This window comes from Mizuhopecten yessoensis, unplaced genomic scaffold (genome assembly GCF_002113885.1).
Source record: "Mizuhopecten yessoensis strain PY_sf001 unplaced genomic scaffold, ASM211388v2 scaffold5677, whole genome shotgun sequence".
Lineage (NCBI taxonomy): Eukaryota > Metazoa > Mollusca > Bivalvia > Pectinida > Pectinidae > Mizuhopecten > Mizuhopecten yessoensis.
In genome coordinates this window covers 20,257-92,345 of record NW_018406168.1, presented here as the reverse complement: position 1 = coordinate 92,345, position 72,089 = coordinate 20,257, and the positions used below count along the sequence as shown (strand labels likewise).

The 72,089-nt window shown below is 35.9% G+C and overlaps 1 protein-coding gene across 1 annotated transcript; it reads right to left on the bottom strand.

The window, feature by feature from the left end:
* Positions 1-11,837: 11,837 nt before the first annotated feature.
* Positions 11,838-40,114, bottom strand: LOC110451002 (protein Wnt-4a-like). Its single transcript, XM_021498826.1, has 5 exons — positions 39,254-40,114; positions 37,784-38,474; positions 31,708-31,943; positions 26,983-27,260; positions 11,838-15,130 (listed from the first exon to the last, which is right to left on the bottom strand). The coding sequence occupies exons 2-5, from the start codon at positions 37,867-37,869 to the stop codon at positions 14,663-14,665; spliced, it is 1,068 nt and encodes a 355-aa protein (XP_021354501.1). The 5' UTR covers positions 37,870-38,474; positions 39,254-40,114; the 3' UTR covers positions 11,838-14,662.
* Positions 40,115-72,089: the final 31,975 nt, after the last annotated feature.

Sequence of the window (72,089 nt, the reverse complement as noted above, 5' to 3'; positions counted from 1 at the left end):
GCTGTCTGTTTATCCCGCCAAACGTATATCTCTATGTGTTATAACACTAGATTATCTCCCACCATGTGCGTTTCATCAATTCAACAGCAGTTCGAAATTTCAACTTAACACATTACGGTATCTGAATTAGTTTTTGTTAAAGAGTGTTTGATGCTGACGTACTATGAATGGATGTAAGGGAGATACATGTGTCTACGGTGGCATTTTAATTGTTGTTTAAATACAAGTTCTAAAATTAGGTTTTAAGTTTGGATACTTTCCGATTTTCATTCAAGAAAATTGATTTCACCACAATACACCGACTTGCCACTATATACGTATGGATGCAAGAGCTTGTAGGACATAAGACATCAGTATCTTCCTAAAGTTCGTGTGATCATTTGCGTTTCTCATTTTTCATGTAATATTTCATCTGATAATATTTCATCACAAAAACACTGTCAAATCAGAAGTTGTATTTCTATACAAAACTCTATACTGCAATTAATGTGCTAGATGGCGCAAAAATACTATGACCGCCAATTACTCGTAGTCAATTAAAATTCACTTTCTTACATCAATGACCGTTGTGTAGAAAGAACGATCTTAAATCAAGGACATTTTTTGGTATGTCTGAAGTATGCGCCATAGCTATATTTTGCGGTTACACCCGGTTCACCTGATCAGAGTATCTTGATCTTTTCTATCACTAAGTGAAGTATATTCCTACATACGGTAAATTGAAAATTCTATCTACATGTACCTGTTATTATAGTAACCTCAAGTCTACTATCGTTTTAATAATGATATAAGTACCCGCATACTACAGAGCGGGAGGTGCAGACCGGGAGTCTGTACCAGTAGCATTAGTAGAAGCTTCAATAGTAGTCGAAGACTAATGGTATGACGTCGACAACGGTGAGTTCAGTTCCCCATCAATCAACTCATTCCTTTTCTCCTCCACTAAGAGACAAAAATAAAATAAAAATCTGCTCCAACCAAATAGTAACATTCGGGATCTCTCTATTTTCTCTCTTATTCCTTAAGACCATTTTTGTCTTGGAGTGCCTACTTTCAGCAATAGCTCACTTTTAATGTTGAACGTTCGGCGAAGTTAGGAAAGCGCTGGATACTGCCCCCAGGCTGGGACCTCATAATGGTTCTATGAGGGGTGCATCTGCATGGTACAGTATTTCAGTGGGCTAGCACTCTAAAGTGGATATCAGATCCGAGCTATCGGAAAGATGCAAAATACACCAACCTACAACCTAAATCACATACGTATTCATTACAAACATGGATGATCGTCATGAAACGACCATAGTGATGAAAAGGACGCAAAAGCCAATTAAAACCAAACTTAACACAACACATGCACGCTCTTGAGTTCCACCAGCAGTTTGATACAACTTGTATTGAGAGTATAAACATCACATCCTTCCAATATTCACAACAGTAACCTTATATAATTCTGTGGGAAATCATGCCAGTTGTTTAAAAATATTATGTAAATAGGTTCTACTTACTAGGAAAGTCTAGACGCCATATTACCGTATATTATTATAGACATCACAGAAACATCATCAAAGCAATGAAGCTACTTAAAGATGACGTGAACATGAGACGACAATAAAAAAAAGGTCATTACATGTGCAGGAATGACATTATTGTTGTGATTAAAAGACTATACAATACAAATTATTATATGGGAATGACGTTACTATGAACATGACTTTATTATCGAGATGACATTATTATAGACAAAATATTCCAATAGAGATGACGTTACTATATAGGTGAATTTACTACAGAGACGACGTCACTATAGAGATAAAACTACTGCAGAGATGACGTTACTATAGAGATAAAGTTACTTCAGAGATGACGTTACTATAGAGATAAAACTACTGCAGATATGACGTTACTATAGAGATAAAGGTACTACAGAGACGACGTCACTATAGAGATAAAGCTACTACAGAGACGACGTCACTATAGAGATAAAGTTACTACAGAGATGACGTTACTATAAAGATAAAGCTACTTCAGAGATGACGTTACTATAGAAATAAAGCTACTTCAGAGATGACGTTACTATAGAGATAAGCTACTACAGAGATGACGTTACTATAGAGATAAAGCTACTACAGAGATGACGTTACTATAGAGATAAAGCTACTACAGAGACGACGTTACTATAGAGATAAAGCTACATCAGAGATGACGTTACTATAGAAATAAAGCTACTTCAGAGATGACGTTACTACAGAGATAAAGCTACTACAGCGATGACGTTACTATAGAGATGACGTTACTATAGAAATAAAGCTACTTTAGAGATGACGTTACTATAGTGATAAAGCTACTACAGAGATGATGTTACTATAGAGATAAAGCTTCTTCAGAGACGACGTCACTATAGAGATAAAGTTACTACAGAGCTGACGTTACTATAGAGATAATCTACTACAGAGACGCCGTTACTATAGAGATAAAGCTTCTTCAGAGACGACGTCACTATAGGGATAAAGTTACTACAGAGATGACGTTACAATAGAAATAATGTTACTACAGGGATGACGTTACTATAGAGAGAAAGCTACTACAGAGACGACGTAACTATAGAGATAAAGCTACACCAGAGATGACGTTACTATATAGATAAAGCTACTTCAGAGACGACGTCACTATAGGGATAAAGTTACTACAGAGACGCCGTCACTATAGAGATAAAGTTACTACAGAGCTGACGTTACTATAGAGATAGATTTACTACAGAGATGACGTTACTATGGAGATAAAGCTACTTCAGAGATAACGTTACTATAGAAATAAAGCTACTTCAGAGATGACGTTACTATAAAGATAAAGCTACTTCAGAGACGACGTCACTATAGGGATAAAGTTACTACAGAGATGACGTTACTATGGAGATAAAGCTACTTCAGAGGTGACGTTACTATAGAAATAAAGCTACTTTAGAGATGACGTTACTATAGATATAAGCTACTACAGAGATGACGTCACTATAGAGATAAAGTTACTACAGAGCTGACGTTACTATAGAGATAAATTTACTACAGAGATAACGTTACTATAGAGATAAAGCTACTACAGAGATGACGTTACTATAGAGATAAAGCTACTTCAGAGACGACGTCACTATAGCGATAAAGTTACTACAGAGATGACGTTACTATAGAGATAAAGCTACTTCAGAGATGACGTTACTATAGAAATAAAGTTACTACAGAGACAACGTTACTATAGAGATAAATTTACTATAGAGAGGACGTTACCATGAGGATAAAATTACTACAGATATGACGTTACTATAGAGATGACGTTACTATAGAGATGACGTTACAATAAGGATCATTTAAGGATTAACTTGAATATATTTTTTATGTTATGGAGCTATAATACAAAAAACGGAGTGTACTCTAAATAAACCGCGAAAGCGGTTTATGATGAGAGAACACTCCGTTTTTTTGTAACACACATACACACAAAACCGGAACTTGATACAAAAAAAGGCAATAACGTGAGTAAGTAAAATATCAATAATTCATCTCTGTTCAATTTTTGAATTATGAATTAACTTACTTGATATTGTAGCAATAAGGAACAAAATGACCCCAGGCGATATATATCCAAAGGTCGATGAAAACGAACGTATCCCAGCATTCGGAAATTCTTTACGTCATCATCAAAACGCATTTAAAATGGACAGTCTAACGTTACGTTATTGAACAGAAAACGGACAAGAAATGTCGAACAATTGGTGTAAGAATTACCAAAATGAATAGAGAAGCATCAGTGGACTGTAACACAGCTTCTAATTGGACACGATTTGTGTAGTTGGACACTAAATGGCGCTATATGCCAGGCACGTGTTACTGAAGAGGTCAACAATCGTTATTTATTCTTTATTTACACGCACTAATTAAACAAGCATTCAATAACAATTCTATTTTAGAACTGAGAGTACCTGTCTAGTATTAGAGTCGACACGGATGTTACAGAATGAAAAAATGATGTTCCTTAATGTATGTATGAAAAAAACACCCAAAAAAGTCTTTCTACATCTGTTTTCTTGATTTTCTTTATTTATATTTGTCATAGGGTTAAACAATAAAGTCGTTATTGGTTGGTTATTTCTTTATTGGACTAGTTATTGGTTGGTTATTTCTTTGTTGGACTAGTTGGTGGTTTGTTATTTCTTTATTGGACTAGTTAGTGGTTGGTTATTTCTTTGTTGGACTAGATAATGGTTGGTTATTTCTTTATTGGACTAGTTATTGGTTGGTTATTTCTTTACTGGAATAGTTATTGGTTGGTTTTTTCTTTGTTGGACTAGTTAGTGGTTGGTTATTTCTTTGTTGGACTAGTTATTGGTTGATTATTTCTTTATTTGACTAATTATTGGTTGGTTATTTCTTTGTTGGACTAGTTATTGGTTGGTTATTTCTTTATTGGACTAATTATTGGTTGGTTATTTCTTTATTGGACTAGTTATTGGTTGATTATTTCTTTATTTGACTAATTATTGGTTGGTTATTTCTTTGTTGGACTAGTTATTGGTTGGTTATTTCTTTATTGGACTAATTATTGGTTGGTTATTTCTTTATTGGACTAGTTATTGGTTGGTTATTTCTTTATTGGACTAATTATTGGTTGGTTATTTCTTTATTGGACTAGTTATTGGTTGGTTATTTCTTTATTGGACTAATTATTGGTTGGTTATTTCTTTATTGGACTAGTTATTGGTTGGTTATTTCTTTATTGGACTAATTATTGGTTGGTTATTTCTTTATTGGACTAGTTATTGGTTGGTTATTTCTTTATTGGACTAATTATTGGTTGGTTATTTCTTTATTGGACTAATTATTGGTTGGTTATTTCTTTATTGGACTAATTATTGGTTGGTTATTTCTTTATTGGACTAATTATTGGTTGGTTATTTCTTTATTGGACTAATTATTGGTTGGTTATTTCTTTATTGGACTAATTATTGGTTGGTTATTTCTTTATTGGACTAATTATTGGTTGGTTATTTCTTTATTGGACTAATTATTGGTTGGTTATTTCTTTATTGGACTAATTATTGGTTGGTTATTTCTTTAGTGGACTAGGTGTTTTTTTCCAGTACAAATATTTTATTCCCCAAGCCATTTTTTTCATAAATATGTATATACATATACTGCTTCGAAGCAGATATATATATACATATATAAATATTTTGATAGGGGATGCCAAGGTTGGGGAGCCCTGGAGTCAGCCCCTGAACAATATAGTGTCTTCACGCAGGAGGGTTCTTATTCAACATCCATCAGTCAAACTATAAATAGATAAAATGGAAGGGCAACGGGAAAATAAAATATTTGCAAATAGAGTACAGGACAAGAAAACAAAACATACTTCTTTCACACCATAACAAATTCCATATACAACATAATATTACAAACAAGGATAAACATAAAGCACGTATACACAAAAAACATAATACACATACAAATACACCCACATATATACTCATACACACATACATATATACATGAGACAGACAGACAGACAGACAGACAGACAAAACAGACAGACACACAGACAGACAGACACACTGACAGACAGTACATACATACATGTATACATTGAGACAGACTTACATACATTGAATCAGATGCATCCTTATGCAACCATAATTTCAAGCAGTTGAGAAACAATAATAAATACACTGTGCAAACAGTGTCAGATGTACATATATATATATACACATGTGTATGAATATTTCTATGACACATGCATGTGGTCATTCACATTGACATGGACATATACTGACATCAATTTTCAAATAGCATTTTAAAACCGGTTTTCATACAGGTTCTTATGTCCGCTAAAAAGATTATTATAAAACAAAATAAACAAAAAATAGCACATACATCCACTAACACCATAACATACCGGATATATGCAGTTTTATTTTTATCAGATTACAAAATCAAGATGATATCTAAATATTCATTTCAAGAGAAAGAGTATCAATTACATAAACAAAGATACAAAGATGTATGGATTGTGTTAACTTGATTTTTTAATCTGTTAAAAAATATCTTTCCATTCAAACCATATTTGATCAAATTTTTTGTTGCGTACATTTTTTGAGGCTGAATTTTTTTCGATGTTATATCGGAATGCTAGAAACTCAATCAAACCATCTTTATTGGACTAGTTATTGGTTGGTTATTTCTGTATTGGACTAGTTATTGTCAGAGGCCTGCTGAATTGCCCAATACAGAAACAAACAATCAATGATAGTATTATATAATATTAATATCCTATACTTAGGTCAGACAAAAAGGGGAAGAATATAATTAATTTCTTACAAATGTTGCTATGTTTTGTAAAATCTGAAACGAGAATTGTCCGGCTGCTCATACAATGTAGCAGTTATGTTGGTTTGCGTTTTCTCAGCAATCAACGGGCTATACATGTATCTCGAAGTCGGACATTAACAAAGGCACTAACAGTGGAGAACACGAGAGAACACGAGAGAAAGGAAGGAAGAGATCTTCTTTGTTTTCTTTGTTTATAATATTTTCTTCATACACGTACCCTACTGTGTACACGTACCCTACTGTGTACACGTACCCTACTGTTTATCCAATTAACACTATGTTACCCTGTAGGTCCTTATTCTGTTGATTCATCAATAAAGGCTATGCTATGGTCGAAACTGTTTAAGTCATCATCTTTTATGTAATTAATAATCATTCTCTGGAAGATTATTTTGAGTTCAAATTACTTCAACTCGTATACAATTTGATACAAAAAAATAAAGCGATCCAAATAGCACTATCACATATAACTCGACAACTATCATAATAGTTCCTATGCTATCCCTCTTTTCATTTCATCTTATTTTCTTCTGTCTTTCCTGTTTTCAAATCAATAACAACGAGAATGAGTTTAATAAACGTTTTGTCATTACGTGATATATCTAATAATTTTATATTGTACTGTCGGGGAAGGGGCTAGGAAGTTGTAGAACTTGTGCCCACTTCATGTGACTGTTTTGTCAATGAAACAAGTTTGTGAATGATTGAGTTACTCCAAATGGTTAAATGTTGCTTCATGCTATAAAACATGAAGAATGAATTTTACTGAAATATCTTACACAATCAGACAAATCGAGAACATCTCTCAATCATCCCCGTCAAAATACACCCAAGGATCCCTCTGTCCTTCAACCTCCACGTTTCCGGTTAAATTCATGAATGCTCGTAGAGGTGCGGTTGTCTACCAGACATATGCTTGTGTAGTTGGTGGGTTTGGAGGCCATCGTCGACATTAATTCTCGTGCTTAAACGAACCAATTTTCATAGTGTAAACAACGTGACATCGTAAACAGCGTAACGTGTAGTTTAGTGTGCGGCTCCCAGAGACGTCCTGACAGATATATAGCAATATAAACAGTTTGAGAAGGAAAGAAAAACCCATTTTCTCCAGAACAAACAGGTTACAAAATGGCCGCCATAGGAAATAAAACATTAAAAACTGCAGACCATCGACGCTGAAGACATGTTTATGAGCTAGGCTGTTTGTCTGAATACATTTTCAGAATAGTGAAAAATCTCAGCGATTTAATCGGTTTTACTTATTGTACCGGGAAATGATTTTGGCAAGAACTGTTCTTGCCTTACAATTTAGTAGTAACTGTTACTCCGTCATCAGTTTTTGTAACAGTAGTAATACAGGTACGCAAGACAAACATACAAAAATAAACAAAATGCGTTGACAAAAATTAAGAACATTTAAGTATTCAATTTACAAACGAACAATATTCAAGTAGAATCTAGTAATATTTTGCTTATGTGTTTACTGTTCCGTCATTTCTATGATGATGTTGTCTATTATTTAATTAGTATTTTGAGTATATATGATTTTCATAATGATTGAAGACATTATACACATGTTATTTATAAAGATGTACCTTTGGAAGATTGTTAATAATCTGTTAAACAAGGACGTGGATCCATTGTTAAATGTAGTCTAATTACAAGTAAGATGACAAGGCTTCAGTTTACTGCTCACAGATCACTATATTTAACCAAGAGGAATGATATTGAAAATACATCTGCACCTCACAGAAATAAACAATTGTAGGGAAATGCTTGCCAATGTTGCACTAGCAACGATATATAGTGTTTGTAGAACGTTGCCGCTCCTACCGACATCTCCAGGTCCTGCTGTGCCTCACTCTGGCATAAAGATGGTGTATGAATTGTACTTAATACAATCTTAAACAACGTATTACAAGTGTTTCTTCACTGGTTACCCTTTCAATAAATAAAGAGGTTTCTTTATTTTAAAGGAGATATAATTTGTTTCCGCCATGCCAGTTTCCTTTTACATGATGTTTGGATGGCGGATATATATTTTTTATTTTTGAATGATAAAAATGTTAAATCGATCAGAGCGTTATAAAATCTGTGTTGCTCATGTAACTTTGAATGCCAATGGAGTTTGATACGCATGCGTAGGAGATCAATAGACACTTTCTCGGTAAAGATGAATGACTTGTCAGATTGCAAATACATTACAATATAGACGCACATGACGTCAAATAGCCAAACTAAAAGGAGAAATGAACGAGAGTGAATGTAAAATATTTCACCATTTGGATAAAGGATTTACAGTTATTTATTAGGAAAACTCCCCAAAATAACCTGAAGCATTCACATGAAGCTGTATATTACCTTAGAGATCATAATTTCATGTCTTACCTACACTAATTATTTAACCGGGGAAGGAATGTCTCGGCTCTATTTGGGTACATACCGGAGGATCTTGATTTTCATACATTTTATGCAGATTCGTCAACAAAATGTGAAAGAGTAAAAGACATGACGAAACTATTGTATTTGTAATAACATTGCTACATGCAGGAGACGTACATTTTATTGAAGCTGTAATAACATTGCTAAATGCAGGAGACGTACATTTTATTGAATTTGTAATAACATTGCTAAATGCAGGAGACGTACATTTTATTGAATTTGCAATAACATTGTTAAATGCAGGAGACGTACATTTTATTGAAGCTGTAATAACATTGCTACATGCAGGAGACGTACATTTTATTGAATTTGTAATAACATTGCTAAATGCAGGAGACGTACATTTTATTGAATTTGTTATAACATTGCTACATGCAGGAGACATACATTTTATTGAAGCTGTAATAACATTGCTAAATGCAGGAGACATACATTTTATTGAATTTGTAATAACATTGCTTAATGCAGGAGACGTACATTTTATTGAATTTGTAATAACATTGCTACATGCAGGAGACATTCATTTTATTGAATTTGTTATAACATTGCTACATGCAGGCGACATACATTTTATTGAAGTTGTAATAACATTGCTAAATGCAGGAGACGTACATTTTATTGAATTTGTAATAACATTGCTACATGCAGGAGACATACATTTTATTGAATTTGTAATAACATTGCTAAATGCAGGAGACATACATTTTGTTGAAGCTGTAATAACATTGCTACATGCAGGAGACGTACATTCTATTGAAGTTGTAACGAATATATCGGTATTATAAGCACTATTATGGCAGTTGAACTCGTATGTCGATATTATTGTTGTCAATTTGATATGATTAATTTACTGTTGTTTCGTTATGTTGTATGATATTTGCGTGTGTATTTCTTTGTATTCGGTGTTGTTTCGTGGTTTGAGTTAATATTTGGCGTGCCCCTGTTGTTTCATTATGCTGTATGGTATTAGTGTATGTGTTGTTTTCGGTGTTGTTTCCTAGTTTAAGTAGCTATTTGGCGTGCCCCTGTTGTTTCATTATGCTGTATGGTATTTGTGTATGTGTTGTTTTCGGTGTTGTTTCCTAGTTTAAGTAGCTATTTGGTTGGCCCCTGTTGTTTCATTATGCTGTATGGTATTAGTGTATGTGTTGTTTTCGGTGTTGTTTCCTAGTTTAAGTAGCTATGTGGTGTGCCCCTGTTGTTTTCGGTGTTGTTTCGTGGTTTAAGTAGCTATTTGGTTTGCCCCTGTTGTTTCATTATGCTGTATGGTATTAGTGTATGTGTTGTTTTCGGTGTTGTTTCCTAGTTTAAGTAGCTATTTGGTGTGCCCCTGTCTATAATTATTTGTTTGTATTCCACTGATGTATGTTTTCCTGTCGGTACCAATACGTTACCGTCCGTGGTATCATTTGTCCTCTTGTTATACCGTTGCTTAACTCTAAACACACTGTTTTCTGTTTCTCATTGCTACCTTCTATTGTTAAATTGTTTTTGTTCGTACTGGTTTTCCAATCCGAAGTAATTCAATGTTTCCTGATATTTGTTCTCAGTGTTTTTGTTTGTATCTCGTTTCCTCTCTCTTGCCACACCTGTGTTGATAGTTCGATGTTTCCGTTTTGTTAAATTTCTGTGTTTGTTATCACCTCGTTACTCGATGGTGTCACGTGACTCACATCTATGTTTTGGGATCCAATCTCCTTTTAACCCTTTGTCATTGCTTGTGTTTGCAACGCATAATTTCTTTCGATTATATTGCGTTTGCTTTATTTCTGTAATTGGTGTGAAATTATCGAATGAGTTTGCATACATTGATGTTTTTTTCAACTTATATTTTTTCTAAATATGTCATTTTCCTAAACAAATCCCTAAAGCAGATTCCGTTACCTTTGTTTGTTTTAAATGAAAACTGATTGGCACATCATCATATTGAATATTTTAACTAAAAGCAATATTTTGAAATAGATAAACGGCATCCTTGAATTATTGAAGGAGGAAGGAATGAGATAGGAGTATCGTCAAGTCTTGAACTCATACATACAGATATACTGATCATGTATGGTATTGAATAAGTAGAACGTTGTGTCTCATCAATCTTCTAGAGGATGACCCAAGCAGCCTCTTCTTCATAAGAGATATTGGACATTAATATAGTTATAATGATAATTTATAGAAGTGATTTAACAGTATATACTTTATCTCGTCATTACCAATATGACAAGTTCCCCTGCTGGTAGAGACTGAATAGCCCTGCAAGAGCCTGTTGTAAAAGTCAAAAATGTATTGGTAGTTGAGTCTACTGACCATTAAAATATGGAGCTTTATTTTCTATTGTAGACAACTTCATGTACGCTAAAAAAAATGAAGCGACCTTATTCACAACATCGACATTTCAACCCAACGTTAACCCTCCTTGTTCACCGCATTTCGTTTTAGAATGTCTGCGATATTGCACAGTATCTGCCATTTAACTTTGTGCCAATACTGTATAGTTCATCGCCATTACTCAACGCTATTTCGCACTGGTATTTCTTTCACAACATAAGAAACCCAACATCATGACTTCCGTAAAAGCCTAGAAAGGAATGTAGGTCAGTAACAATCTACTGTGTCGTCAAATATTAATTTGATATTTCATTCAACATATTGACAATAACGAATAATATATCACCATTATTTAAGGATGTCGCTTTAGTGTTTTCCTCCACCACATGTGGTACCCGTCAGAGTGTCTCCCACGCTGGATAGTATTCCCACCACCAACAAACTAAGACATAATGACCTTAATCTTATGTTTGTCATTGAACATGTTGTCAATGTTCATCGTCAATCAAAATTACTAAAGGTCATATATTGTAAGCGTTCCCTGCTTCATAAGTGGTACCCGTCACTTTGCTCCCGTCAAATCCAGGTAAGTGTGCTGTTCATCAACGATTTAAGGTTGATTAAGATCATTTAGGTTGAAACGTCACCATATTGAGAGATTATATTTCGCTACATAACAACAAAGACATTTTTATGTATTTGGTATTTAATTTGTTTGATATTCACAATATATGAGACATAGTTGAACATATTTTGTACAACAAATAACATCATATCACATATTGGCAGACCAACAGTCAATAGTTAACGCCAGCCAGACAAATGTATAGGACAATAAAGTTCCAATACATACAGGTACATATATTATAACATAAGGCCAATGCCATTATTTCTGTGAAAATGAAAAGTTCATAATATACTTCCATACAAAAATATTTCAAAAATACTGCTTTAGCAAAATTTCAACAACGGATGAACACTTTTCGAACTCGATAAAAATATCAATATTTTGTTTTAATATAGATATGCCCACTTTATATATGCAGTAAGATTGTGATTCAAAAACGTTTATCTTTATTCATTCTAAACTGTTAAACTAAAAAATATTCATAAACTAGCAAATTTATTCATTAAACAATATTTTGTTAGTGAAAAACGGACACATTTTTATCTGTCGGTTCTTCTTATCTTATTATTCCACAGAAACATTATTATATAATAATCATTTTCACAAGGAACAATTTCATTTCCATATGATCTTTTTCATTTTCAACAACATTTTACATATTTACAAAACAACACAAAAACATGTAGGTTTGCAGCACTATAAACACGTAAGCTCAGCGAAACATATCACATTTTGATTTATTTGTAGTATTGAACCATATTTCTTCATTTATTGAAAGAAATAGTACTTCAAAGACATACGGAACAGAAATGCCTCTTTCATCATACAGTCCTCCGTAACATGTATTCAGGACGTTTGGTATACTATTACTTAGTGTAATCGTTGAAGTAGCCTCTGCCTAGCCCTATAGCAAATCATTCGTTTAATATGTTTAGATTCCTATTCAAGAAAAATAACCTCTCAAGTATAGCCAAGAACACGGTGTTACCAGGAGGTTTCGGCTATGTTGTTAACACATTAACTGTAAGGTGGAGATTCTTAATAAAGAAAAATTTCTAGTGTAGAAAGGAACATGAGGTAACCAGTATAATTGATTTTTCTGTTCACAAATTACCCCGATATGTAGAGATTCCTAGTCAAGATCATTGGATTACTACAACAGCTGACTATTTTGGAAAACTTTAAATTTTCAATTCATAACGTATTCAGATAGGACAGGGGCAGCAACATCGATAGTGATATACTAGGAATTAAATATCGAAGTAACGGCTACATCTCTAGGGTATTAATCTATCGTCTACATATCAATTTGCCTTAAATAAAAATGAACATGATATATATCAACAATGTATGACGTCATCCGTATGACGTAATACAATATGTATACCATGCAGCTTCGTCAAGACGCTATAATTGGGAACACACATATAGGCAAGAATAGGCCAACGTTGGATATACATAGGGACTGGTCCAAAAAGAGTGTATGATGATGAATAATTGGTATAAACTGTAGGCATTACACTTGTATAATATCAGTAGTACACATCAAAATTCTATGATATTTACTCGAGAGACTCAAGACTGAGGTAATTGTACATACATTTGTATATAACTATCATAACCACTCAGGAAACCTTTCTCTAACGCTCTTTCTCACAATCTCATTCCTACATTTCATCAAAAGTCTCTTAATTCATAGCAAAAAAATATCATTTAGGTAATTGTTTTGATATCTTGAATATAGTCGTGGTGTGATAAGAACATACGCATGTACATGAACATTATCCTTAATGGTTGAATGCGTATCAGACTTATTGACAACAAATTGAAAAAACGAAATAAAGAATTTGCCATCTTGTACATGAAACATGGGTAGATCATATCGCCTGATCATTGCTATAGAACAGGTGAAGTTATGTGGGGTGAAATATAAGGGAACTGATGAAAGAAAGTGTATCTATATATGTATCACATACCGTGATAAAGATTGAAATGATTGGCTAACGACTATCTTGACACAATGTCATAGTACGCAAGCGCACGGCTCCATGCGCTCGCACCTGCCCTATTCGCGAGCATCGTTATGTGAATAAAGTTAAAACATAGTTATGGCTTATAACATATAGTTATATGAAAACAGAATATTACTGGCTTAAATAATTTTAGTCTTTGATATTTTATCACATACATATATATCACTAACGAATGAAAAGATGAATTTATCTAGATGAATAAATTATAATGAAGACAGTATCATAAAAAAACTGAAACGTCTGACGTCATTGCTAACGTTCAAATAAGGATACATTCGAAACTACAAAAATATCATAATAAATACTCTGTGTCCTATCATCTTGCCAAGTAAACGACACCAATGGAATTGTTAGAACGATATTCTTTACAGAGACGCAGCATCTTACCCTAGAATACCGACAATAAAGAGTATATATAATATCATAAACACACATGTTTACGTCCAATAGTCAAGGCGATACGGGTCTGGTGTTATGTCCTATATCTTGACCAAACACAGACCATGAATGTCCATTTATCGTAATTGGTATATTTTCAAAAGCGCAATTCTGATTCGTACTAATGCTTTGTAACTCGTGTGCCTGTGTGATAGCGCGTATCTGCAGGCGGGGTTCCGCTGGCTTTATATTCGTCCATTGTCACTTTAGCACATGACGGCGATTTGTAGCACATTTTGTAACTTCCTGTTTAGCTTCAATTTCCAAGATTAGAAGGACGTGCATTCCTATCAAAGGATTGGGACTTAGCACAACTGGAGGTCATCTGCATATCCCTTGCACATGCTTAACCGGAAGCTGTCATTATAGTCATTTTGCCCTGTTAGGCTTTTGATTCATGTGTCTATAGGAAGATTATCTCCCCTTTACTTACACGTATGCTCGTCGATTTCTCGTTCACATTTTTGACACGTTACGTAGCAACACCAATGGAACTTACAGGAACACCTGTCCACTATTTTTCTCCTACGGGTCTCGTATCCTCTACCACAGCACATTAAATCACATCCATCAATTGCTTTTGATGTCTTGTTGCATACCCTCCCCGTTGTGCCGAGGGATCCCGTCTTGGGGTCTGGCTCACAAAAGTCAGGGGAGGCGATCAGATATACGAGATCTGAGTTAGTGTGAGGTTTAAATTGTGGGTTTACAGGAATAAGGCGAGGCCGTAACTTGTTTCTATCCAGTTTCACTTCGGTTGCTCCATCAAATTTTTCTTTGATAATTTGTCCAATATTTCTGAATGTAGGCATCGCTCTCCAACATGTCTTCAGCTCACAAGAACCAGAAACACCATGGCATTTACACTGTTTCATCATATTATCTTCAACAGCCTGAAACAATCCAACAAAACAAACTATTAAATACACTATTAAGAAAATATTTCAGAAGATATAAAAATGTGTATCATAAAAAGTGAGTAATAAATCAATGTATAGCTCTCTTTTAGATTTGGCAAATGTAATTACTAATTATAACAAAGAAAACAAAATGTAATTAAAAAAAGAAACTTCAAACTATTTTTATCGGAATTTGTTAAGGTGTTAAATCAATTTGAGTGACAAGTGTGTTAAAAATCGCCTTATTTTTAAATAAGTTTAAACCTACCATCAATCTTTTGATTGATTATATAGTAAGATGTATTAGTTTCCTTTTTCATTTTATTTTAGAATTAGAACGCACAACATCAGCTTTATTTTAAGAAGAAATGCCGCGGTTTTTTTCTATATAACACAGTGTTTGACATCCACTAAAATAAAATGAAGTGTCAGAAGGCGACAGTTACAGATAATTGAATCAGTTTATCTACCTTTTTATAGGCGCACTTGTCATGAGAGAAACTAAGATTTTAGATAAATCATTCTGGGAGTTGTATAACCGTTCACTGTGAACTTTGACGAGCTTATCCGATAACGTGGTTAATGGAAACGTTAATGGCGTTCATTCTGATGATATATGACTGACCTTGTGTCAACGGTGGAAAACACATCGAACCCAAAAATCCGGGGAAAAACAATATGGCTCAGATGCAATGGTACTTTACTTTAGGTTTAAAAGTGTAGATTGTAATATCCATATCAAATACAAACACTACCTGAAGGGGATGGTCCGTCTTGCTCGACAGAATTACCAATTTACTTGTTTGTATGAAAGTGGCTATAAGCATGGAGCGTAAACGAGGCTGAACGTTAAAGCGCTCGAGGTTTTGAGAGGAAAATACGTCAATGCTATCCGGTACAAACAGTTTATGATTTAATGAATCTTCACTGAGAATGTCGAGATTAATTAATATCAACTAAGGATCCTAGGCTATTCTGGTTAATCAGACTTCATATGAACCTCCTGCACACATTTTGGTTACCAGCGACGCATTTAAACTTAACGTCCTCTTAATACGATACACGTGTTAGGGAATTGCTATTTTACATACACTTGGTTCTGTATTGTAAATAATTCGCGAAGATGATCGTTTGTGATTTTTTTTTATTAATATTCAGTATCGTCACACTTATAAAGACAATATAAGGTGTAGGTCAGTCAAGAGGTGCGGAGATTGTTATCAACTTTTGAAATATGTGTAATGCTTCCCTTTCCTTTGTGTTGTTTTATCAATGCGCCGGGGGCGCTCTAGTATAACTTAACTCGTATCTGAATTTATCGTGGGTGCAGTTTGTTTTTTGTTTTTGTTTTTTATTTTATTTCACGAAGAACCTGTTGGATATCATACACTAAGCCGTAGGCATTGATTTTATCAATTACGAGATTAAATATGAAGTCCCTAACAAAAGTGTGAGATAACTATCGCTGAAGGAACCTTGATTTATAATACTCCTTGCTTTTAATTGGAACCTGTTTAATTTATGTTGTAGACGGCAGTACTTTGAAAACATTTTCATACACATTTCTTCAAACAAAAGGTTGACACATAAACGGATTATGTATGATTTGAATAATCCGTGTTGGAACTAGATATAAATCATATTCATATCAGCGCTTGTTCGAAAGAGTTAACTATGGCGTCAAGCCTCTAACTAACCAAGATATAACTACCAGAAACTCTTGAGAAGATAGAGAAGCATTCCATATACTTGGCAATGAGAAATATGCAACGATTTGGTCATATACTATTACATTTGTCTGGAAAACACGTGGCGTTCAGCATGTCAAGAACATTTCCATCGGTACACAAATTCAATGAAAAAAATAAGATTTTCTGATAAGTTCCCACTGAAAAAGGTCAACTTACAGTCGCGTGCTGTTAGTACTTTCTTCTAAAACGTTTCAATCGTTCTTATCTCCTCTTTTCTTGCTTAGTCGGTTTATTGTTTCATCTCCCCAAAACAAGATTTTTCAGTGTTATAATTCTGTAGAAAGAGTGATCTTATTTGCATGTATATTTCTCACTAACAATCATACGAGGAAAAACATCTCCTTTTTTCTTCATTTATAAGTGATTAACTATATAACTTCATGCAGCAGCCTAGAACTGTTGGTCCTGTACTAAACCGCCATTTAATTCATTTTGCAATAAATGTTTAAACTACCTTCACCTTGAAAATCTCCAGTTACATTGGAATTTAATTAAATGCAGCCAGAACTGCAACATTCACATTTAAATTTTCACCCCTATCTGAGATAAGGGTTTGTTTATAATCTAGAACACGTGCTCGTCTCGTAATCTTGACTTACCAATATTTACACAGTCTTTTAGGCGTTAGTAAATATCACTATTGTACCATAAACAATCTGTTTTTGTCTTAGATATTTTAGTCTTTCCCTCGATCTTCATTCGTACAGCGGTTTACCAAGTACACTGTGTTATATTTCCTTCTGCACGTCAAATCCACGGCTAGAACATCTTTACATTTAGGTGCCCTTCCATTTCCCTATCATAATTGGCTAGGAGTTCTATCGGTGTTATCTTGTTGTATTAATGCATTTAGGACAGTACCATTTCAACACCATAAATTAGGTTTCTGATCACGACTAATATGCGTTTTACATTTATCATTTCTTGACATAGTTAATAGGTATGAAGATCAGGATAAGAATGCTGTTTTCATTTTATGTCCTTAAATCCGACTTACTGTTGAGTTAACATGATAAAATAGGATGCAGTTTTAGTCCCGTTTGTAGTATGATATCACTGATTCACACCAGGTTTGCGTTTTGATATAAATTTGATTTAGGATAAGATTTATATTCGATAATTACAGTTTACAAATTTACGTTTGCTTAATTGAATTATCTGTTGGGACACGAAACTAGCGTATGTCTCCTCCATAGTTAAATGTTAAAAAAAAAAAAAAACAGACTTAAAATCTGTTCTTGATAATAATATTTCGTGTGAATGATAATAAGATGTGTTTCACATACCGATACAGTCATATGCTATTAAGCAGTTGACCGTGAATTTTCTCAATCGTTAACTTCGTATTAATATCGACTGATTGATGCAGAATGGTTTTCACTCGACGTCCTATTACGATACCACACTACGAACCCCCAGCGGAGAAGTTTCGCCCCCCGTCACTAAAAACACTTTACGAGCTAGTCGTAAAATTTCTGACTCGGCCACACCGGCTCTAATTCGGCTATTATCAAAACGTTAATATTTTATCAAAATTGACATGTGACCCGATGCCAATAAAATATAACAAATGTTCGAGCCTGGCATCACGGTAGTTAGCGGTGATTTGTTGACCATTCGTTTGTCTGGTCTAATCCGATCGGCCGGAGGTCCGGTCACTTCGGTCGATATATCATCCACTAACGTGCCATCTGTCGGCAGAAGAAGCTGGCGGGCAGACAATCGTTGTGTTAATGTCGCCCACAAATGTCATGTGACATGTTATATGCTAATTTAAATGTACGAGGCCCGTTGCCAGTGAAAGATCTTTACACATTGTCCAATGTTTTTTTATATAGATATGTTGACTATCAACACCTGGGTTTCGGACATTAGACTTGACCGCTTGACCATAAATCACACATGTTTTATGACCTTGAGCACTACAATTTGTTTGCTGATAAATTGGGACGTCTTATCTTCCATCCGATGATTGTTAATGCAGAATAAATCTAATATTTTTTTTTTTTGGGGGGGGGGGCATACTTATTATAGTATGATATTTCTAGACTGTTAGATGAATTAAATTCTATGATAAATTACACAACGTCATATGATCGTTTATCTTTAGTATTTCTTTATGTTTATTAATTATCTGCTTATCAATTCACTTGTTTCGGTAAGATATAAAATAGCATTTTCTAATAGATATCGTCACTGCACTTAAACACTCGTTTAAAAAATCAAGTTTATAACAGCTTCCCTTTTATTTGTGTTACCAGGACAGCGAATCATATATATATTCTATATGCTAAACATATGTAATGTTTACCGAGGAAGTCTGACTTGGTGGGGCTTAGCCTTTGAAGGGCCTAGTTGTAACTGTTTACTGCTGGTAAACACATGGACAGTACATTAGCCGATTAAAAAGTTAGACGTGGAGACCTTATCCCTGGATACCACGGATTTCCACAACTTGGCAGCACCATTAACATTGACAAATGAATGCAAGGGTTTCCCAACCTAACTATTCATCTGCAATTTAAAATCCTAGCTCGTATTCCGTAAGCTTCACAGCTCCAAAACTGAAGTTAATTTATAAGTTGTATTTTTACCATTTATGACATATTTTGTATAAAAACACTTATAATCTGACATATTGCTCTTTTCCGTTCTATGGGAAATCTTTGGGTAGTGAACTACAATTATAACCAATAATTGTAGAAAATCAAGTGAAAATGATGGAAGCTGAGAAGATCGTATATCCGCCAAACCTGGTATATCATCATGATAAAGATGTGGAGGGAACTCTATTTAAATCTGTAATATGTACCGAGTCATTTATATTGTTTGTTTAGAGAAATAAATTCACATTTCAGAACAGTCATATTATAATTTTTTTCATTCACAAATTCAGTCCTTAAATATTGATGAAATAAGCAATCAACTCCGCAATTATAAGGGGTAAGCTCTTCGTTCTATCGCTTAAGGTGTCTACACGACACTTTCTTCCTTTCATCGCTTGCAATTATCAATACATTAAATGAATATAAATACACCTTAAAAACTCGTGGTAATCGAGATTGAGGACCTATCGTTAGATATCAATCATATTCATGGTCGCAGAAATGCTTAAAAGGGCAGTGGATACAAAACGTTTGAAAGAACAGGAAATATCAAACCTCGATTGATAGAATTAAGTAGTAATTATTAGATAATTTGTGAATTGAAGTTCAACTTCAATGCTGTTTTTTTCTTAAAAGGATCAGTTTCATATTACGATCACTGTAAAACTTGTTCAAATACAGGTACAAGTACGGAGAAATGTTCTGATGTTTTAAAAGAGGTTAAATTATACTGAATGTATTTCTCTTACATAGTACTTGGGTAGTGTGCTGTCGCTATTTTATGTGACATCATGGCAAACCCATTAATCTATTAGTATAGTCCTTTCCCGTATGTTTTAAGATATTATGAGGTGTAATCTTGAAGTGCTGTGCCGAAGAATGTCTCAATGTTATTTGATGTCTGAAGACAGAAATCGTTATGTAAACAAACGTACCTATTTATAAATTAATGCATCACCACTTTAACAAAAACGATTGAAACTTATCTTATTCGTATGCTTAACGAAATTCGTAAAACATAAAAATCTGATCAATTGCCTACTCAAAAAGAGGTGGAACCCCCATACTTTTCTCGAACAATTCGCATATTTTGCCATATTTCACGACTCAGTGACAGGCCTTCTGGCTGCCTGCCTACGGATCGTATGGCCCCCTCTCGCCGTTTGTTTTCGTTCTTAGCATGAAGTATGGCGGAGTGGCTCTCCCCATCGCTACAGTACGCATCCTCTAAACGACAATTTAACGATGATTGAAATACCAAGCATCCATGTGATTTTTGAGGGTGGCATTGTTTAGTCGAAATTCTTTTGATGCTTTTTACCCGAATTTCTTTAGAAAGAATAGGTGTGGTATGATGGAGATTTTATCACAGAAACTCTCTCAAGTCTAAAACTAAAATGTATTCATTATATTTTCCCGAGAAAAAAATGGATCCTACATTGCCCTTACACCGAGAAATAAATTCGTTGATCAACAAAATCGCTTTCAGTTGGAGAAAAGAACAGTTTAATCATTTGTTTAGTTTATTTTCAATTAATAGGATAATAAAAGATTCAGAGATCTGTGGTATTTCGATGTGTGCGACTTATCAATCTTAACCAGGAATCCGGGAGAGAGCGTTAGATATGATGACATTTTTAAAGGATAATGCTGCAATTTTCTAACTTTTTATAGTTCCATTCTTCATTCTTTCTACCACCGTGATCCCTATCCTAGAGAATGGGTCTTTTCACAGAAATTTGATTGCATTCTAACACCATTGAAACAGACGCAATACTAAAGTGTTTCTATTGAGGAAATAACTCAGGAATTAGGGATATTTAAGTGGGTTATGATGATATTTGCTAAAACATGAAGTTATTTCTCCTTTCATGGTTTAATACACGGCCTCGTTTTGAAAAATCATTAATCACGTTATGAGAATAGTACTAAGTCATTTTGCTTGCACGATGAACAGCTTTAATGTATTTGTTTGAAAACCTGTGACAGAAGCGGGAACCAGACAACATCACTGTGTGTACTATATGTCCTATGTAAAAAAAAAATCATTCATCTGTCATTGCGGGTTTTTTGTGATTTGCCCTGGGGCACGATACGTACCTTGTAAACCACTCTTATCGGACTGAACTTGCTCATTTAGTAATAAAAGTGTTATGCTGGTTATTGATATCGAAAAAAAAAATCCTATTCAATAAGGTGATTTATTCGTTGCATGAATGACACTTTTTGCAGTAAACCGTGTTTTTTCAGTGTATGTGTTTTAATGCCTGGTTTTGACTTGATCTACATAGCATTAACACAAATGCGCTGCTGACCTAGATGAATTCGTTCTCATATTAAATATATCACGAGATTACTTAGAGATTGTAAAATGGAATATGTTATGATACATATATCTTACTTATCTGATTTGGATGAAGTTCTTAATGTCTGAAAATAACAGGATAGTCATAATCTCATCTCAGCCACTGAACATGTTCATTATTCACATCCATATAAAATCGATATTTCTTTAAATCAATCGGGATTATATGTTTTATATACTTTTACTCCATGTCAATATACTTTTCTGAATATTCTGTCACCGTGAATTTTGTTTCAATAATTTGCCTTAAATGTTGCTGTTTTAGATTAGATTTTTGCAGGAAAACTCAGCAATAAAGTTGGACACATCTTTAAAGATTTGCTAGGTATGTGGAAAGTAAACAAAAATAACCTTATTACGAAATATAGGGCGGATAGTCGATGGAGTATTATACCCAGGTTGTGGGTACTCTTAATGGCCTAATTCATTAGAATTTCACTTTTAAAATCCTCATTCATTAGATTTTAACCCGGGTATCTAAGCCTTAAGATATTTCTACTCGCTGTGTGAATTATCAGGGGTGTTTCCAGCTCCACCGAATGCACTGACAACATCTACTAAAAGCTATAAAATTCACACAACTACACCGTTAACGTCACTCGTTAGCTGTGAAAAATGTCAAACTTTATAATATAATTAGATGAAATTAGTGTCGGATATTTACACGATGTTTGTGTTGACGCTAAGCATGGCTAGCAATAAAAGACAAAGCGTTGTGCTAACACCAAGTTGAATAAAGTCGTTTTCCTTTGCGAGTTTGTAAACATGAGTATCGTGTGTGTAGACTGTCTCAACATGTCATTGTGAATCTGAATCACTGTACATGGACCTCGGAGTAAACTATACTGAGGATATTATGACTTTACATGAAGATATATCTGAATGGTGACGTAATAAATACGAAGCTAGGAACCACCCATTATCAACCTAGCCCGACATTCCAGTATCCCAGTGTTTGCCTGGAAACCTCGACGAGTGCGAATGACATCTGTGGGTAGCGTTACCTCATGAAAAGAAAGGCTTCATGCTTTTTGATTTTGTATATTTGTCTAATGATGTATCATAGATTTGCACATGTTACGTCGCACGACCCTACAGGAATCTACGTTTGATGGTTACTGTGTCGCGATTTCAGAAACATATAAATATATATCTTCTAGATTTTATCCAAGATTGATGGTTCAATTTCGCTACCTGTTGCATCTTTCTGAATCCAAATGAACAAACTAAACCAATGAATCGTAAATATTTAAGACATTAGTATAGTATTCAGTCAGGTGGACATTATTAACCTTATTACATTTAGTCCTCCAAACATCGATATAGTAGTCATTATAACGAAACGAGTTCTATAAAAGCTTATTACTTATCTTTCTATCCTGTTGTCATTACGCTCTACAGTACACGTTGTTTATTGACTTATGTCCTGAATCAAAGAATGTTTTAAAAGCAAAGCTAACCATCCTGATTTGGTCACTTTTACACTCAGCTGCCAGTCAACAGCTGAGAGATGTATCCATCGTAGGTTATGAAAGCTATACATTGCTTAAATTTCATTCATGAAAATATTTGTAAACAGCATATAACCTTACATACGTGAAAACGCGAGTGTTTATTTTATTGAGACTGACACGTCTAGAGTTTTTCTTAGAGAACTAGGGCAATCAAACAATGACATGCAGTCTGCTATGAAAAGAAACTATCAACAATTATTATTTGCATCTTTCAGTGTCGACAAAACTTAGAAATAACATTTAAACTATATCATTTTTGAAGCATGTTTTGTACGTAAGAACATACGTAAAGTTTTGTACTCCATTTCCCCTTCGAGATCTGGTTCCTCCTTCTCTTCCTCTACTAATCTTCCATCCCGGTAGCTACACACACATGCCTGACAGACATCGATAGATTGATAAAGCTCCATTTCTACCACTGAACACCATACATCACCGTATATAACTAGTTGTGTGTGTTACAGTGACAGATTTATGAATAACTTTAGATATCAGCATGTTTTATGTGACTCCCCTCGACGGTAAAGCTAATACATTATGTGTTAACTGGACAGATGTGATGTTGTGTTTCAATATACCCTGTTTTTCTAGTGTTAAATAATTTACGACGTCTTTTAAAGGGATCTACATATAACCCAACAGTCTTGTTAGAAACGATGTTACATAATAAAACTGCAATGTTTTTTAGTGTTGAAGTAAGAAATAGCAAATGCCGTACATCATATATTAATAAGTTTGATATGCTATGAGGAGGCGGGCAGTGTTGATGTTGTGCTCATGTTTCACCATGCTACATACACTGCCATTAGGAGGACACGTGTTTTAATAGATTTAATGTACATGGGTATGTCTGTCATGGCGTAAATGTGGTGTATACCCGAGTTAACTTTTACTGGTAAGAGGTGACACACCAGTCAACAAGTGAACACATTTATCACAAGGACCATGGGGACTTCAATTGGATTCCTGTGACCTGTGGGTATTTTTACATTACAGGTTTTCGATCCGTCTAAACGCTAAATAACCTTAATAATAATAATGTGATTTTAGGTGAACTTGCCTTTCAGTCACATTTGTAAGCGTGGTATGCTCTAATGCTTGCAGTATTCATTCCGACGTACGACCAGAGTATTTCAGAGCTTTTCACGTTAAAGGATGGTCTAAAGTTATGTATGAAAATCTACAAATTGAGTAAACGCCGCTTTAAAAACATCTAAATTGATATCTATGAATCATTATAAATGCTATATGAACCACTATTGCCGTGTACTTAAGTATATGAACGAGGTGCGATTTAAAATGAAACAGGTGAAAAACCACGTAAATTACAGGTATGGGGGATTTTAATGGAATATTTTGACTTTGTTGACGAGAGAATATCCCCACTATGCCTCCAAGTAGACACGGATCAGCAGGTAAAAGATGGAGATATTTACGGTGTGACTTTTCTACCTGTATATACGCTAGCCAGGTGTTTCGGCTGGTATTGAGATGTTCAGCATGGACCTACATTTCTATTGATATACGGACATTAAGGATACAAAGGTATGCCCCCTTCCCGTCACTTATAGCCTAATAAAGATCTTATTATACCACACATGCTCACAGGGGGCCAGCCAGTTTACAAAATACTGCATATTCGTCAATTTTCGCGGGATAGTATTTATTGCGGATACAAGTGGATCACATTTTGAAATATTTCGGGAGTTTTAATTCATACAGCGTATTAAATGGGTTGCAAATTAAGACTTCCCTAAAAAAAAGACGGTGTAATGGAATCAAGTAGGCGTTATATACATATTTTTCATCATTTTGTGAGTACAAATCTTCGAGAACACGCTATTGAACGTGCACTCCAGAAAATCGGTCGCCATAAACTTTAGCAGAACCAGATTTAGCTAGCGTTAGTATCTGGGGAAATACCATTATGCATTATCAATATTCATTGTATGTATTGTAATTAATTCGGGAAAATGTTTTGCAATATCTTGTTTTTATTTAGCGACAACAAATGCTACAAAGATTAACGTTTTGATGAACACGTGTACTACATTCTGTAGACCAGAGAGTGGCGGTCCGCCCTCTGCTTATATTGATAGAAAACTACCGGCCCGGAAGATAAAAATGTGTTCATTTACCGCCAATACGGAAGGGAACAGCCCCTTAAAAACAATGTGCCATTATTGATGTTATTTTAGACCATTTTATTCGATTACAGTGTCTACATTCGCGGGGTTTACGTAAGTATGCGAGAGTCAGACGCCGTCTCCAATGGACGCTATAAAACGTTCATAGTATATGATTCGGGGTGTTTTGGGGGCAAACTATCCTTATTCTGATCTGAAATTATTGGTAATATTAATAGGTTCTGTCGTGTGTCAGACAACTTATAAACTATGACGGTAACTTAAGCTTTATCGCACTGACGGTTAACCAGTTATGTATACAGCCCTGAGTGCTTTCCAAAGTCCACATTTCAGATAGCCATTGTTTCTAGTATAGTTTACACACGTTGAGAAATGGGAAACAACTCATCTTCAGATTTGTTAGTTCAATACTCAGTTTGTTAAACGGAATAACCTTACTTACAGATTAGTATAACGAACTTTTTTTCGAAACATCTCATTGCATTTACACACTAATCTTATATCTAGGAGTTGAAAGGAATTATATATATTCTAAAAATTCAAAAATGACATTCTTGTCTTCTGCGTGAAGGACAGAATGCAGTAAAATGAAAACGTATTTCTTTTTCAACGATGGTTTTAGTAATTGGATGTCAACACTCATTTCAAAATTCATTCCCTATATTTACATAATTTGGGCTTTAATATCTACCAACATTAAATTGACACTACAATGGAGAATGTCCTAGGGACGATTGGAGAAAGTGTCCGGCATTGTCGGCCTAAAATGGGCAGACAATCGTCGTGTGATTTACGGGTCCTGTAGCACGTCCTGAAGATCCTGGGAAAGAAGCCTCGGCCATTACACTTATAAAGACGCGAGTCTCCACACCCCAATAACGACAAGCGATCGGCGATAAATTATTCGCCACATATCTCGTTAATAAAAGGTTGGACATAGATCCAGCTTAATCCCATTGTAACCCTAACATCAAAATACCCATTAAATCTCTCTAAAAGTCGACGCTGGATGATTGCCGGAAAGCAGGTCTATATTTATGCGCCGAGGCTTCAAGTCAGGGGGAGGGTAGAGGGCGCGCGGCTTGAGTGTTCACGATACGCCACACAATATGTCGGCGAGAAAGGCAAACCAAAACGTCACTCAAAAACGTCAATTTTGTAAAATTTAAATTCTGATGCGTTGCACTATTAATAATTTCATTCAGACTGTTTTGTCAATTATTCATTAAATTTGTTACTTTACAAAGTGTTTCGATGTGACAAAAAGATAACTTCACGACTCCTGACAAAGCTGATATGTACAATGATAAACGATGACATCTAAAAGAGAAATTCTCAATTTCTTATTTTCGTTCCCGGTATGGATATTGGTGTTTATGCAGACGTAAACATGTGCCGCATATAAAGACAATTTGCCAAAAAAATAGGTTTTACAAATATTGCAACTATTTAACATGACCTACCTTTCTTCCGGCTTCGTTGTTATGTAAATTCATCAGTTTTCTTCCAGAATTTTTAATATTTCTTCGTCTCTCACGGGCATCAACGAATTCTTTTGAGAACGCTGTGCCATATGCTACATTGTCTGAACAACCAGACCACTCGAATCCCTTGGGACTCCGTCCCGTCACTGATCGGTCACAACCACACCTACTTAGGGCGCCACTACTGCAGGCGCGCGTGACTGCGTGTGCAACTCCTGCTGCAGAGATGGCATGAACAAATGACGCTTCTCTGGTACCTGTAATGAGAAAGGTTGACATAAATAAAACACATTTAGTTTGATTTTCTTTTACTTTTATTTCACATGCTCTTATTTTTATTTTGCATGATTCTGAAACATTTCAAACTAGTTTTGTTTAAGACATAACTGATTTGAAATAAGAGTACCCTAGAACCCATTACTTTGGTTTTGTGTCGATGTTATATATATATTTCAAATCTGGAAATTGGCTATGTAATATTTAATTTCTATCATTTGAAATAATTCCATATGGATTATTGCATTTTGATGTATGAGTACAGGCCATCTACTATCGTGTAGGAGGACTTCCCACACGACTGTTATCGCACATAGGACAGAGCGGCTACCACTTACGGGTATCTTTGTACATGTAAGAGGGAGATAGCTTTAGCGGTAATGTAAACCATTTCACTCCTAACGGTAATGAAAAAACATCATAAACTTATTGAGGCGTGGAGACGGACATCAGGCTTAGGTCGCCAAGAAGTTGTTACCATTGCCACCGGTCTCATAAATCACCGGCACGTGCGCATTGTCTCTTATGGTGTTAGACAAAAACAAACAAACCGGAAGTCAAGACATTCCCTGATGATAAAAATTAGTTTTTGAAAATACTAGAAGCAATGGATTTTAATTTTAAAGTGTAGATTCAATCGATATAAAAGTTAGTTGCGTAAAATAATCTTCAAACTTAATAAAAAAGCGGCTACAAAATTCTGAAATTTGCAAATTGAATGAAGAATCGTTATTTTTCAATCTAACCATGCTTTAGAATATCTTTAGGTTGATTAATGTCCCGGTCACTTACTAGCTCTTCTCAAATGTTCTCAAAATGTGTGCTTTCAATTGTGCTTTATCTCCTTGTACGTAATACACTTTAACGTTAGCGAGATGGTATCAACTCTCGATAGTTCCGATCAGCGAACAGCAATCCTGAATTAACAGCCGTCTTCATTCACACTTAAAGCGAGAAGCGTGAATTATTTGAGACCCTAAACGTTATTTATATACAGAAAATATAACTGGAAACATTTGACAAAACACTTCAGCGTTAAAATTCATCATGGCAAGTGATGGGTCTTAAATAAGCTTTATCTTTTTAAAGGAAAGTTACAAATTAGGAATGTTTATATCTGATCACAGCTAAGGCCAAGTGTTTTTAATGCATATACTTCCGGTTACCTGTAGCTAAGTAGTATTTTATTTCTGACCTGTCTCTCCCACTCGAGATGAGGTTTTTGTCGCACATGTCACGTCATTTATCCTTCATTGCAGGTATTTTCTTTCAAAATAACGAATTTACATAAGCAGTATTCTATATATGTGAATATGTAACCCACCCACACATATAGCCTACCGTCGTCACGGAATGGGCAAGCTACACTATTACTGATGAATGTTAATTGTTTATTTAACACATTATCACTGTTAAGGATAGTTTGCAGGACGGTGTAATGCGCTCCTTTCCTACCTATCAGCCAGCAGCATTGCTTCATACCTATTTATCACCGACCCGTCTGAGTAAGATTTTTTCAGCTCTTACGTCAAAATATAAATAAAAGTAATAAATTTATCTGATCTCCTAAATTATGCTGTATTAATCATATTTTTGTGTCCCAATTGTCCGACTGTTCTTGGTTTACTAAAGAGCGACTAATTTCCCGAGGAAGAAAGTACTGTGTCTGACGAGTGTCAACTGATGAAATATAGAGGCAAGTGATCCCTGTTGGAGCATCACTTTATCCTCATCCATTTAAACAAACAAACACGACAGATTTTTTTCCGTTCGCCTTCGTAACGTTATATGTTAGTGTCAACAAAGTTAATAAGCTGAGAATACGTCCGCCTCAACACCTGGTGACCGCTAGGTGTCCTACTGTGTTGTGACTATTATAGATTACTAGCCCTTCTTAATAAGGGCTGCATCGAATTTAGTAAAATAAAACTGATCTAGAAACTGAATGCATAAGATTTAGATCTTAAAAAACGTCTGTATATTGTCACGTTAAGCAAAAGAAACTCAGTTCAGTTGTGTTCTCCGGAATAGTGTCAGAAGAGCCCAAACGGACTCGCCCCTGATTCTTCAGCAACAGGCCCCACACAAGAAAGGTTACACATGTCATACATTAATCCAGAATTTGTATTACTGACGGGCGACATTTGTTCAACTTTTTCTGTTTTGTTTACATATTGACAAACACCGTGTATGTAAATACAATTTAGTATCTGTGTATGAACGGTGTTTGACAAATAACGAAATAATAAAGAGCCTACCCGATGTTCCATTAAGATGAACTTACCGCTATTATTCCTACCGATTCCGTTCGAATAGCGTTTATCTTACATATTTACATTTATAAAACTAAGCAAACTAACACAGTCGCACGAATGTTATATAACCTGTTTGAAAGCTTGAAATCAATATGATTAAATAAATAACGCACTTGTTCCCTAACTGTTTGTAAGCGTGATGATCGGGCAGTGATTGAGTTTAGCCAGCGTAGGATTTCACACGTCCAGTAAAAATACCCTCTGTTTACTCTATGGTATAGAAATATAAAACTCATAAGAATCAGCAATTTCGAGAATTTTTCTCGCTATTTGATAATGTCAGTCATTTTCTTCCGTGCCAGATCTGATTTCGAAGATTGGATGAAAGGTGTAGAGGATTTAAAACATAGGATGTATGTACTTTAAACATCAAGTATATAATATATAAATGTCTGTCTGTCTGTGTGTCGGGTATACGGTAGATCTCTCACCGTTGTGACATATATTTACTTGCCGTAAACTGGAGTTTACCGATATGTATACATAGCTAAAGCTCGCTGAATTAGCATGAAGGTGACGGAAAGTGAATTTAGAACGGTTCAATACCGAGTCTTAAGTTTGGTTAGCTTGACGCGCTAAAATGAAACATCGTTAAACAATGTCGCGATTGATGAATATAACTTAAAAAAAAAAACAGATCATAAAAATAAACTAAACCTTCGATCGTTGATAAAAAAAAAAAAAAAAGGAACGTTGAAGTATATGCATGCTATTGTTATTTTGCTGCTTTGTTATTATTATTATTATTATTTATTTTTTGAAAAAATGAAGGATATCGAAATGATCTCAATTCATATTTGGGAGGGACTTTTATGGAAATGGGCAACTTCATTGAAATTACCTCAATTCTTATTTTGGAGGCACGTTTATGGAATAGGCTATTTTGGTTGGAATTGCCTAGATTCTTATTTGAGAATGAGGAATGTTAAAATGATCTCATTCATTCTTATTCGGGGGAGGGAGGTATTCAGTGTGTGATTTACACCTTACACGTACGTATAAAAGTGCGAGAGGCGATGTCTGCCCTGTATAGCGTCACGACGGTGGGTCGATTTTACATCGTATCGTCATCTGGTCACAGCTCACACTAAATAAAGACACATTTTATGTCACGTGGGGGCGTTTTTATCATCAAATTTGGGGGAAAAGTCTAACTTTGAGAAGATAAATTAAGGCTAATGACATCAAAAAGGGTTTGTATGGTTAAAATTCCACATGCATGTTCGTATTCATTTATTTTAACACCTATAGTTTCTGCGTTAACAGTTTATAAAACAGTTAAAAGGCGGTGTACTTTTAACATTAAAACAGGCGTATCCAAAACAACCGCCATCGATTTCATCTGTTATCTACGACAGGCATTTTGTAAAGTCGGCTACTAATGCAACTTAAAGTGTATCACGAGAAGTAATGCAGGTATATGTTAAACACACATTTATACAGTATAAGCACTGCGTTTGCTAATGAGGTTTTTTAGCTACCAATTTACTATTGAAAATAGCCAAAAAGTCTTTAAGAACCATCTTAATAGGCTAAGGCATGCCAACGACCCTCAAATTGTATGTGCCAACTGCTAGATATTGAGATGATTTCATAGTCCTGTGTTCCCAATACAGTGAAACCTCTGAGGTACGACCTTCACTAGTTATAGTACTTCCACAATCCCAGCGTTTTCTAGCGTCTTTTCCCTCGATTCTATGTTCTGTTCAACATGTTGGACTAAACATATTCCTCTATAAATGGTTACCTCAGAGGTTGTCAAATCGAAAAATACAATTTGAACTTTTTTGAAGATTACTGTTTTTAGAGCTTTCTCTCTTAAAAGTTATATTTATCGTTGTCTGAATGTTTAGAAACTCTTTGAAACAAATGGGTTGTGCTCTCCAAGAGTGTCAAAGATGCATTTAAATATACCTGGGTTTATTTATATGCACTTATCTACAATTGTTGGATGGACAATCCATGGTGTCCAAGCCCATGAATCGAAGATTTACTAAGGAATGTATAACTTTTTTAGGAAATCAGAGCAAGGTAGAATATAACCTTAATTAATATATTTTATTAATGTTTGAAAGTTGGGACATCAAATACATAAAACCAAAATTTCACTCACCTAATTTAAGAACATTTCCAAAAACTTTTTTCGCATTAACAGTACTACAGTTCCACCGACGGTTACGGAACTGAAATTGACACTCGTCTATAGCCGAATGAGCACCGTGTTTTACGCTGTCCATTACTTCTAAATTTTTCCTACATATTTTCTGCTGTCGTTTCACTAATCCAAATAAGGAATCACACATTTCAGGAACTTGTATTGCTGCCACGCTATTCATCCGCGCGAGAGATCTGAAAATAAGAGAGAAAAACAAACAAATTAATGACATGATATATACATAGGAACTAGTCTAATAACAAAAACAAATAAAAACATGCCCATGTATATAACTCAGTATATCAATGAATAAAGAACAACTTTATTTGAATAACAAGAGATAAACGATCAAAAGTGCGAGTTAAATACTCCACCTTCTCGTACGTCTCCGTTATTCTTCCCTTATATGCAGTTGGTCTGTGCTCATTTATACAGCTTTTTTTTTTTAAATATTTTTTAAAATCAATGTAGTCACGAGTACTCCCTAAATAAATTAATATAATAATTAATTGAAAAAAAATAGATATATTTATATTGGGTTTATTTATATAGGGTTTATTTTCAATTACATTATATACTTGTTAATGACACCTGCGTATGGAATGTTGGGTCTACCTGGTACGTATATGGGTTACCTTATGGTTTAGTACAACAGATGTCTGCAGTGATCGATTGGGGTACATTCATTTATATTATGAGCAATAACATTTGCATGCATAATGCGATGATAACGTGTTTATGACACCGATATCTCTATTTTCATTTCTTCTGCGTTAGATTTGAAACTACCCACCTTGCAGGTGTTTTGTTAGCTAGTTGTTTATGATTTGTCTTATTATGAGCTATTTGTGTCAATGTTTGACAAATTGTTTGTCCGATGACGGAGTATATTAATGAGACGTCTATACATGTTTGATGGAGTTTCAAGTCTTATCATTTTTCTCACATTGATCGTCAAGTGTGTTGGTATAGTGATGACGTTTACCACGGCTGTTTTTATAATATCACAGCATTGATGACGTTTGTCACATTGAGGCGATTAATGTGTTCTGACGAAGACAGCTAACTTCTGCAGGCAATGTTACATCAAACGGTACAAAATACAATGATGAGTAAAACACACAATGGGGTTGTAACAGGACGCGGCGCAGAAGACAACTCACATTAGTGTGTCCGAAACACGTCCGGATTTCTCTGTCTCCGCTTTGTGCTTTGTTCTATAGTTAGAACACGACTCCGGGCACTGGCTACGAATACGAGTACGTCTGGTTGATAAATCATTTCATAATCTTATCTAGGTAACTAGACTGGACACCAAGTCAAGACCGTATTTAAACTCAATTTATATCAAAGATTTTATTTATATATGGAATATGCCGGTACACATGGAATGTGTGTACCGTCAACTAGAATAAGTTTTTGAAATGTCTCCAGAGTGTAGACGTATATATAGACACATGTATAGCTATATAGTTAGTTGCTATATAAGATATTGCACGCGCATATCGGTAAATCAGTAATAATAAGAAGCCCTAAAGCAATTATCGTGTACTTATCTCAAATTAAGATATATTAATAATTCAGTAATATTCAAATAAGTTAATTACATATATTGTGATGTGTTCTCAAAATAGTCCCCAGTCCCCACCTACCGTCCCCCTCCCTAGGGCGCCCGTCGTCGTTAGGTTAGGGCTTCTGGACAAGGCTGTCCATGTGATTAATGTTAAACTGAGTACAAAATGGATCACACAAGATAAAACGATTTAATTACCAACTATGACTCGAACTGGTTAATGTGTGAAATCAATGGTTTGAGTGACTAGCTCATGATAGGGATTCCTTTAATAATCTGTGAATACATTTATGCATACAAGTATAAATTTATTGAATGAAATACGGCCAAGACTTTTCATTTTCATCTGAACAGAAAAATATTTTCGATAGCTATAGGATTTTTATTACTTTTTGAGGAGTTATCACAAAATGATCTGATAAATTCTTATTTAAGTAAAATTCCGAAAAAGACTTTATGTGTTTTAGCCCCAGGGAAGTTCCACTGTGAGCGTTAGCTCTGTCAGTGTAAGGGCTATTCATAACCAATAGGCGAAGATAAAAATCTGAATTATTCAATGTAGTTTTTAACACTTGGGGTATTTTAACATATATACATTTATTTATCATGAGGTAGATCAGTCAGTTAGCTTTAACAGATACAATTATGGTACGGATGTTTCCCCGACCAATGGACCGTGTACTGATAATTTATATTTTTTATCACGTGATCATATAACTCCTCCAAAGCTATTTGTCAATCGTAGATGAATATGTTGATGTATTTTTGAAGTGTTCGGTCCCTTTGTAAGGAAAGTCCTTAATTTAAAGTGATTCCTTCACTGAAGATTTCCTTTAGACAACTCTTGACTGGAGATTATTCGTAACTACAATAAAAGCGGAGCTAACAGGATACTTATTTTCTTCTGCGACACTAAACTAAACATGATAAGTTTAAAAACTCAAATATACATCTCACCATAGAGTAAACACCGAGACATGTAGGTGACAAGAGTCTAATTTTTGGAGACATGTGGTATGTTTCATTCATCGTACATATCCGACATTGTGACCTCACGAACAGAATGTGTGCGGAGGGGTCGTGAACCTGTACGACGGAGAAGGGGCACTACACCTTTACCAGTATCCTAAACGTCAGGATAGATCAGATTCTCTGCCGATTCTAGATTTCAGAGCCTCATGTATGTGTGAATGCAACTGCCGACACTGTTGTATTTATAAACACTCATAGAACACGTATACCGTTAAAAAATGCATGGCCAGACGAACTGTGTACGTATTACAGGAAAAAAATCCAAAAGTGACACTCGTATATGTATACAAGTATATACATATATGTACACACATCTATTACTTTAACAAAATAGCATCACAATTCGTTGTGGTGGTAGAACTTTACATTAAAAAAGAGATCGGACTTCCTAATACTTTCACCTCTTCCAAATGCTCCTCAGGGGAGATATTTGATGTACATGTTGTACGGCTACATATGGTACACAAAGAACAATATATAGGCCAATCGTATTAGTTTGTCGTTAATACAAAATGAAAATTATACGAAAAAATGGTGAAATTAAATTTTGATATTGAACTTTAGTATTAACTGGTTATGGATAGCTATAGTAAAGTACAGAGACTAGTAAACCTGCTGATTTAAACAGGTGTGATAAAGAAACATGTCAGGTATGTTGGTGTGACTAATATCAAAAACGAATCTGGTATATTAATGATCAAAATAAATAAAGAGTACCAAAGCGTAACCGTTACAATGTATTACACTTCTCCATCATTATAAAACTGTATGCTCTATAGATGTAAATGTTTTTGATAGAAATTTCTACTTCTCCATTCATCTCCGTCAAACAGGCTGAGATATATATGTATATTCAATTGTATGCGGAATATGATGTCGGTGCTCCTTAGAAAAGTGAAAAGTTGGGTTTTTCTTTTTTTATCTTTTCTGATCTAAAATGATATCAAGGTTTAACATCAGCCTGGTGTTGTCAAAATTCATTTAAATTTAAAATGAAGAGAGCAACATCTACAATAAATTAATAAAACATATTATCGTAATGTTTATGTGCTGGTTATCTACACTTTATCTACCTGAGTAGGTATTCCATGGAGAGCGAAATCTTCTGTCTGACAAAATTAGATCACCCAGACAATACCAGCTACCGCCCTTTGTTGGGAACAGTACTACATTATAAAATTTAAAAACATTCATTTTGACGTAATTTGCATTTTGGTCCCAGAAATTTGTACTTTAAGGGTATATGCTACCGTACCAATTGTACTTATGTGTTAGAGTTATCTCCCTTGAATCTGGTTTCAAAAACATTTAAAACTGTCTGGAATCCTCGATGCATGTATTATTGTTTACCTTTCAGATGTGTTGTTAATTTCTTATTTTATCTAAACAAGTTTTCATTTGGAAAAGACACTTCCTAGTTTCCAAGCATGGGACTCTTTTTGGAAAGGAGATACGAAACTACAATAAGATTGTGTAGATATAACCTTAAAAGCACTTCAATAATATACCTTTTAGTTTGAACGTTTTTGTGATTATCGGAGGAGAACTTTAATTTTATACCCAGACAATGGAATGTGTATGGACATAAGTGGTTTGCACCGACTGATAACTGCAATAAAGCTACCGGTGTTACGTTCTAAACAGAGTGTGCTTGATATAAAATCAAATTATAATTTTATCAATTTTCGACAGGGATAATGTACACATATGTCACAGTGCAAGCGACAGAAGTTACGCAATTTTGTCAACAATAGCGGGTCAATTTTTGTTTACTCATGTCTCGTTTCGTTGTATCGTTGGTATAATATACTATATATTATCAGGTGCAACTAGGATGACTCAAACGATCCCTTCTCCTCCTGTTTTATGAAGTTGTCCCCGATGACTTTACTGCCGACGGGGTAGGCCTCTACCATTGTAGTGAGACAGATTTACGTCGGAATTTTTACACTAGAATGACTTAAGCTGAATCAATATAGACTACAACACCGTAAGGCTATCTATCATTCAAAATTTTAAAAAAATCATGTGGGAAATTTCGACGCATCAATCTTATTTACGCATGTATATATAGGAATTGGGAAATGACGGAAACCCACAAAATTCCATTAATGAAGAAATACATGTGTTTTGACAGATCGGTGCTTTAATTTATGATGCTCGTTTGTCTGGTATACTGGAAACTCCTCGGGGCTTGTTCTCTCTCCCCCAATCTTCCTCCCTCGATCCCACTATCAGGGCAGTGCCCCTCCTGTGGGGACCATGCTTTCCCCTATGACAGACTATTCCAATACATTCTAATTGTCATACATAATATGATGAGAATTCGGAAGGAATACAAATAATTTAATGTTAGACATAGTGATAGGGAACTAGGGATGGGATTTATACGTGTAGACTTTATATTTATAACTGAGTCTCAATAGAAATGTTCCGTGACTCGATAGAATCTCTACCCCTGCTCGAGGTTAACGGTGTTCCCCTATCGAAGGTATATTGTACATTTGGAGATAAAAACTAGCTTGTTGATAATGATATTCAATGTAGCAATCATAGCCCTTTTTCTACATAGCTCCCTTCAACCAAAAATTGATATGGCTCCCTGTATAATACAAATCCCTATAACAGAGGCCTTTGTAATCTCAGCCCCATGTCCAAGCTTCCAGGCGATCTCTGTCTTCAGATATCTATTGATGTAGTTAACCAATTACAGTAACCAAGAAATGAACTGCCCAAACGTTCACTTTCTAAATACCTTTATCTGTGTGAGGCTTACGAAGGAAAGTGTAATACACTCACTTCTATACCTTAATATATCCACTCCACTTGGTCGAAATTTTTATAGCTTAAACGTAAATTAAGACAGACGAGAATTTTTTCCAGGTAAATCGAGTTTGCGATGTGAGGGGGTCTCGTTATTAAAGCCGTACCTGCTTAGGTTCTAAAACACCGAAATCACTCAAATTTGATTGAGCTTTGTATAATCCCACAGGTGGTCTGCTAATGAGAAAGCAATTAGCATGTGATTAAACTGATTTTATTTTTTATTTCAGAAAATATTTCGGTCTACGATTAATCAGTCATCAGCTTCAAGATTGAATGAAATGAATTCATCATTAAATCAGTTAAAACATTATGGTTAATTAGTGGGAATGTAATTTCACCTTTATTTATGTAAACACGTGCAGTTTACAAAACTCTAGTCAATTTATCAGATTCCGACATATTTTAATGTTTTATACTATTTATTTATTGAACACTTTTATAGAACATGTAATTATTATGTAAATTATACATAGAATAGCAATGACAAAATCCTATAGATTTTACAATGCCATGAAGCTTTGCACCTCAGCGGTAATATATCTATATTAATTACCACCTGAAATAAAAGTGATTAATATAAAACAATATATAATATATACTTACAGCCACCGGATACCATCAGCCAGGGGAGGGATCTGTACGAGGATGTACACTCCTATGAAGGTATATAGACAGTCTGGTCGCTTCATCGTTATGACTAGATATACGACGTGTATCACCAGTTTATCTAGTCCTTGTAAAAAGCTCCAAATGAAACACAAAATCCTCGGTAGGCTTCACGTTTGGGGTGAAAACACAGAAAGGTTTTTTATCAAAACTTTTGATATTTTAAATTCACTATACTACAAACTCGCACGACGTACATCCCCGAGTTAGTCAGCTATCCTGAGAGGTGTGTATAACTCCATCGCAATTTATTCTTTATCAACACTGAGAAATATTGTATACTAGTGTTGTGTATATGTTTACTACGAAATCCACATGTCTCAAATCCCGGCTTACTTTCACGTGATAAATTCCCGTTCCGTGTATATAACAGCAAGTTTTTTCTCCTTCTTTGCACACACTGTTAAATCTTATGCATAAATGAAGAGATCTAGGCTATCCAGCAACACTGAGGGGGATTTCAACAACGGTAACCCCGCCCACTTTTCAGATGAAGGCTTTTCATTGGTTCCGCCCAACCGGAACGATAATGAAGTCGTGAATGTTTTTACAAAGGTGTCGCTTCCTCCACTTGTCCCCTCAATGAATGGAAACGGTCTCACTCGCCTCAAACTCACTCCATGATAGCCTATAGTTAAATAAATCTAATTATGTAGTAAACATCGACTCAGACTGTCTGAATGCGATAATTATAGCTCTGCGTCACAATAATTTTAAAGCGCCTGTTGCAACATTTATTTAAATAATGACAGCGACAGACTGTGAAGTTTCCTGTTATCAAAATAGGTTTAATAATAGATACAAAAATACCTATTGATTAACTAATTGGTATTGAATCAACGGCACGGTGTTACAACAGATTGTCAACTAGAACTACCCGGCATCAGAGTAATAAACAAAAGCTCTATTACGGTATTACTGCCATCCTCTCGGAGTATACTTCTAAACGGTTTTCAGGATTAATATCGAATACAATAAGGAACATATTTGTTCATAGAGAAATTAAAGTTGAGAGCATATGTTGTCATTGTGTGAAATTCTTTTTTATTAGTTTCTAAGAAAATAATTTACATACATATTGCGGTATACAAGCAGATATAGTAAAACATTGTTATTTTCTTAATGTTATTTCTAGAATGAAGATCTCAAAAGATTTTTATTGTCTTTTTTTGGGTGTTTACCGTGGCTCAACATTGATTTTATAAACATTATACTAGATTTAACTGAAGGCTTACTTGTGATTTGTGTAAAGTTCAGATTTTATTATCCTTAGCAAGGTATCAACATATTACCGTTCAATACTTTAACATTCGTACACATCCTCTAAAAATATTAATATTTGAGACAGTCTACACTTATAAACAGCAACCTGACTTAAGAATGATCTCTATTACCTGTAATGCTTACCTGTAGTTAATATGAATTTGGTCCATCCCGGGTCTACTCGTACGTGCTAAAGTACGAGCTGGTATAAACCAATATAATGTTTTCCCTCTACGGCACTGGACGTGCTTCTCACACGCAAACAGACGATAGTCCATCACAATACCCGACGACGGACTGAATCTAGAACGCTCAACTGTTGATCGACTCAAGTCTACAATCTTGAGGAATCTTCAAAGCGTTTGGGTAATTTTTCCCTAACTCCGAAACCCCCTATATATCTTTCGTCTTGCTATATCAGATGTATGAAAAAGATGGTTTCTCTGGTTTAGATATTACTGCCGGGTGTTAAAACTGCAAGCGTTATGTACAGTAAACATTAGCGTGGTTTGGCTACGTTAAGAGCGTTCCTGCAGACGTTTTCCTCATCATCAACTAGTAGCGGTGTTAGCACCATTCTCCTCCCCCTTGCTCTGTCTCGACCCTGTGTCGGTAAACAAACGCATGTAGACGGTCCTGTATCATTGCAATAGACAAATAGTACATTTCACTGTCACCTTGCAGTATGGCTTTACACCTGGTGGTTGGAGGTTCAGAGGAAACACGTACAGCATCCTAAAATACCTGCCTTAACTCTATTTTGACCTTCAATTCCAAACCGTTATGCTGATGAGTTTTCAATTTCAACTGTATGTTTTTTGATTATTTTGGACGTTTAGATAAAATTTAATGGAATGCACGAGTCTATACAATACCATTGAAGTACAACTGACATGGCAATCAAATCAGACACACTATAGTTAATATCTAGCTCCACGTCCGTCAACCATCTTTTTGAACACAAAAAAAAACATGTTTCACTACAACACTCCAGGCCGTTTAACTTTCCAGGTCTTAACACACAAGCATATTGTTTTCAAATTCTAAATACGCAATGTTTGCAAAACAGCATCACCTTGAATGTTGACATATTTGCATGGATGAACGCAATTCGTTTATGAGGTGTTCATGAGTGACCGCTTTGAAAAGGACATGAACTGTTTATTCACATAAGTTCACATCCCTGCAGTTGATCTATGGCCGTTCTGTAGGATGACCGTTTTAGACAGGTGTTTACGTTGTCCCTGGGTATGACAGACGTCCCCTAAAAGTCGCTGTTCAAACGTTTGTTGATAATCCATGTACCTACAGCTCGCCTTGTTCATTTTGTGTCTCCGTCTGGTCGCTATAGACAGTCCTGTTTATGAAACTGCTATGGTATCAGAGTTGTTTAAGTTAGAATAATGTATGAACCCACAACAGACCCGCACATCTCGTCTGTCGTGACTTGTCACTCGAATCCGTGACAAGACCCCGAGCTTCACCGGTGTTAACTTATGTCATCTTATCTTCGACCCTTCTGTATTAAAAAACAATTTATCAAAAGCGGAGAATTTTATCAATAATTACGCATACATAAATAACACGTTAAAAATCCTAGTCCAGCCGATACTCTGATTGTGACGTTCACTTTTAGGTTTCCCACTTATCTCGTCGGTGAATTGAATACCTGGTAGCCAGCTATATGACAAATCTTTTATGAAGATTTTATAACGCTTACAGTATTATATACAGGTGCATGTATGTACATTTGGGGATTTTGCTCTTCATAATAGGACAATTTTTTGTTTAAATCGTGTTACGTACTTGATCTGAAAGTGTACCTCCACGCGTGGTCTCATTTGACGTTTTTAGCCTTATAAGACCGTGTTAGAGCGGTGTTTCCCACTTTGTTATGAAGTGTTTACAAAATGCACACCATGTGTTATATAAACTGAAGTCGAAACCATAAACACATTGAAAAGATACCGACACACAATCTCTACAGTCAGCACAATGCTTTATTCAACATGATCTGTTGAAGCAGTATCATCTGTTACGTTATGCATGTTTCTCCCGTTATCGCTGACCAAGGAAAACGATGCTTGACAGTTAGTATTGAAGAGAGGTTGTTCAGTAACTATATTGCGTTGGATTATTTTACCTCAATTCCTTTACAGATTTGTAGCATCATTTCACTTCAATTCAATTCAGCTTTACTGCATATTGCATCAAAACATTTTTTCACATATGTGGAGCCAACTGCAATTTAACAGGATACAAACACGTAGGTAAACATGTTTCTAGACTTAAACACACTTAAGCACGTTGCAAGCTTGTCCTCCTTTAAATTGAAAAGTCCCTCATTGTCGAAATATTTTGGTTCATTAGCTGATAATAACATTTAGAGATTTTGAATGTCAGTTTATGTTGCAATTGAAAAACAGAAACGCTCGAATTTCTCGTATAGCTTGTGTTTGCTTATGTACCCTTTAAATACGTTTTAGCTTTCATAACATATCGCCTCGCATGAGGCACAGGTTTAGCATGATAACAAATCTTTATATTTCATGTATAGATATGCAAGTATCCAACTTCAAGGTGCCTGCCCAACCCTTAACTTTAAATCTAGATTATATTTTTTTTCTTATATATAAACACCCTGAAATATTTGGATAAATAGATACCTCTCGACTCGACACACTTAATGTCAAAACATAGCACTCAATTGATTTAAATTCCCCACAATTCTAATCTTCGTCGTTTAAAAAGTTTTAAACGTCAAAGCTAGATTGTTATATATCACGGCCATCTTGTTTACCTGCTGATACCTGGTGTGTATTTGAAGCGTCGTTGTGAATGCGTTATTCCACGTAATTGTCAGAGCGAAATGAAGCGTTTCAGAGACTAGGTACTTGTCCAATGGCTGCACTCCTGGTCATGCTGGGAAGAAACGTTTGCTGTTCAAATCATTTATCACACTAGTATTGAAATTCGTCAACAGGCAAATATTCTAGTCATTAATCATAATTTTATCATAATTTCAACTGTCAATGTCCCACCAAGCACTTAAAACACCTTTAATACAAGTGGTCCTATATTTTTTAATAGCAGTGGCAGTTTTCACATTTTTTACGCCGACGAATTTAAAATGATTTTAAGGCCAGCACCAAAACCTGATGTCCGATCGAACATTTTTTGATCAAAAATCGTTTCCCGAGCAATGTGATTTCTTGCATTGTACAGTTGAATATAAATTATGATTTCAGGTGAAGTCAGTATTTCGTCATCATTTCTTGAACAATACATATTGGCGGAAACAACCTTACACCTGACGTGGGCTTATATATGTATTTAGTATCACAATCTGATACACAAATGTCTGATTAGAGTCGAGATAAAGAACTCCATCGGTACAATATCGAGATAAAGAGCTCCATCGGTACAGTATCGAGATAAAGAGCTCCATCGGTACAGTATCGAGATAAAGAGCTCCATCGGTACAATATCGAGATAAAGACCTCCATCGGTACAATATCGAGATAAAGAGCTCCATCCGTACAATATCGAGATAATAAACTCCATCGGTACAGTATCGAGATAAAGAGCTCCATCGGTACAGTATCGAGATAAAGAAATCCATCGGTACAGTATCGAGATAAAGAAATCCATCGGTACAATATCGAGATAAAGAGCTCCATCGGTACAGTATCGAGATAAAGAACGCCATCGGTACAGTATCGAGATAAAGAGCTCCATCGGTACAGTATCGAGATAAAGACCTCCATCGGTACAGTATCGAGATAAAGAAATCCATCGGTACAGTATCGAGATAAAGAGCTCCATCGGTACAATATCGAGATAAAGAGCTCCATCGGTACAGTATCGAGATAAAGAGCTCCATCGGTACAGTATCGAGATAAAGAGCTCCATCGGTACAGTATCGAGATAAAGAGCTCCATCGGTACAGTATCGAGATAAAGAAATCCATCGGTACAATATCGAGATAAAGAGCTCCATCGGTACAGTATCGAGATAAAGAGCTCCATCGGTACAGTATCGAGATAAAGAGCTCCATCGGTACAGTATCGAGATAAAGAGCTCCATCGGTACAATATCGAAAACATTCACGTAGCGTCAATATGCAATACCAAATCGACAGTTAGCTAGGCTAACTCAAATTTGGTACGAAGACAGAAGCAGACACAGGAAAAACAAGAAAACAAAACCAAAGACACCATTGACACACAAAGCAGAAGGAAAGTTAAGCACTTGGTATTCCACCTACTACAAGATCATGTCAGAGGAAGTCAGACGGGGGACCACAAACTACACAACCCCACTCCATGTTAATTTTCTGTTCAGATTTATTTGTGTACCATGTATATCAGAAATTAGAAAGGTGACACACTTCCGAATGGTTAATCACTTCCGGTTTGTTTCATCGCGGGTTACGAGTGTTTCTCCGTCGAAAGAGGAAACACCAAGAAAAACGTCCAAGAAAAACAATATCAGTGTGTATTACCCAGCCGCTCGACATGCACTCAGGAATCGCATGCTAACATATTGTTTTCTAAGAACTGCCATATGATTGGTGTTTACCAGAGAAACCCCTATCACGTGACATGCGTACATTGCTAATAAAAAGCAATGGAGATAACTCTAGGATACTAACACGTGAAAGCAAAGATGTACCCTTGAATGAATGTTACGAATTTGTCACTCTAGTTTTGTGATGTCATAAATATCTTAAAAGAAGAGAAGGAAGGCGAAAGACATTGGAGATTCAATGTACACTTGTTACGTGTACCTCCACCTTGAAGACCTTTACTGAGCTAAACGACCGCTAGACTGATATAGCACCAGGGTCTCGACCCTGTTAAAATCAATGTCGGTAGCTGCCCCTGATCAGAGGCAGAGAACCCAACGCCGACCTAATAATGGCCTACAACAGAGTTTTCGGAAACTTTTATGGCACTATTGTTTGATCAAGTCCGCTTTTAGTCTTTCGTGTCAGTTTACTGTAAATATAAAACGGTCATATAAAATTGATACTCCAGGGACACTATCGGTAGTGAGGAACCGTCCCGTCATCCCCATTATCATTATCAGGCGTTTAGGTTTTACTTTGAGAGATAAAATGGGATAAAAGGGCCCAGAATTGTGCGAGTTAGTCTCGCTTAGCCAGTCTCACGTTGATTCCACGAGACTGCATCGATGCTTGGTTGACCGAAACCATAATTTACGTGTCCGACTTCCGCTTCATGGTTCGCTTTCAAACAGAAGGCTTTCCTTACAACCCGATCATTTATTGTGTTTAGATTATTTTACATGTATAGTGTATATACATAATGTTAAAGAGGTATGCTACCGTATAACACTTCTTCAAAAAAGGGTTCCGCACCGATAGAAAATTGTCGAAAAGTGTCATGAATGGCAATTTGAACTGTCCTATGACGTACACATGAGCAACCCCTACAGTAGCAATAACGGGAGATAACTCTGATGCAATCACAGTTACAATGTATGAAGACTGAAAATATCAAAATGTATTTCCTGTCCCAGTTGTTAAACTTCGGACGCAGATCTTGTCTTTTCTTCCACTTCTTTGTTTTCGGTGGTCTCTCTATCTTGGCACCCATCACCCTGGTTTTTGCGAGGGTCTTCATCTCTAAAAAAGAAATAGAAGATCATAATTTTGATTATAATCCGCATCATCACACAAAAAAAACACCATGTAATTTAACGAATTTGTGACATAGTTATGTCCTGCCAATCCGCTAGGATTTCATAGATCAGAAGAGATTATGCGCATTGCATTGCTTGTTTGAATTCTTGCATGAGCCCTTTTTTGTTTTGCTACCCTATACTTCCATTTTGCCATACATGTTGGGATGAGACTGTAAATAATATTATGTTAAAAAAACGGTATTCATTTGGAATTGGAATAAAATATTTAGTATTTGCAGAATTATAGAAATTGTACTGTATGTAATGAAGTATACGAACTGAGGTCTATTCAAGGGTTGGTTCTTGCGAAATTTAATTTACATGTACTAGCGAATATTGCTGTCAGAGGTCTTTGGCTCACGAACACTTGCAGTATTTATAAACATAATATAGAGTTCTATTTCCTCAACTTTGGCTTGGAAAATAAATGTTAATTGAACAACATAGTATCAAGCCAATATTAAATCATCATTAATTATAGATGTAGAAATATTTTGGCAAGAACAGCAACCCTTTCGTGGACCTCCAGCACATCTAGCCGAATGCAGATGCATATTTTGTATTTCTTGAGTTGATGATGTAAACAGTTTTATCTAAATACATATATTCCAACGTGTTAACGGTTTTAATAGAACACACACGTGCTGATAAAATGAAAACACTAAAGAAATAGATGGTAAAAAAATAGAATTAATTTAAAAGTATCAGCTTTCATGAACATTTGGAGCACACTTATTTATCGTATCATACTGTCTTTGTTAGTGTCTGTTTGATATTTTACTTGATAAAATGCCATTTTGATTTAAATAACTTGAAAATGAACTATTTTTAGGCTATTCTTTTAGGTTTTCCCAATAAAACTAAATCTTCACTACGGAGTTCACATTGAGGCTTCCTAAGAGAGCAATGGTGTAAAGCTGTATAGAAATTATATAAATATTTTGATAATTTTTGTTTTTGTGAAAATTAAACATCACTTTAGCTTTGCTTTGCAACCTTAATATATTAATTGTCGAAGCGTTTATAATCATGAAAATGTGCATCATCTCATTATAAAACGTTATTTAACCTCACCTCCTTCGAGTGAAATATCAATTCCTTTATTATTATGAGAAACGAGTTAGTTCCTGCATTGTTTCATTTCACAGCTGTAAAGAATAATCACAATCCTGTAAAGTGTTTGGATGAGGAGGCTGAGACAAATCGGGGAAACAGTACACGTATATATGATTCAAGATAAAAAAAATGATACATATATGTCACGAAGAACAAGACATTTAAAACTTTAACGTTTAAGGAAAAGATTCCTATCACTTTGATATCTATCCTCTATATTCATACAGCCAATTATTACAAGTTCTACCTATGCCTAGCTAGCTAGAACATTCGGAACCTCTCTCCAGTAATCTGTTAGACAAGTAGAAGGAACTCTTCACTGGAGACACTTGTTCGATAGTGCAATACTCTACACACATACCATAGGTAGATATGTTTTAAATCTGCTTGTTTCACAAAAATACTTTCTCATTACAAAATGCATGTCATTTCTAAATTATCAATGCTGATATTTCAACAAGTTCCTTAATAATTTCCCGCTCAAACTTATTGTTTTCTTTCCTTTCAGGCTCGACTTGTCCTAAACGTAGCGACCTTTGATTTGAGTATTAAGGTAAAAATATGGTATTTATACTGCAAAGTCACCGTGTATTCTACTTCAGCTCATACTGGCAAGACGTTTCTATGGGTCTGTGTTGACAAAACTGTATTTAATTGGAAATTAAACGAAACAATCTTGCTGAACTAAACCCGATCTTGCCTGATATTATCGGTATAGGCGTCGAATCCAAAAATTGTTAACATAACACCCGGTCTTCAAAAGGGTCAATTCTCAAATTAAACATAATTCATGCGGTACCACTGATTGACTAGTACGACCTCGGTTTTGTAGTAGTCCTCGTTCAGTCAGAATAAAAACAATACAGCAACATCAACAAATCAGGACAGAAATGACACGAAAAGAAAACAACAACAACTGTGGTGAAGCCAAAACAAAAGGGAATACAACATCAGGAACTCTAAAGAAGGATAAACATTTCTTAAACTACAAGTGGCACCCGGTAACTTTGCGAATGTTATTTATTTCGATAGATGTGATATACGTATTTACGTGTATACAGATTCGTGTGAAATAACGAGAATTGCTTTGCAATGAGTTAAACTGTAGTATATGATGTGTATGTTTGTATTGTGTTTACCGATAACAGTCATGTAGGGTAAAGCCGAGTGTCCAGAGAAACACCGCCGAAGAAAAAGGGTAGGGAACAGTAGATCAAACTTGTTTTTGCTTTTGCTTATTTTTTTCAATTTCCCTAAACAGAGGACACACAAGAATCCAATCATACCAGGGGGCCCCAGATTAGTCGGGTCTTATGACATTCAGTGTGATTCGGCAGACCTGAATGTCTCCGAAGTTATTAAGCTCTTCAGATATGAACCATAGTGCAATTAGGCAAGTCATTCTTTGGAGACATTATCTTCTATTTTGGTTCACAGAAATCATCGATTGTGAATACCTTCATTTTGATATATTGCGTCACAGATGGCATGAGTCAGTATGTCGACGTCATAATATCCAGCCATTTCTGTAGAAATTCACGACAAACGGAAAAGAACATTTCCTGCTTTTTATCTTAAAAGGCATACCTTCATGTCATTAAGATTCCTGTATCAATTTTTCTTTGAAAATACCAGCTTACCGCGGCACTTTGATGTGTGTTGGTACCAGGTATTGTCAGTCTTTCTAAATATGAAATTACATTTACCAATTATCATTAATATTAAAATTTAATACAGAAAATTCAAATTAGGATATACAAGCATCACACACATTTACCAACATTAAAATATCACACATGTTAAAAACAAATTCATCTTAATGTTTGATTCGTGAAGTATTGAGGTAGGTTATCGTCAAGCGTACAACGCAATAGAAACGGTCGTATTTGGGCCTGGTCATACCTTGTATTGTAATACAGGGGGGCCCCCAATACGTTATCTGTAGAGCTGTCGTTGCTGTATATCTTCATCAAACAATGTTGAATGGAGGCTCTAAAACATTGGTCAACAACGCACATATATAAATTTGATTTTAATGATAAGTAAATAGAAGACACATATTGACTGGAATGGCGGTTAGCCCATGGACGTCATTAGAACCGAGTGAGGGGTCACCAGGTTGAGTGGGCGAGTATGTTTTAATGTAAAATGTTGACTTTAATGGTCACTTATTTCCTGGTGTTGGAGGTCAGTCTATGTGGGTTTCCGGTATTTTTCTTAATATAGTCCGAGTATAATTTGACCCCACAACATCCACCAAACAGAAAATGGAAGTTGTCTGGGTCATGTGTTACTTTCGTACACATTTTTCTGGTCCGGTGGCTGGTTAAACATGCTACTGCCCTTGTCCTACTGTTGGATTATAGGGTACTGGGACCATACATGTTACTGTCTTTACCCCGACAGAAGGGTTATCTTATGTGTGTATTTGTGAATGCTTATTTATTATGTGTATGTGAGGGTGTATGTGTGTTTTGGTATGGTTGTGAGTGTATATATGAGGTTGTCTCGTTGTTCCATGTACTAAATTTATGCTTCTTGTCAATTAATACCGGATAGGAGAAGACTTATATAGGCTAAGCCTGTTGTCTTATCCAATTGTGCATTTTTTTGTCCAATAAAATTTGTTGAAACAAGGGTTATCTTACCTCTATAGTCTTGTGACAGGCACAGGAACATGAGAATTTGTTATAGCTATATTTGGACCTAAATATTTGTTCAGATTAATAGTATCAAAATAATATAGTATATTCATAAAAGAACATTAAGGCATCCGGTCAATTCTGACCTTCGAGACACTATAAACGCACTTTTCATTATCTTTATCATTCAAAACAGAATACATCAAATATGTTCATTTACTATTGTTAATTAATCATATTCCATCGTCCCTGTTGATACATTTGTTACAGAACAGCTGATAATTGACATTGTTAATCTTCTTCATTCATTAAAAACCATATTCAATATTACACGTTTTATGTGTTAAGATCAAATACGTGTGATATTACTCTGAACACCTCAGTTTAGGTCCAAATATATGTAACAAATACTCATGTGTCTGTGAATAGACGAAACATATACATTATCTATTTGTAGTGTCTCTGGTTTATTTGATAGTGGATGCTACCAGACCTATGTACTCGCCATACACTCACGAACCAATCTTCTACCATTTAAGATCAATATAATTGTGTTGGCTTGTAGATCAGTGTCAAATAAATGCAACTATACAGAGAAAAACATCAATAAATATTTGAAACATGATACATATATGAACATATTGCATGCTTATGTCTTGTCTAGTTCTTGGAGTTCTACTTTATTTCAAAGAATATTAAAATATAAATTTTCACAACTTATTTTAAGTTATTTCCTGACCCTGGGTCTGCAAAGTAGCAATGTAATACTATATACATGGAATACAATTTTCATGTACAGTCTTTTCAGATAGTACCATTTATTTAGGATTGAAATTTGCAATCTTGGGTTAATACGTTATTTTCTACCTGAAAACTATCATGCGAATAATTATCATATACACGAAATACCATAAACATTTTATTCAATCATATTTTTATTTTTTGAATGAAATTGTATATATTTTCATTCCAAAAAGTAAGTGACAGATAATTACCGTCACCTCCTAATAAAAACAGGAAACACATTAAAATTATTCTGTATTGAAAAATCCAAAAAAGCAATGCATTGGCAAATCTAATTTTTCCTTACAATCATAAGTACCATATGTCGACTTCCCTATGGTTACCTCGCTATTCTGTCTGATGAGTATATCTGCCGGTAAGACGGCTGTGTAACCTTGACCATCTGTGACCTCCAAACCGTTAATTGACCGTGTCGAGTAGGTTGTGAAAATAGTGACCGTCGGCCATAGTACAAACAATTAATACATTAGCCGTGATAATTACAGCCATAATTGATGTTATTAAAACAATCATATCGCTAAGTTGTTAAAAATACCAACAGTTGTCATCGGTAGACAATTGTCCCTATGATTAGATCAAGTATTGTTTGTCCTAGAGTGCTTTTACCCGGATAGGTAGTGGGACAATTAATGATTAATTGGATTACGTAATAATTTACAGGCTGGCTAATTGGAATTATAGTTTAGCAGTATTGAACAGTAGACTGAGGAATTGACAATAACGGTTAACTAAACTCAATCCTCTCCTTTTTGTAAAAGTGTACCACCAAACAAGAAATTATTCCATTAAGATTCTTTACGTGAAGTATATCGAGATTCGTACAAAAAACTTATACTTTTAGTATTGTGTAAAGTTAAAAATCCTACTGGGTTTAAGGTTTTAATTATACGTACACTATAAAATCAAAACCATGAAAAAGATATAACACTACTAAAAATAAACTGCAGATTGTTTATCTTTCAATAACGAAATTACACAAAACAAATGATTAGATTATTTGTTTAAAATACCCTTTATAAGTTTCCATTTAAATACAATTCAATTCAATAAATAAAATATATAAAATATATAAAATATATAATCAAAATATATAAAATAAAGAAAATATATAAAATATTTTATAAAATATATAAAAATATATAACCAAAATGAATAACCAAAATATATAAAATATTATTTTATAAAATATATAAAATATTATTTAAAAAATATATAAAACATATAAAATATATATATATAAAAAAATCAAGATATTAAATTAATTCAAACAAATGTATTACAAAACAAGCGTAGCCTGTATGTGTCTTCTCCGCTTCCGGTTACATCATGCCATACATACAGTGGTCAAGATGGACAAGTGATATGGATTGATTGTTAGAATATGACTAATTTTGAGATCAGTGAGTTGTTTGAATTTTATTAAGGTTTGGAACTGTAGCTGGATTGATCTATTATAAATTAAACTGCAGATTGTTTATATTTCAATAACTAAATCACACAGATTGAATTATTTGGATGTTCATTTGAATTTAACACCGTTTGTAAGATTCAATTAAGTTACACGTACCATAACCTTCTGTCGCAGATCTATGTCTAACACGTACAGTATCATACTTTGGATCTGAATACTATGATACAATATTTTCATTGATTAAATGTAAAACATACTATTGATTTTAATATTTACAACGATATCACTCAAATTCTGAAAAGTATTTTATTGACAATACATATATAATACAAACATATTAGAAGATATTAGAACAGTATTGACAAAAGATTTAGACGACAAGCTATGCCTATATCAGTTTTCTTCTATTTCCGGTAGCTATGTACAATGCTTAAAAATATAGAATGACGTCACAAGTTGCATCCGTATGATTTTATACAGTGATACCTGTTTGAAAGTACAGACTTCCGGTGTGGCAGGGTACATCCAAGACAAAACGAGAGGAAACAGTCTGTAATGGTCAGATTGTAAAGGATACCGTAAAGACAGGTGTCAGTAATGTCAGGTTTCTTTGTAATAAAAACTACAACAATACAAAATTAATATTACAATTTGTTTTTATGGTTTAATATGGCAGAAACGTTACTGATCGACATGTGGTTATACTTGTGGTTGTTGTATAGTTTCATTTCTTTACTTCTAAATACAATACACAATATAGGTTACATGTATACTTACTATAAGAATCACATTACAAAGTTCAAAATGGCGGACGCGATTTCATATAAGCATTTATTACACAATATTAAATAATAATTCTTCACCAATATTTCTACACGAAGGTTTTCACTTTTCGCGGTGGCATATCTTAACTATTTACCCAATCGACTTAATGTTTTAACACTTTTACATGACAACAATTCAATTAACTTATAAGATATGCAGCAATCATTGTCTGCAAAGGTCTCTAGTGATGTGTGACATTTAGAGGTAGGTTATAGGATCTCTGTATGGTAATTATCAAACACGTCCGATTGTTTCAGCAGAGCTACAGTGATGAGGAAGATTTCCATTTACGCAGGAAGAATACTTCAAAAACTCAAAAAGGGCAACGGTTATATCCGAAAGCACTTTTACGAATACTAGTCAACCTATAAAACACCCGACAAATCAATATCGTACGAATTTTTATAGTTCAGGTGTTGTAAATTTTGTGTAAATGCATGCTATAACCTTTCCACGTAGTTTCATGTAATGGAACACCCCCGCTTGAATACACTACACTGTTTCTAAGCTGTATTTAGCTCGCTCAGACATGTGATCAATTATCGCTTTGCGACTAGAATTTTCCATTTAGCGTTAAAGATAGCCGGGGATCGAAATATTCCGGAAACTGACTCCGGTTTTAACAATATTCGTATCAGTATCAGAGATCGCCCGGAAGTGGAAAGTTATAGTACCACTTCCGGTCAAATTGAACGATGCGATTCATAAGAAATATATTTAACTGGAAGGGGTTATTAGTTTTACCGTTCTTTTACATATGAATCATACTTTTTATCTCCATTCATCCCAAAGTTGATAATATTTCTATTTTGAAAATCTCTTCGACTGGTCCATTTTTGTATTTGACTATTTGCATCTCGGTTCTTTGTAGAGAAACTAGTTACGTTGCTAAATCTAGCCTTTCTGAAAGAGAAGTTAATCTGATAGTGTCCGGATTCAGAAACACCACAAGATTAAATCTATCTCTTAGCGTTCTATTTCTGTTGTAAGAGAAACTCACATGGGTTCATTGTCAAATCGATATTGTTATTTAGCGTATTGATAGAGCGTTATTTTTCCCACGAGAAAACCTTTTAAATATTACTTTGTGCAATGTTGACAAAATCGCTTTCCATGCAGGTTTTATTCTAGTTTACAACATCCACCTGTCTATAACTACATCCGTCCGTATATATCACCTCTCTGTATCAACCACCTATAGACTTCTACTACCGTCCGTAAATATCACCTGTCAATTACAACCACCTGTCTATAACTACCATCTATCTACTTCTACCACCGCCTGTAGATATCACCTGTCTACAACAGTCACCTGTCTATAACAACCATCTATCTACTTCTACCATGGTTCATAAATGCCACTTGTCTATAACAACCAACTGTCTATAACTACCATCAATCTACTTCTACCACCGTCTGTAGATGTATCACCTGTCTACAACAGTCACCTGTCTATACCTACCATCTATCTACTTCTACCATGGTTCATAAATGCCACCTGTCTATAACAACCACCTGTCTATAACTACCATCTATCTACTTCTACCGCCGCCTGTAGATATCACCTGTCTACAACAGTCACCTGTCTATAACTACCATCAATCTACTTCTACCACCGTCTGTAGATATCACCTGTCTACAACAGTCACCTGTCTATAACTACCATCAATCTACTTCTACCATGGTTCGTAAATGACACCTGTCTATAACAACCACCTGTCTATAACTACCATCTATCTACTTCTACCACCGTCTGTAGATGTATCACCTGTCTATAACAACCACCTGTCTATAGCTACCATCAATCGACTACTACCACAATCTGCAGATGTATCACCTGTCTACAACAGTAACCTGTCTATAACAACCACCTGTCTATAACTACCATCTATCTACTTCTACCATGGTTCGTAAATGCCACCTGTCTATAAAAACCACCTGTCTATAACTACCATCTATCTACTTCTACCACCGTCTGTAGATATCACCTGTCTACAACAGTCACCTGTCTATAACAACCATCTATCTACTTCTACCATGGTTCGTAAATGCCACCTGTCTATAAAAACCACCTGTCTATAACTACCATCTATCTACTTCTACCACCGTCTGTAGATATCACCTGTCTACAACAGTCACCTGTCTATAACAACCATCTATCTACTTCTACCATGGTTCGTAAATGCCACCTGTCTATAACAACCACCTGTCTATAACTACCATCTATCTACTTCTACCACCGTCTGTAGATATCACCTGTCTACAACAGTCACCTGTCTATAACAACCATCTATCTACTTCTACCATGGTTCGTAAATGCCACCTGTCTATAACAACCACCTGTCTATAACTACCATCTATCTACTTCTACCACCGTCTGTAGATATCACCTGTCTACAACAGTCACCTGTCTATAACAACCATCTATCTACTTCTACCATGGTTCGTAAATGCCACCTGTCTATAACAACCATCTATCTACTTCTACCATGGTTCGTAAGTGCCACCTGTCTACAACATCCATCTGTTTATAACTACCAACTGTCTATAACTTCATCCGTCCGTATATATCACCTCACTGTAACAGCAACCTATATACTTCCTCTACCGTCCGTACATATCACATGTCTACAACAGTCACCTGTCTATAACTACCATCTATCTACTTCTACCACCGTCTGTAGATATCACCTGTCTGCATCAATCACCTGTCTATAACTAACACCGTCCGTAAAACCACCTGTCTACAACAGCCAACTGTTTATAACAACCACATGTTTATAACAGAGATAGTAGTAGACAGGTGGCTGTTGTAAACAGGTGATATTTACGGACGGATGTAGTAGTAGATAGGTGGTAGTAATAAACAGGCGTATGTTGTAGACAGGTGATATTTACGGACGGAGGTAATTATAGACAGGTTGTAGTTATAAACAGGTGGATGTTGTATACAGGTGACATTTACGGACGGAGACAGTTATAGACAGGTGGTAGTAATAAACAGGTGGTTCTTGTAGACAGGTGATATTTAAGGACGGAGGTAGTTATAAACAAGTGGTAGTTATAAACAGGTGGATGTTGTAGACAGGTGACATTTACGGACGGAGACAGGTATAGACAGGTGGTAGTAATAAACAGGTGGTTCTTGTAGACAGGTGATATTTAAGGACGGAGGTAGTTATAAACAAGTGGTAGTTATAAACAGGTGGATGTTGTAGACAGGTGACATTTACGGACGGAGACAGGTATAGACAGGTGGTAGTAATAAACAGGTGGTTCTTGTAGACAGGTGATATTTAAGGACGGAGGTAGTTATAAACAAGTGGTAGTTATAAACAGGTGGATGTTGTAGACAGGTGACATTTACGGACGGAGACAGGTATAGACAGGTGGTAGTAATAAACAGGTGGTTCTTGTAGACAGGTGATATTTAAGGACGGAGGTAGTTATAAACAAGTGGTAGTTATAAACAGGTGGATGTTGTAGACAGGTGACATTTACGGACGGAGACAGGTATAGACAGGTGGTAGTAATAAACAGGTGGTTCTTGTAGACAGGTGATATTTAAGGACGGAGGTAGTTATAAACAAGTGGTAGTTATAAACAGGTGGATGTTGTAGACAGGTGATATTTACGGACGTAGGTAGTATAGATAGGTGGTAGTTACAGAGAGGGGATGTTTACGTACGGAGGTAGTTATAGACAGGTGGCTGTTGCAGACATGTGATATTTACGGTCGGTGGTAGTAGTATATAGGTGGTAGTTATAGACAGGTGGTTGTTAAAGACAGGTGATTTTTACGGACGGAGGTAGTTATAGACAGTTGGCTGTTGGAGACAGGTGATATTTATGGTCGGTGGTAGTATATAGGTGGTAGTTATAGACAGTTGGCTGTTGGAGACAGGTGATATTTACGGTCGGTGGTAGTAGTAGCTAGGTGGTTGTTATAGACAGGTGACTGTTGTAGACAGGTGATATCTACAGACGGTGGTAGAAGTAGATAGATGGTAGTTATAGACAGGTGACTGTTGTAGACAGGTGATATCTACAGACGGTGGTAGAAGTAGATAGATGGTAGTTATAGACAGGTGGTTTTTATAGACAGGTGGCATTTACGAACCATGGTAGAAGTAGATAGATGGTTGTTATAGACAGGTGACTGTTGTAGACAGGTAATACTTGCGGTCGGTGGTAGTAGTCGATACGTGGTAGTTATAGACAGGTGGCTGTTGTAGACTGGTGATATTTACGGTCGGTGGTTGTAGTCGATAGGTGGTAGTTATAGACAGGTGGCTGTTGTTGTCATGTGATATTTACGGTCGGTGGTATTAGATAGGTGGTAGTTATAGACAGGTGGCTGTTGGAGACAGGTGATATTTACGGTCGGTGGTAGTAGTAGATAGGTTGTAGTTATAGACAGGTGGCTGTTGTAGACAGGGGATATTTACGGTCGGTGGTAGTAGTCGATAGGTGGAAGTCATAGGCAGGTGGCTGTTGGAGACAGGTAATATTTACGGTCGGTGGTAGTAGTAGATAGGTGGTAGTAATAGACAGGTGGCTGTTGTTGTCATGTGATATTTACGGTCGGTGGTATTAGATAGGTGGTAGTTATAGACAGGTGGCTGTTGTTGTCATGTGATATTTACGGTCGGTGGTATTAGATAGGTGGTAGTTATAGACAGGTGGCTGTTGTTGTCATGTGATATTTACGGTCGGTGGTAGTAGTTGATAGGTGGTAGTTATAGACAGGTGGCTGTTGTTGTCATGTGATATTTACGGTCGGTGGTATTAGATAGGTGGTAGTTATAGACAGGTGGCTGTTGTTGTCATGTGATATTTACGGTCGGTGGTATTAGATAGGTGGTAGTTATAGACAGGTGGCTGTTGTAGGCTGGGGATATTTACGGTCGGTGGTAGTAGTAGATAGGTGGTAGTAATAGACAGGTGGCTGTTGTTGTCATGTGATATTTACGGTCGGTGGTATTAGATAGGTGGTAGTTATAGACAGGTGGCTGTTGGAGACAGGTGATATTTACGGTCGGTGGTAGTAGTAGATAGGTGGTAGTTATAGATAGCTGGCTGTTGTAGACAGGTGATATTTACGGTCGGTTGTAGTAGTAGATAGGTGGTAGTTATAGACAGGTGGTTGTTGTAGACAGGCGATATTTACGGTCGGTGGTAGTTGTCGATAGTTGGTAGTTATAAACAGGCGGCTGTTGTAGAAAGGTGATATTTACGGTCGGTTGTTGTAGTAGATAGGTGGTAGTTAGACATGTGATATTTACGGTCGGTGGTTGTAGTCGATAGGGGGTAGTTATTGACAGGGGGCTGTTGTAGACAAGTGATATTTACGGTCGGTGGTTGTAGTAGATAGGTGGTAGTTTTAGACAGGTTGTTGTTGTAGACAGGTGATATTTGCGGTCGGTGGTAGTAGTCGATAGGTGGTAGTTATTGACAGGGGGCTGTTGTAGACAAGTGATATTTATGGTCGGTGGTAGTGGTTGATAGGTGGTGGTTATAGACAGGTGGCTGTTGTTGTCATGTGATATTTACGGTCGGTGGTTGTAGTCGATAGGTGGTAGTTATTGACAGGCGGCGGTTGTAGACAAGTGATATTTACGGTCGGTGGTATTAGATAGGTGGTAGTTATAGATAGGTGGCTGTTGTAGACTGGTAATATTTACGGTCGGTTGTAGTACTAGATAGGTGGTAGTTTTAGACAGGTGGTTGTTGGAGACAGGTGATATTTACGGTAGGGGGTAGTAGTAGATAGGTGGTATTTATAGACAGGTGGCTGTTGTAGACAGGTGATATTTACGGTCGGTTGTAGTAGTAGATAGGTGGTAGTTTTAGACAGGTGGTTGTTGTAGACAGGTGATATTTACGGTCGGTGGTAGTAGTCGATAGTTGGTAGTTATAAACAGGTGGCTGTTGTAGACAGGTAATATTTACGGTCGGTTGTAGTAGTAGATAGGTGGTAGTTATAGACAGGTGGCTGTTGTAGACTGGTGATATTTACGGTCGGTGGTAGTAGTAGATAGGTGGTACTTATAGACAGGTGGCTGTTGGAGACAGGTGATGTTTACGGTCGGTGGTAGTAGTAGATAGGTGGTAGTTATAGACAGATGGTTGTTGGAGACAGGTGATATTTACGGTCGGTGGTAGTAGTAGATAGCTTGTAGTTATAGACAGATGGTTGTTGGAGACATGTGATATCTACGGACGGTGGTAGTAGTAGATAGATGGTACAGTTGTGTGACCGCACAACGCACCAAAAATAGCGTTTGCACATCGTGCATACATCGTGCACACACCTTCTACACATCGTCCGCACATAGGGCTCACAATTGTACGGTTCGCAATCGTTCGCCCCGTTGTGCGCTTCTCTCCGCACAACTGTGCGATTTGGTACAATTTGTTGATCAATATTACGGAATGAAAAACAAATGAAAGGCTTGTATGCCATAAGGTACACTGTATTTATTCATTTCTCATCACAATAATTAAGACTATGTACAGTTTTACAATGCGTGTTACACACTATTACATAGTCCGCTAAAACTGACCATAATCGCAGGCTCAAACATTCTGATCGGTCGCCTGTTTATGGTCAGCTATCGACTGCTCTTTAAAATGCGGGGTTGTCGTCGAAATCTGGAAATCATATACATGTTTGTCAGAGAAAATAATCATACCTTTATTTCAGTTGATTCATTTCTCACCCACTTGACTAGATGTCATGTCCGTACTCAATACAATATGGACTCTACATCTTTTTATTAAATTGAATTTTAAACTTTTGAGCCTGCAATTATGGTCAGTTTTAGCGGAATAACTATTACAGTGACCGTTAGACTGTCAGGAATGGGTTTGGCTACAGGTAAATAACAATTTGAAGAATGACCTGAGTTTTAATCTAGCCCGCACCTGACACCATATAAACCATATCCTTGAAAGTAAACCGTATATCCTTGACAGTCTGTATATATATATCACCTGTCTATTAGCACCTGTCTCCAATTGTCAGCGATCTATAATTATCACACATTTATTCAACCACCTGTCCTGTAGAAACTGAATAAACTTGCTGCAATATTTTATATACGACATATCTGTCTTTTGAAGGTACCTGTCTATAACTAAGGAGACACGGTGACTTCATAGACACTGTAGTGTTATTGACTCTTGATTGGTATAGACAGCCGGTCTTTACAGACAGGTTTGTATTCAAAGACAGGTGTTTCTTATAGACAGGTCATAGTAATGGACAAGTGGTAGTTATACATAAGTGGTGTTTAAAGACAAGATGTCTTTATAGACAGGTGATTTGTATAGGCTAGTAGTCTGTATAGACAGGTGGGCTTGATAGGAAAGTTTTCTTTACAGACAGGTGATTTTTATAGGCAGGTGGTCTTAATGGGTAAGTGTGTATTATAGGCAGGTGATTTTAAAGGCAAGTAGTCTTTATAGGCAAGTTGCCTTAATAAACAAGTGATCTTTATAGACAGTTGATCTTTATAGACAGTTGATCTTTTGGGCAAAAAGTCTTTATAGACAGGTGATTTTATAGTCAAGTAGTCTTTACAGACGGATGGTATTTAATTTTATAGACGGTCTTTGTAGACATTCGGTCTTTATAGACAGGTGGTCTTTACAGACATATGAGATTTATATATTAATAGGTCTTACAGATAAACAGCAGCTAAGACAAGTTAAAACTTTGAATGCGAAAAAATATCTGAAGCAATGTGGTTTCAATATTGAATCTGAGATTTAAAATAATAGAATGTTTTCAAAAATTGAGGGGAATCTAAGGCGATACAATGCCGGAAGGAAATTCCAAAAAGTTGCTTCATACAAACGGCTCGACATAAAGGTTTTAAACAACCATATAAAAAAAACTACCATAGCTTCACTTCATGTTTTTTCAGCTATCCTGAATCAGTCTATCGCTATCACTTTAAATAGAGGCACGGGCGGGAATGTTTTTTGAACCATATTTCAATTACTGAAGATTGCAAGCAGTGTACACTTTGCCAAAATAAATAATTTGCCTTTATGATAAAAACAAATTTTGCTTATATCTTTAACCTGTATCAAAACTGAAAGTTGTTGATAGAAAAGGCTGGAGCTTGTTTTGAGTGTTGAACGCAATTATATTACACTATTCACTGAGAACTCGAGACTGTAAAAGATACTGTAGTTATTCCTTTTGAAATTACTTTTTATTCTGAACGCCCGTCTGGGAAAATTGTGTCCCAGAAAATGATAATTGACCTAGTCTCTAACATTTATCAAACATATTTTGATAACGGAATACGCTTATTTTATCATTTACGAAATAGAAAATTGATTTTAAATCATTTCAGGGTCAAATTTGCACGTATTTTTTTAATTCTCTTTTATTTGAAACCGCAGGGGCCTTACACGTATATATAATACCGGACAGTGGTAGTGTAACTATCTGGTCTTATATTTATCAAACTATCTATGATAGAATGTGTCATGTCCCTGTGAATACACCATTGCTGTCTTTAGTGATAGAATAAATTAATTCGTCTGACCCTGTGTAGTACCTTTTCTACAGTCATTGTGCATTATATCGATATACTGTTCTTAGCGCCATGTACAGGGTCTTGTTCTTGTATCAATGTCTAACGGGAGATGGGAAAATGCACGACCAGACCTGAGTTCGAACCCGGAACACTCGGAACTCTAGACGGACGCTCTTTCAATTGGGCTACCTGGTCGCCGACGATCGACCCAGTCCTGTTCCGCTCCAAATATGTTCACCAAATTCGTTGCAATATTTTTGTTGCAATTAGCCATATAACAATTTAGATCCTCAGTATAATTTCCTCGCGCTCATTATGTGTATGTGGCCACCTATATATAAGTTATATGGTCATAAGTCATAGTTATAATGCACAGGGACCTGATAACTTGTTAGAGCTAATTGTAATGGTTGGATATATCCGGATGTGTAGAGACTAACTTTAGACATGTTAGGGGTTACACTTAACTCTAGGTAAACCTGTCACCTCGTATATACACGTTCTATACCTTTGGGATGGCATTGTTACCACGAGAGATTATTTAAAGCCCTAAAGAACAATATCTTGCTACACTTTAGGACAAGTCCAAAAGTGCACACTGTAACACGTTTTCATGTCCCTGTGTTTGCGCCCCCCCCCCACCCCCCTTGTAGATCAATCAATCTTTGATTAATACAATTCCAAGTGTCATGCCCTATGTGTATATATTAAATGTATCAGGCCCCTGTGTATAGCCTTAGGACTGATATTCAGGATCGTTATAGAATATAGGTTGTAAACCTTTATAGTGAGTTCAAATATTGTAATCGCGATGATGCACTTGGACTCGTTATTTTAATCTCAAACTTACATGCATTTTCGTTGAAATTCAAAGATCGTGTGTATTTGTGTTTTGCGTTCTATACGATTTGTTTTCCAGGAGAGGTGTCTGACATTGACTTTGAATGCTAATTGCATTCAAGATACACTATGCCCTATCTGTTTAGTGAAGCTGACCAGACACAGGGTTTTGACAAGTTTCACTCGCTTTACGCTATAAAACGCCGATGAGAAGATTAACTCTCGACACAAACAAACGTTCACTTTACCGTGGTTCCATGCTATCACACTAACCGTACAACATAATTATATCAATCTTACTCACAGCAGGGTGTGAAAACCCGATCCGTTCTACCACGGGGCTTACCAGTTGTGTTACAAGGGAAGCAACTCTGTCATGATATACAGGAATTGGTTACTTGCATATTGTACAGTAGAGAGCTGAGCATGTCAAATTATCAGCACAGGTAGTCAGTAGAATGTCTTTTGTATGAGTAATACTGTAGTATAAATCATAAAAAGTATTTCTCGTTTTAACCTTTTTATGTCATTGTTTTTTTATTATTGAATTTAAAGTAAATAGTTCACTTCAATGGACGCTTACCTAAGATATATATAAACTACCACAACTTCAAGGGCACTTGCTTCAAAAGTACAGCAACTACAGCCGACGCTAATTCAGAAGTATTAAAACAAACAAAACTGTAATATGATCACTATAGGAGAAACATAGTATAAACTGTGGCCGGTACAGTGGGCGCTTGGTCAGAAGCATAAATGGTCCCTAAACATGGTGGCTTATACTTCAGAAGTATAGACTGTGGCCGGTACAGTGGTCGCTTGTTCAGAAGCATATGTGGTCCCTAAACATGGTGCCATATACTTCAGAAGTATAAATTGTGGCCGGTACAGTGGGCACTTGTTCAGAAGCATATATTGTCCCTAAACATGGTGCCTTGTACTTCAGAAGTATAAACTTTGGCCGGTACAGTGGGCGCCTGTTCAGAAGCATATATGGCCCCTAAACAGGGTGCCTTATACATCAGAAGTATAAACTGTGGACGGTACAGTGGGAGCTTGTTCAGAAGCATATATTGTCCCTAAACATGGTGCCTTATACTGCAGAAGTATAAACTGTGGCCGCCCACAGTTTATACTTCTGATGTATAAGGCACCCTGTTTATGGACCATATATGCTTTTCAACAAGCGCCCACTGTACCGGGCACAGTTTATACTTCTGAAATATAAGGCACCATGTTTAGCGACCATATATGCTTCTGACTAAGCGCCCACTGTACCGGCCCCAGTTTATACTTCTGAAGTTTAAGCACCCTGTTTAGGGACCATATATGCTTATGACCAAGCGCCCACTGTACCGGGCACAGTTTATACTTCTGAACTATAAGGCACCATGTTTAGCGACCATATATGCTTCTGAATAACCGCCCACTGTACCGGCCACGGTTTATACTTCTGAAGTATAGGCACCCTGTTTAGGGACCACATATGCTTCTGAACAAGCGACCACTGTACCGGCCACAGTCTATACTTCTGAAGTATAAGCTCCCTGTTTAGGGACCATATATGCGTCTGAACAAGCGCCCACTGTCCCGGCCACAGTTTATACTTTCGAAGTATAAGACACCATGTTTAGGGACCATTTATGCTTCTGACCAAGCGCCTACTGTACCGGCCACAGTTTATCCTTCTAAAGTATAAGGCCCCATGTTTAGGGACCATATATGCCTCTGACCAAGCGCCCACTGCACCGGCCACAGTTTATACTGCTGAAGTATAAGCACCCTGTTTAGGGTCCATATATGCCTCTGACCAAGCGCCCACTGTGCCGGCCACAGTTTATACTTTCGAAGTATAAGACACCATGTTTAGGGACCATTTATGCTTCTGACCAAGCGCGCACTGTACCGGCCACAGTTCATACTTCTGAAGTATAAGGCACCCTGTTTAGGAACCATATATGCTTCTGAACAGGCGCCCACTGTACCGGCCATAGTTTATACTTCTGAAGTATTAGGCACCAAGTTTAGGGACCATATATGCGTCTGAACAAGCGCCCACTGCACCGGCCACAGTTTATACTTCAGAAGTATAAACTGTGGCCGGTACAGTGGGCGCTTATTCAGAAGCATATATGGTCCCTAAACAGTTAGAAGTATAAACTGCGGCCGGTACAGGTACAGTTGGCGCTTTTTAGATGGGATTTTGAATGTCAAACATATCGTTTCAGTGTTTTACTATGCTAAAATTTGAACAGTGAAGGGGTCAAATGGGAAGTGAAGATATTTCTAGTTTTTTAAATGAAAAAATCATAAATTGATTGCTTATGGACAAAGGGAGATAACCCTTATAATTTTGCAGTTGCTGTTTTTTATGTTGACGATCTCATAGTATGAAACTTGATTATAACATATTTACAAGTGAAATATTAAAAATTATTCATTCCATAAAAGTGATATTTGTCACTAGTGACCAATATCTCTTTTGCTAATTTGACCGATTACAAGCTACCATGGGAAAAATTTCAAATGGCCCATCTAGTAAAAGCCTGGTTAGCTTAACGATACGCAGACCTCGATAAAAATCCGTCCGAGACATCAGTCCATAATACTGTCCAGAATAATCATTTGTTACCCATCATGGAGGAATTAATCTAGGGGGTAAATGCAACGTTTAATTCCACATCTAGTTTTCGTTTTTATGAAAGCCAGCAGACTATGTAGGTCAGTAATTATATTGGATCCGGGGTAGGTTTTCGTAAAAAAAAATGTAATAAGCAGAATATCTAACAGTGTCTTCAGTAATACCAAATATTTTTCACGAGTGTGGCTAATATTTTAATATTTTGGTATCTTTCACGAGTGCCCACTATTATCAATTATTAATTCCTTAAGCAATTGAGGATGTATGTTTGTTTGTTTGTCTGAATTTAACGGCCCATCGACAACTATTGCCATATAGAGTCAGAATAGTATTAGCAATTCACATCAAAATCACACGTCAATCTGAAACCATCAGCAGGGTGGGCTTGCAAAGTTTAAAAATCGCAAGGGCGTTAAATATAAATTTTAGTTATCAAAAGTGTAAAGAAACGCCGTAAAATGAGTCAAGTAGGTGAATGGAATAAAAGTTTATAAAACAGACCAATTGGCTTTTAAATAGTCAAATACTACCGCCAAGTCTACGGCAGTTAAAAGGGTTTTCATATCCGGAATATGGAAGTAGTTATCACGAATGTATCTAAATCTGAACGTTACCAACATGTACTCCATTATTGATGGAGAGTTACATGCATGGCATATAGGTGGATCCCCACTAGTAAGCCAATTAACACGAGTGAGACTATATTACCTGTAACTGAGCGAGATCGATTTATCTCAGTCGAGGGCTGAGCAGAATTCTGTAACATTATCACAACCGAGGCGTAAGGTGAGGTTGTGATGTTACAGAATATTAGCCCGAGACTGAGATAAACCAATCTCGCCCAGTTACAGGTAATATATATCTTTTTCTCGCACTTTTTAGTTCGAAAAAACTTTCCAATTGTGCTAAAGATTACAAGTATCCCGTCTGGGATCAGCTAAATATGGCATCCACACTGCTAAAGCTACATTTGAATGCTTCCACGTAAAAATATAGTCCGTCCTTACAAAGAAGACAACGTATTTCACAGTGTAGATTATATTTTATCTATAACATCAGATATCTAATTACATTATGTACATTATAACAAAACATATAATGACAAAACAGAATATGTATAATGCAGATTGTCAATTTCGAGCCGGTAACGTGCGGATGAATACATCGCTGTGTAAAAAATCTGTGAAATGTCACATTAAGGTGCCAGACAGACCAGGCGAGATAGAAAAATCTAGCATGGGGTATGACGTGGGATATATCTGTCTGAGGTGCGAGAAAAGTATGAACATTACGTAGCCGAGAAAGGACAACCTACTCTCTGCGATGTCTCCGACTAGGTAGACAAGGTTTAAGGTTTGGTCGTACTTTTGAATGTTAGTTGCTAGTCTCGAGAGGCCATCGTTACTGCCATTCGTTTTGGATGGCCGATCGTAGTTTAACGGGTTAGAAATCTGTATACGACAGTTTGATATCTGTTTGCTAAGGTTTTAATGCAAGTTTTGCTGCTCTGTCGGCATTTTAATTACTTGCTATCCCGGCGTGGCTAGGACGTTCTATAGAAACGTAATTTTGCATTCATTAAGATCGAGATATGCGGATAAAGAGGTTTTGTACAAGAGTGTTTGGAGGACCGACAGACTCTGAACATATTATATTGCTTTTCCAACGCAGCATTCATTGATACGGTCGAGGGCCAAGCCGATGAAAATACTTCCACGGAGAAAAATATAGGTATCGTCTGGTAGTCAAATTGAATTGCAAATGTAAGCACAGAAGCAGACTGTTGCGTCATTTTTGCCATCTTTGGAACCATCAGTGTAAAACAGCATAGGAGCAGAAACCTTGAAATGAACTCCCGAAAGGAGGTTTCGTTTTCTGCAGGCAACGTACTGGATTCTGCCCGCTCATGTAATGCTAAACTCATAGCATGTGTCTGTATAGGCCATGGTGTAACATCCGGTATTTTGTTTTCAATGTCATTAAAAGTTACGTTCAGCCCCTGAAGACTGGGTTTAAGGTAATTATTTTCATCTGATATGAGTTGGACAGCAAACTGTAACGCCAGTTGATTTTCTTCTGTCGAAAAGAGATGGTTCATTCGCTTCCTCGTAAAGGCTTTTCACTTGTGATGTTCGAAAAGTTTCAAGTGCCAGACGCAGTCCTAGGTGATGAATTAGATCTACCATCTGCAGACCCATATGTGATGTAAGAACCGTGTACCGACACATCGACCACTGACTCATTATCAAGTATTCATCAAATAAGTAATCTGTAAAGGCAGGAAAGGACTCGTAAAACGTTTAGCGCATTTGAAGACTTATCTTTCAGATGCTTTATGTATTTGTGGCATAAAAAGGATTTCTAATAGAATATCAGTCAAAGAAATTTGGTTTGCTAAACAATTGGGAATCTTATGCCATTAAGTGGGGGTGGGGTTCACAGTGTGGTTTTCGTTTTCGACAGAAGTGTATTTATACAGTTTTAGATATCATGTTAAACAGCGCTGGTTGGTGATACCACACTCGCTTTTGGTCGACGCGACCTTCACTGCCACAATACTTGCAGACCATTGTTGTCTACACATTTTTCATGTTGACCATACTTCTCGCAGCTTCGGCATATTAACGGTATGGAAAACATAAGGACGAATGTGTTCATTTCATTTCAACAAATTTTATTCATAATGTTGCATGAATTGGATCGAACAACAGGCTATGTCTATATCAGTTCTCTCCTGCATGCATTTGTATAAATCAGCATATAAATATATTATAATTTATAGTGAAATGAAAATACAAAGCGCAAGTCGTATGGTAAAGGGGAGATAACTCTAACTGCTTATAAAAGGTCACAAGTCAAGCTGTGCTACTTCTTGACCTCACCAGAGTAATGAGCGAGTTTTAGACATATTCCTTTAGTTGATTCTCCATGGGAGTTCAACATCCACACAGAGTAACTCATAAATAATTGAATATTAGGCTTATATACATTAAATATTATGAATAAGCTAAAAATACAAGTCCATGTTGATTTAAGGGGCGAGTATATCATATTCACACTGTGTTTATAGTAAGTGCTTACTGGTATTTATAACCATAAGTTTGTTTGCTGTTCATGTTTACAACATTAAGATTATTAGTACATTATAATATAAGTTGATATAGATAATTATAGTTATATAAATCTTTTTGAGTTCAAGATAAAGGTTGAGACAATCTCTAGGATGTTTTTATTGGTTTCATTGTCACATTGGTTACAACCATTTAGTAAAAGTATGTAGAGTATAGTGCGAGTGATTATCATTGAGTAGAGTAGCAGAGAGTAATTGTCTAATAGATGGTCATTAAAGAGATCAAAGTTTAAGTTGCTAGCAATATTTCTAATTTGACATAGTATACTATTGATGTTTCAAACATCACAGTTTTTTACCACTGTCATTATTTGGTATACTATTAGTTATGTTAATTAGTTTCTTAAACTGTGACGAGATTGAGCATTTAACATATCTGGGTCTTACTGATTGTAAAGTCGAAATGTTGAGGGAAAGAAACTATTAAATTAGCTCTCAGAGTTCTTCTACATACCGGGGGGGGGNTATGCAATATTTTATATCTTAAAATTAATTTATTTTTCCCCCTCCTATCAGCTAAGGTTTCCCATCCCAATTCTTTGTACAATTTATGGTGTGATGTTTCTCTACGAAACCCCGTCACTACTCTAGCAGCATCTAGTTGGACTGATTCTAATAATGATTTTTCGGTGCAATTATCCCAAACTACATTAGCATATTCTAAGATTGGTCTAATATAGAATATATACATAGTGTTAGGTGTACTTCTATCAAGTGAGGTTTTAAGACTTCTTAATATATTAATTCTTTTATATGCTGTATCATAAATATTATGAATATGTTGACCCCATTTACCATCTTCATTAAAAGTAAGACCTAAATGTTTATGGTTAGTACTGTCGGTTAGTGGTTGATTAGAGAAGAAGATTGGAGGGTGATTAGTTTCTTAATAGTTCTCTGCATATAGTTAATTTCGCGATCGTTGTATGTTATACACTACATGCTAGTTATAAATAGGCTAGCTTGCCTTTGGGGGTCCATAGGCTTCCCTTACGTATTGATAGTTAACATGTCATGGTGTGTAGTGATGAGCTGTGCTTTGTCGGGACATAAGTTTGTGTAACGTCCATAAAACAAGGGAGGGAAATCTCTGCATTATTTGAAAAATCATCAATGAATTCAACTTGTAATTGCAGAGTCCAGTTCAGATTGATGTACATTTGTATTATCTATTCAGAGGCGAGCCTTGATCATCGTGTCAGTGTTATTCCGTAAATATATATAACATGTTTGTATAATTTCCTGTTCAAATGATACGTTAATATAACATCAAATTATGTCAATGATTGAGGTGGTTTTCGTAGAGACTTGCACAAAAATACCATTTTCAGTTTCTTAACTTTACATTTTTACCTTGTCACATATTAAAACTAGTTAAAAGAAAGTTTTATGTGAGCGCATTTAAGGCTGTGTCTGGATAAGCATTGGAGAAATACAACAGTTCATATCACTGGTTCAAAGTAACGCTCGGTATGTATTATTGATATAAACATGCAAATCTTGATATGTTTGTTGATATATTTGATTTTACACCGCCGATGAAGATATCTAGGATGTAGGAATATGTTTGTGTATTAAGCACTCGGTAAGATAAGCTCCGTCTCTAAAATATTGAATTCGTTAAGAAAATCAATTGAGTCTCTTACTTTATGCCTTTACCATTTCTTATTTTATAATCACTACCAGTAATGACCTCCAGCATATCTCCCAGGGTGTTTGTGCTGTGTCCCTTTGCCTTGGTAAACGGTCTAGGTTTTGTGTTATCTCGATGTCAATAAGGTGGCTGTGCCCTGTGTAAGCTACAAATAAATGCCAGAACATATTGTTTTCTTTTCGGACAAATTTTGTATAATTTCTTGAATGATCTCGAGGTTTCGCACCACAATGTGCATGTATTCGTCAATTCGAAGTAAAAAGGAAGATGTGGTGTCTACAAGATACAAGATACAAGAAACTGTATTTAACGTCGCATACAGGTAAACAAGGAACATTAACTCTTGCAAGCTGGTATTGCGAAAAACATGTAAAATAACAATAACATATTATAATGCAAGTAAATGGAGATAATCACATATATTGATAAAAAAAAACAGTAATAATTATCACAGAAAGTAGCATATCCCAGGCTTCTAAGTGATTGGGAGTCCCCTACCTACAAAAGCTCCCGGAATGACTCTTTTGAAACCATAAATATTTAAAAATATTGTTAATATATGAAAAGCATTGAATGTAATCACAGATAAGTATTATTCAGAATAAGTAAATAAATGACAAAGTTAATAGTAAATGAATGAATACCTGTATATCACATTTTTTTTTACTTAGGACTTAGGATTAAAACACTATGAAATGGAATATACATACAATGCTAATATAGCAAAGCATACAAATTGACAGAATATACACTTACATAGTGTAGATTAAAAAAAGATACCAAAATCCATTAATAAAATTTGTTAAATTTTGTAAAAGAAAATATTATAGAATATACGGCATTAAAATACAAATAAGATGCTGCAAAAATATAGAATATAATTAAAACATATATAATACGAAATGAAATAAGATAAAAATAGTATCACACAATCCAAAATGTCAGGTGGCAGAGGTAGCCAGGGCACAGTATGAATTATCACTCTTTATAAATACATGTATTGCAAAGACATATAAAAAAAAGTCGATAAAACGTCAGAATAATTCGAACTATATATACTTCACATTGTTGACCCTGGGCACCTCTGCAGTATTTTCTTTCTTGAAGTATAATTAGACATCTTAACATTTACAAGGTTATGAATATATTCAGGAGACATTTTGTTTATAATTTTGATAACCTCACAGCCCATATCCGTCAGACGCCTTACATGAAGCCTGTCGCTGTTGATAATACTGAGTAAGTGTCTGAAGGATGAGTTGTGAACATGACACTCTTCATGGAACAAGAGTGCCAGACTAAATGACAGTCGTTAAGATTTGAAACAATAAAAGAATTATAAATTAAAAGTCTACCTTGTTTGGAAAAAAACTCCCAATTCGCTTTAAAATGACAATTGCCTTGTGACTTTCATACAATTTCAGAAATATGAGCTTCAAAGTTTAAAAATGAATCAAAGTTCACACATAAAAGTTTGACAACACTGTCAGGAACAATATCTGTTTCGCCAATACTAAAAGACTGTATAGCATCTACCGAACGTTTCCCTATACAAATGGCCTGGAATTTATCAGGGTTTGCTTTCATCTGGTTTAATTTAAACCAGTCTATTAAAATTTGACAGTCATTTTCAATATTATCTTTTAAAACATCTGGGTCTTTATTTGATTCACTGACAGTGTTGTTGTCTTCATAATTATATAATTTACAGGATGTCACATACAAAAACATATCATTTACAAATACATTAAAAAGCAAGGGTCCTAAAATAGAACCCTTGGGTACCCCTTTCAGCACTTTCAGCTAGTCAACGCATTTCGAGCACACTTTTTACCTGCTGCTTCCTGCTGCTCAGGTAGCTGGACACCAGGTTAACTGAGGCTTTCCTCAGGCCATAGGCATCCAGCTTACCGACCAATAAGTTATGAGGAAGACAGTCAAAAGCCTTGGATAGGTCCATCAGTATGGCAGCGACATACTCATGGTTGTCCAGGGCTCTACGCCAATCCCCAACAAGTCGCAACAGGGTGGATTGACACCCAAATCCTGGTCGGAAGGCGTCTATCAATAAGTTATTCATTATCTGTTAAGAATATGCGTCTAGAATTATGAGATCTAGGTTTTGAATTCCGGCCCTGCCGTGCACTTTTTTCTCTCCTGTTACAGTGATAAATAGTGTTGTCTATGGGACAAATACTTAGAAAAACGTGGGGGAATCTAGCGGGCCTGGACGGGATCGATGACCGGCAGTCAGGTAGCTAAATTGGTTAAAATGCCTGTATAGAGTTCGGCGATCTGGGTTCGAACTCCGATCTGGCCGTACATATTTTCTCTTCAGTACAGTGTTACCTTTAACCAACTCTTGTTTTAAGCACTGGGTTCATATTTAGCAAGGCAATACCCGACCCTGGGCTGTAAACTAAGGTTAGAGCGTGCGTCAGATTCGAACGCCAAAATAAGTGTTATTAGCAGTGGCAGTTTTAAATGTTTAAGGCGACTTATTCAGTTAATTATGCCGACATTGACAGAAAAGAATCACAATTCATCCAAATTAGCATGATAGCGAAATAACTAGCACGATAATTATCATAATAAATACCCCGCTATCTTGATTATTGTCACGATAAGTTGACCTCATTATCTTATAAGTCGACGCAACGGAATGGTTTTGGTGATAACGATCTCGAATTAAATTAAGTGTTGGCAGGAATATACATACCATTACAAGTATGATCCCACACATATTGTTCTGAGGATGAACATGCTGCTTGTCATAGTAAATACCAATCAAGCCAATACAGTCCTGTGTGTCTTCATAAGTTTGCATGTTACTTATTCGCTGGGATGATTTGAACGGATACGGGTGTTTTATCGATACAGGTAAAATAGAAATAAGAACAGAACTTTAAAAGTTGCTGTTCAGAAAGACGACAGAAAATTCCAAAAAAAGGACGAGAAAGTTAATCATCTGAAAACACTTAATTTGGTGACATAGTATTTTCTTGTCACAGACATTTTCATGGTAACAGTGTCGACGGTGACATAGACAAATCTATGGTTTAATGTAATAGTGACTTCCGCTATGTGTGTGACCTTGACCTTCTGAGATGTTATTGAACTTTTCACCATGACCCTGGCACGTCTTTGTCACATTGTCATACACAAATGACATGCATGAACTACTCCTTGAGCAAGTAACGGCGCACTGTCCGAGGTTATCAGCGGTCACTGACCACGTGATGTTGACCGTCATGTTTGTGTTCCAAAGTCCTGGGGACAGTTTCATTTGGATTTGTTGGGAGCAAAATAATGATGGTTCTGAAACAGAAGTAAAAATAGGGAACAAGATTGGGCAAAATTTAGAACTTGTCGCAATGATACTATACAAATTATTCGGCAATCCAAAGAAAATTACTTTAAGAAACTTCAAAATTGTCTTGCCGACAAAACAGTGCATCCAAGAAAATGGTGGCAGATAGCAAAATCTATAGGAAAAATGAATAACACTAGCACTAATTCTTATCCTCTAAAATCTAACAATAAAATATTAATCCATCCACAAGATAAAGCTGAGGCACTAAATAACTTCTTTACCACCATTGCCTCTGATATTACTGACACTAACCTACCTGATTTACCTCCCTTATGTCCAT

Excerpts from the sequence above, each read along its gene's own strand:
- LOC110451002 (XM_021498826.1), bottom strand. The coding sequence starts at position 37,869 with ATGAAGCGACCAGACTGTCTATATACCTTCATAGGAGTGTACATCCTC. Across the intron at positions 27,261-31,707 it reads TGGAAATGTTCTTAAATTAG|GTACCAGAGAAGCGTCATTT; the intron begins GTGAGTGAAATT and ends TTCTCATTACAG. Across the intron at positions 15,131-26,982 it reads ACAACGAAGCCGGAAGAAAG|GCTGTTGAAGATAATATGAT; the intron begins GTAGGTCATGTT and ends GGATTGTTTCAG.